Source organism: Rhinoderma darwinii, chromosome 4 (assembly GCF_050947455.1).
Source record: "Rhinoderma darwinii isolate aRhiDar2 chromosome 4, aRhiDar2.hap1, whole genome shotgun sequence".
In the NCBI taxonomy this organism is placed as follows: Eukaryota; Metazoa; Chordata; class Amphibia; order Anura; family Rhinodermatidae; genus Rhinoderma; species Rhinoderma darwinii.
In genome coordinates, this window is record NC_134690.1 from 73527225 (window position 1) to 73599313 (window position 72089).

At 44.1% G+C, this 72089-nt stretch overlaps 1 protein-coding gene across 1 annotated transcript; it reads right to left on the reverse strand.

The window, feature by feature from the left end:
- Positions 1–10110: 10110 nt before the first annotated feature.
- Positions 10111–55754, reverse strand: LOC142760420 (uncharacterized). The gene is made up of 13 exons (XM_075863607.1): positions 55637–55754; positions 46576–46629; positions 45424–45483; positions 44085–44159; positions 41827–42033; positions 39331–39393; positions 34847–34888; positions 32360–32442; positions 27127–27232; positions 21483–21600; positions 19752–19940; positions 14992–15182; positions 10111–12077 (listed from the first exon to the last, which is right to left on the reverse strand). Exons 1-13 carry the CDS (start codon positions 55731–55733, stop codon positions 10111–10113), a joined length of 3252 nt encoding a protein of 1083 aa, XP_075719722.1. The 5' UTR covers positions 55734–55754.
- Between the last annotated feature and the right edge of the window lie 16335 nt (positions 55755–72089).

The window sequence follows — 72089 nt, forward strand, 5'->3', positions numbered from 1 at the left end:
GGCGCTATCTACAAGAGAGGGCCTGTGTGTGGCACTATCTATAAGGTGGATGTGTGTGGCGCTATTTACAAGGTGGATGTGTGTGGCACTATGTACAAGGGGGGCTGTGTGTGGCACTATTTACAAGGGGGGATGTGTGTGGCGCTATCTACAAGGGGGGCTGTATGGCGCTATCTACAACAGGGAGGCTGTGTGGCGTTAACCCAGTTCTACCTCTCTGTGTTCCGTCTGATTTCCGACCATGAAGAAGAAAACAGCGTAGCTAACTGAGCTACGCTGTTTTTCCGTAAGTCCCATAGTAGTGAATGGCAGTCACAAAAGCAGCGGAGCATGCAAGTTTTGCTGTTTCCATTACTACTATTCAGTCCTAAGGGACTTACAGAAAAAGCATAGCTCTGCGAGCTACGCTGTTTTCTTATTCATGATCGGAAATCACAAGCTTCAGACACAACACAAAGAGGTAGAACGGGGTTTAGAGGTTCCTTTCTAGAGATATATCTTGGACCCAGAGGTGGGACACTCATCTATCGGACATTTATGACATATCCTGTGGATATATCATAAATGTCCTTGATTTTAAAGTCAACTGGACCTCACTTCGAGTAAGTAGGGTGGGCGGACTGAGCCAAGGAGGGAATGACACGTCGGCAGCGGCGGTCAGAGTGGGGTCGTGGCGTGCTGTGACAGGAGGGGACCAATCCAGGCACCTGACCTCACATCACTGACATGAGGTCAGGTGACTGGACTGTGCCGGCCCGGGATTTGACCAGTTCGGTCACCTGACCTCATGTCACTAACACAGGTCAGGTGACCGGACTGATCCACTCCTGGGCCGGCACCCACCGACCACACTCAGTCCGCCGCTGCCGCCACCATACTTGGCTCTGTCCTTTCTCCTGCTCCTAAATGTGAGTGAGTAGGGCGGACTCACGGCGGCCAGTGTGAGGTCGGGCCAGACCAAATGATCCCGCCTTATATGGCCCGCGGGCCGGTCGTTCCCCACCCCTGCCGTAGCGGGATGAAACACATCAGCTACTGATATCTGCATGGCTGGATCTGACGTCACCACGCCATGCACACCTAATTGCTTGGTTCTCAGCGTCTTGTATGCCACTTGTGCTACAATTTCCTGTTAAAACCTGGTTTCTTACCAGGACTGCTACCCTGGACTAAGTATGCTCTGCCTTTGCAAAATACCACTTCTGCTGATCACAGTAATGTATGACATCAGCAGCTACCAGGTCAGTGTGCTACGCATTCATCCAAACGAAGCATTGCTAATTGCTTTAACCTAAGGAGACTGCAAAGTGTGGTATCCCCACCTCTCCAACTCACTACCTGGAAAACAGATATGACATATGGCCAAATTCGTCCATTTTTTATATATACTATTGTCACGATGCGGGGTGTGGACCCACTTTGCCGTATTGTAGCGGGATGGCAGCTGGCCAAACAGGTATAATACAGAGTCTATAATCCAGAAAGGGTACCAGTGGCAACTCGGATAGTAGCAAGGCAGGCTCGGCTGGGACCAGGCAGCAGGTAGACGTCAGGCGTGGAGTAGCAGAACAGGCGTGGAATACAGCACAACACGACAACAGCTCAGCACGGCACTTGACAAGGATAGCAAGGGATACAGGATACAGGAACAGGGTACACTTGGAAACTGGAAGATACTAGTAGACTATTTGCAGGACAAACTGTAAAGGACCTGCCAGACACAGCTTCTGTGTCGACGCCCGTGGGTAATCAGTCTGCACCTGCTCCTATGTCTGTGAGACTGACTCCATTTTCCACCACTCAGGATGGCAGGCTTAGGAGTGGGAGAGCCTATCACAGCCTGGCCAGACGGAGCTGGCTCCCGCCCACTGTCTATTTATACCTGCCTTTCCTGTTCCTCCTTTGACTGTGATTCTGCTCTGCTTGTTTCCTGGCTCTGCTGCTGCTGCTTGAACTACTGATCCTCTGTTTGTTATTGACCTTGGCTTACTGACCACTCTCCTGCTCAGCGTTTTGTACCTCGTGCACTCCTGGTTTGACTCGGCTCGTTCACTACTCTCGTTGCTCACGGTGTCTCCGTGGGCAGCTGCCCCGTTTCCCTAGCTTCTGTGTACCCTTGTCTGTTTGTCTGTTGTGCACTTACTGAGCATAGGGACCGTCGCCCAGTTGTACCCCGTCGCCTAGGATGGGTCGTTGCAAGTAGGCAGGTACTGAGTGGCGGGTAAATTAGGGCTCACCTGTCTGTCTCCCTCCCCATCATTACACAAACTTTGGGTAACAAACAACGCTCAGGCAAAAGAACAAGAGGGCAGAGCCCTTCTTATAGTCCAGTAGCATTCTAGGCTTGATCGCAGACTCCCTGCAATTATGCGCGTACTGGCCCTTTAAGACCGTGCACGCGCAGGCGCGCGTGCCCTCAGGGAGACTGTCTCGATACCAGGAAGTAAGTGTCGGTGCCTCACAGGGGGACGACGCTGCAGGGAATTCACATGTCCATGGCCACGGCCGTCGAGGAGTAAGTCAGAACGACGGGCCGCAGCCATAGACGTTATAACCATGAAGGGAATTGCTGTCTTTTCAGATCACTGAGATCCTATACATCACGGACCAGTATTGATATTGGCATTTTTACTTGGTCATATTCCTTTAAAATAAGTGAAGAATTTATTTCCGAATGCATTGATACTCCATGAATGGAAATGGACGGATTGTTCTATTTTGGACATTGACTTCATTTTGTAGAGGTCTGTTACACATACTTTGGGAGAGATATATTGATACTTTCCGCTTTACATCCATGTATGTTATAATTTAGTTTACCTGGCCAGGTGGTGCGTCTTTTTAGTTATTTTCTGTACATTTTGTAGGTAGTTTCAATCCGGAAAACGATATAAGGCTGGGTTCACACTGAGTTTTTTTGCAGGTGTTTGGCATTTTGAGGCAGATTTAGCTCTGCCTAAACGCCAATATTCGTGGCATTTTTCGCCTGCAGCCATTGAGTACCGCGGGCAAAAAACGCCCTGAATTACGCTTTCTCTGCCTCCCATTGATGTCAATGGGAGGTCAGAGGCATAAACGTTCGAAGATAGGACATGTCCCTTCTTTTTCCCACGAGCCGTTTTTTCCGCTCACGGGAAAAAAAACGCCTCCACCTCCCATTGAAATCATGATTATCTTGATATGTCTCTTACTATAGACCACATATATATTCATTCCTTATATTGGAATATGTTTTAACAATTTACTAATAAAACACATATATATATTTTTTACCTCAAAGTGTGCTGAGTAAATCCTAGAATTTTTTCTTTTGTTTTCTTTTGCTTAGTTTTTTGCATATTTCTGGCCTTACAGGACGGCACTATGTAGCATTATTTATCTACGCTTTCATTGAGATTATTTATTGGATTAAATATTTTTTATCCTAACTAAATATGTACCTCCCATAGACTTCAATGGAGAGGGCTGCATGCAAGCTGAAGTGTATGGAGAATGCAGTTGCCGGGAATTGGTAAAAGGAGGTCAACTCAGTCCTGATATGTGAGGGTCCATAGGTAGGAACACCCTTTTAACCCCTTCGCGCACCACAACGTAATAGCCCGTCCTGGTGTGGGGAGTGATGTATGGAGCGGGTTCACGCGCCGAGCCTGCTCCATGCGCTACTGGGCTGCAGCTGTGTATTACAGCTGGCACCCAGGACTAACATGCGCTGTTCCTGGCCATTTAACTCCTTAAAAGCTCCGGTCAATCGATAAAAAAAAGCTTATCGAACCCCTCCCCCCGTGACGTGGTCGCGGGGTGCCGATGGTTGTCATGGCAATCCAGGGGCCTAATGAAGGCCCCAGAACTGCCTTTACTCTGCCTCTGTTAAGCTGTGCTTCTGGCAGGGCTGAACAGAAGCCTGTAAAAATGTCAATATACTGCAATAGTATTGTACCAGTCCCATATGGGGACTAATAAAATGTGTAAAAAAGGAAATTTTAGTAGTAAAAATATATATCTATATATTAAAAATTAAAAAAAAAAACTTTTCCCATTTTTCCTCTAAGCTAATGTAAAAAATTAAATAAATAAACAAAATTGGTATCACTGCATCTGTAAAAGTCAGAACTATTAAAATATAACATTATTTAACTCGCAGCGTGAACGCAGTAAAAAATTTTAAAAAAATGATACAACCAAAATCGCTGTTTTTGGTCTAAAAAAAACTATAAAAAGTGATCAAAAAGTCGCATGTATCAAAAAATGGTAGCAATAAAAACTACAGCTCCTCTTGCAAAAAAAATAAGCCATCACACAGCTCTATTGACGAAAAAACAAAAAAGTTACGGCTCTTAGAGTGTGGTGAAACAAAAATATTTATTTTTAACAAATAGTTTTTTCTTTGTAAAAGTAGTAAAATATGAAAAAGACCTATATAAATTTGTTATCAACATAATCGGATTCGGCCACAGAATAAAGTTAAGTTTTCATTTTTACTGCACGGTCAAAGCCGTAAAAATGAAAACCAACAAACCATGGAGGTTTTTTCCCGTTTTTTCCAATTTCAGCTAGCAAATAATTTTTTTTCAGTTTCCCAGTACATTATATGGTACTTTAAATAGTGCCAATAGAAACTACAACTCCTCCTGCAAAAAATACGCCCTCACACCACACCATTAATGGAAAAATAAAAACGATGTGGTTCTTGGAAGGCGGTCAGTGAAAAACGAAAATGAAAAAGCAAAAATGCCTAAGTCTGGAAAGGGTTAAGAAGCCACCCCCCGACCAATCCTCTCTGTCCATCTACCGCTCTATCTCACTACTCCCTTCCCTGAAAACCATATCCACCTTGAGTTGTCTTACTACCTCTCGTTGTACTCCTACAATCTGGTTTACAATCCCATTATTCCACTGAAACGGCCTTAACCAAAGTCACTAATGATCTGTTAACTGCCAAAGCCTGACAACAATACTCTGTGCTCCTCTTTCCAGACCTATCCACCGCCTTTTACAAAATCGAAAGGCTCCCTCCTATTACAAATACTTCTGCCCCTTGGATTCACAGACTGGGCCCCCTCCTGAATCTTCTTATACCTCACTAACCCTACATTTAGTGTCCCCCACTGGCACACGACCGGTTCTTCTCACCCTCTTTCTGTTGGCATCCCTCAAGGCTCTGTCCTGGACCCCTTTTCTTATTTATCTCTACTTTTGGCCTAGGACAGCTAATAAAATCCCAATGTTTTCAATGCCACTATTACGCGGATGACACTCAAATTTACCTCTGGTCCCAATGTTACCTCTCTATTCTAACCAGATTTCAATTCAGGATTCCCTTCCCCATGAACCGAAACCGAGAGCCTATCTAAAAGACATTTGGTTACTCTATGTTGTTTTTTTGTCATAACTTGCAACTTTGTCCAGATGATGGCAGCAAAATTCCATATCATTGTATAAGAAAGGCTGTAAAAGAGATGTGAGTTGTGTGCGCGATATAATTGTACAATATAAGGGCTACAACTTACATTGTTATATCTTTTCAGTATTGGCAGAGTCATAACAATAGGGGTTGCAAAGCGTGTAGTCACAAGAATTAAATACATCATGTGTTGTTCGCGACCACCAAACACAGCCGCATTGCCAAACTGCTCATAGGGGTCGGTCCGTGTTCTGTCTTCATCTACATTATATTTCACATACGTTGTTTATAGCACTTTTAATATTTTTGATGCTTGGGTATGTTTTTCATGGTTTGAACTATTATATAATTTATGTGTTGATTAGGATGCATAAATCCACTGTGATTAATAATGGCATATTTTGCACCAATGAAATTGCAGAGGGTAGTTGGCAAGAAATTTCTCTAATTTATTAAAATGTGCTTGCCTCTTGCGGCCCCATCCACACGGCTGTGCCCGTAAACACAAAGTATGGTAGTACCGTCCGTGAAAATCAAAAGAACGTTCATGTCCTATCTTTTGCGATACACTTCTACGGCCCGGACACCTTCCCGTGAATATACGGGAAGGTATCCGTGGTCAATAGAAGTGAATGGGTCCGTAAAGGCGGACCGCAATTACGGACAATTTTTACAGTCGTGTACATGCCTATTACATCTGGTGCACTTGGAAATATTTTACTGCTTGATTTTGTTTTCACACCTGCTATGAGCAGCCACACATTTGTGATTATTGATTTTTCTTATGGGTAAAAGAGGCATTGGATAACTTTATTTAAAAACTGTATATTTTTGTATTGGTTTATTTTTTGTTATTGCTGTAGAGTGCAACAAAAGTGCAATAATCCCTTTAAATAATATCCTCTCATCTAGCCATCCATCCATCCTAACAATAGGCCCTCAATGTTTTACTATCTATCTATCTCACATAAACAACACAAAAGCTTGAACAGTACATTCCAACAAAATGAAACAAAACGTGTATACAGGTGCAAGAACGCCTGTGACTGCAACTTAATACAGCACACAAAAAAATGGCGAGAGCACACTGCAAACACCAATGTCACCTATGCACGCTAATATATATATAAATATGCATTACTGCTAAATCTACTTACAATAGGGAGGTTCTTGGCGCACATTTTGATCAAATTGTGTGAGCCCATTTGCCACGACAAGGTGTCGTCCATAGGTGGGAACCTACTCTGTACATACACCCAGAACTGGGACTAAGCCTACATATATCTGGGGATGGTAGGAACCAGCATTAAACTACTGTAATTAAAATCACCCAGGGCAGAATGGGAAGAGAGCAAGATCAAAAAATGGAGGCAGTCACTAACCCCACATATATGAATCACACAAACAACACAAAGGTTTGAACAGCACATTCCAACAAAATGTGTATGCAGGTGCAAGAACGCCTGTGACCAGAGCTGGCCTTAGAATAGATGGCGCCCCGTGTGAAATTATCTTTCCACCACATCATAAAAAAATGCCCCATAAAAATGTATAACGCCCCCCACAGTATAATGCCCCTTTAGTGCCCCCCATACAGTATAATAATAATTAGTAATATAATATATTATAACCCCTTCAAGGACACAGTATTTTGTCCTCTAATTGTGCCCACACAGTATTATGATCCCTAAGTGCAACACAGTATATTGCCCCATTTAGTGCCCCTACACAGTGTATTATCAGCTTAGTGGCCTCCACACAGTATAATGCCCCACTCCCTGGCTGCCACAGACAGCCCCCCCTTGTAGATAGTGCCCACTGTAGATTGTGCCATACAGCCTCCCTGTAGACCGGGCAATAATCCCCCTCCTATTTCCTGTAGACAGTGCCATAATCCCCCACCTCCCCCATGTAGACAGTTCCATACAGCACCTCACCTCCTCCATGTAGACAGCACCATACAGCCCCCCACCTCACCATTGTAGACAGTGCCCCCCAAACCAAAAAAATTGTACTCACCTAGGCCCCGTTCCCACAACGAACTGAACTGCTCCACAACGCCAACAACGGGATCCTTGCAAAGGCCAGAGTGATCCTGTAGCCTAGTACAGAGTTTCCCAACCTTTTCAGACTCGAGGCACCCCATGAAAAAAAAAATCATCCCCCACTCACAGTAAAATGAACATCAGCCCGACACTCACAGTAAAATGACCATCAGCCTCTCACTCACAGTAAAATGCCCATCAGCCCGCCACTCACAGTAAAATGACCATCAGCCCACCACTCACAGTAAAATGACCATCAGCCCGTCAATCACAGAAAAATGACGATCAGCCCGCTACTCACAGTAAAATTACCATCAGCCCCTCCAATAAAGTGATGATCAGCCCCCCTGTAAAATGACCATCAGCCCGCCACTCACAATAAAATGACCATCAGCCCACCACTCACAGTGAAATGACCATCAGCCCCCCACTCACAGTAAAATGACCACCAGCCCGCCACTCACAGTAAAATGACCACCAGCCCGCCACTCTCACTCAAATGATCATCAGCCCACCACTCACAGATGACCCCTGTACCACACAGCCCTCTGTAGATAGTGCCACACAGCCCCTTTGGGTAGTGCCACACAGCCCCCTTGTAGGTAGTGCCACACAGCCCCTTTGTAGGTAGTGCCACACAGCCCCCTTGTAGGTAGTGCCACACAGCCCCCATGTAGGTAGTGCCACACAGCCCCCTTGCAGGCAGTGCCATAGAGCCCCCTGTAGGTAGTGCAAAACAGCCTCCTGTAGGTAGTGCCACACAGCACCCTGTAGGTAGTGCCACAGAGCCCCCTGTTGGTAGTGTCACAAAGCCCCCTGTACGTAGTGCCACAAAGCCCCCTGTAGGTAGCGCCACACAGCCCCCTGTAGGTAGTGCCACACAGCCCCCTGTAGGTAGTGCCACACAGCCCCCTTGTAGGTAGTACCACACAGTCCCCCTGTAGGTAGTGCCAGACACCCCCTTGTAGGTAGTTCCACACAGCCACCTTGTAGATAGCACCCCCATTCCTGTAGATAGCGTCACTGTAGCTCCCTGAAGGAGCGGAATCCCCCCGTGGCCAGGGATTCCGCTACTGGAAGGAGCGCTTGATGTCTCTGTCCATATATGGACGGCGACATCAGGGTCTACTCCTGAAGCGGAATCCCTGTCCACAGCATTGCCGATACTGTGACCATCGATTCCACTCCAGGAGAAGCCCCGGATATCTCTGTCCATTTATGGACAGTGACGTCAGGGGCTTCTCCTGGAGTGGAATCCACGGTTGCAGCGTTGGGGATTCCACTCCAGGAGAAGCTGCTGACGTCTCTGTCACACAAGGTTTCCGCCCGTTCAGGGAGCTACAGTGTCGCTAGTAGATAGCAGAGCAGGGAGCTACTTCTCTGCTCTGCTATAGTGTTCAATAGTATTTTCGTCCTAACAGCGCAGATACTATTGAATGTGATGTCGCGGGGATTCCACTCCAGGAGAAGCTCCTGACGTCTCTGTTACACGAGGATTCTGCCTCTTCAGGGAGCTACAGTGGCACTAGTAGATAGCAGAGCAGGGAGCTACCTCTCTGCTCTGCTATAGTGTTCAATAGTATTTTTGTGCTAACGGCGCAGATACTATTGAATGTGATGTCGCTACCACTGTAGCAGCCACAGTGGCTGCTAGCGGCACCGCTGGCCATGGGGGGCCGTCCTGACAAGCGGCACGAGCACCCTCATGCCCGATGTCGCTGCTAGCAGCCACTATGGCTGCTACAGAGGACGACACCACTAAGAGAAGAAGCGCCTGGGTGGAAAGGCAGCTTCTGAGTCGACGGGCCCGAGCACTTTTGAAACAAGCAGGGGACGGGAGCCAGCGCAGCGCCCCCTTCCACCTGCTGGAGTGATGCGCCCTGTACAATGGCACAGGTCGTACACCCCTAAGGCCGGCCCTGCCTGTGACTGCAAATTTATACTGCACACAAAAAAAATGGCGACCGCACACTGCAAACACCAATGTCACCTAAGCCGCTAAATATAAACAAATATGCATTACTGCTTTATCTACTTTATCTATCATCTCTATCTATCTATCTATCTATCTATCTATCATCCATCTATCTATCTATCTATCTATCTATCTATCTATCTATCTATCTATCTATCTATCTATCTATCTATCTATCTATCTATCTATCTATCTATCATCTATCTATCTACTGTATCTATAATACATAATACATAGATATATAATCTATCTATCTATCTATCTATCTATCTATCTATCTATCTATCTATCTATCTATCTATCTATCTATCTATCTATCTATCTATCTATCTATCTATCTATCTATCTATCTATCTATCTATCTATCTATCTAACAATCCTTCTATTATCTATCTATCTATCTATCTATCTATCTTATATAGCTACTGTATCTACCTAGGAGATGTATAAATAGACAAACATTTATGTGACTTGTATAAGATTTGGCATAATAAGTCATGAAAACTTACAATACCTTACTTATTGTATTTTGTGATCAGTGCAGTGTTTGCATGTTAACAATGTATTGTACACTTGGTTATTAGCACAAAATCATACATTACTCACATTAAATCAAAAAGATGTTTTATATAAAAATCTCAAGTAAAATAACACTATAGGATAAAATACAATAAATAGTGCAAACGGATTCATTTTAATGAAGCACTTTTGATCCAGCCTTTCTGATTCTTATCTCCCACATGGTATTGCAAGATAAACTTTCTCATTTTTGGTTCATCTTTAGATCCAACCGTGACATACATGTACTTGCAATTGTCTGTACTGCAAGAACCTTCCCAGTAACCATCCTTACCGAGGATCAAGGGATAGAAATCCTTTCCCTTTACACTTACTTCAGCAACATCAGGAATCTGAAGCTTAAAGGAAACTTTGTTGTTCTCGGGCAGAACACCTTCTAGTGGCTTAACAAGATCATATAGCTCAGACCAGTCTGTATATACTAATGGAAATGGTGGCCATTTCACAGTGGGATTTTTGCAAATAATGAGGTAGTTACACTGGTGTTTGTACATATTACTGTTTTTAGGTTTGACATTCACATGCAGCACATATGTTCCTGACCGTGGAAGGTGGACCTTTATTTGTACATTGCCTTCTCTTAGAGTCTGAAAGACATGTCTTTGGGTCATCTCTGGAGTCATTTGTACTTCATCAGAGTGTAAGGTAGAAAAAATACTTAGGTCCCACATCAATGCAAAATTGACAGTGAAACAACCATCTTCTGAATTAATTATAGGGTCAGGGTGTGAAGGCTGAATGAGGCCTGCCTTTTGTGTATCTGGATTTGGTCCAACAGGATTATGAAGGCTTGAAGGGAACGGTGGCCATTTTACCTTAGGATTTGAGCATGTCACTAGATAGTTGCAGATGTAGCCTACAGAGCCATCAAATATCTGGAGAACGTAAGAACCAAACCCTGGAAGGCGAACATTAAGCTCTAACTTTTGCTTCTGTATGCTCTGTATAACATGAGTAGCATTGGGCATGATCTGTACGTCTTCAGACTTCAGACTAACTGTGATGTTCAATATTTGGTTAGTCATAAAGCTGAGGGTGAAGCATCCGTCATCCGTGTGGACAATTGGGTCTGGATGTGAGGGCTGAAATAGTCCAGCCATTTCTGTGTCTGGACTGGGACCTACTGGATTATGAAGCATACTTGGAAAGGGTGGCCATGTGACTTTAGGATTTGAGCAATGCAAAAGGTAATTGCAGATATATCCATTTTTACTGTCAAAAATCTGGAAAACATAAGAACCAAAGTGGGGAATACGAATATTAAATTCAACTCTACGCTTCTCTGCCCTCTGTATTACATGGTGTAGTATAGTCTGTATTTTATCAGACTTCAAGCTGCTGCTAAGTTTCAGATTGCTGTTGAGTATGAAACTGATAGTACAACATCCATCTTCTGTATGAATAAGTGGCTCCAGATGTGAAGGTTGAAGAAGACCAGCCTTATCTGTGTCTGGGTTTGGGCCGACTGGGTTACGTAGTGAAGCAGGGAATGGTTGACATTTGACCTTGGGGTTTGAACATATTATGAGATAGTTGCAGATGTATCCCACAAGATCATCAAAAATTTGGAGAACATAATGTCCGGATTGTGGGAGATGAATACTAAACTTCACTTTGTGATCGCTTACTGTTTGTATGACATGATGAAAAATATTTTTTCCTTCATCAGATTTGAGACTGGCTGTAAGTTTGAGTTCCTTCTCCATAGTAAAACTAACAGTACAGCATCCGTCTTCTGTATAGATGACGGGATCTTCGTGTGAAGGGGTATGAAGGCCTGTTTGCTCTGACAACCAACTTGGACCAGCAGGGTTACTTAGACATTTAGGGATCTTCATCTTGTTGTGAACAGCTTTGCAATCTACTCTGTAATCCACGACCATCTGATAAGCCTCATTCTTATCTTGTTTTTTAGCATAAATTTGTAAAATCTGTTGTCCAGTCCTTGGGGGAAAAATATCAAATGTGGCTACTCGGTCCATGACTCTTAGCAGACCAGGATCTTCTGCTTCTTGTAGGCTAAAGAGGAAGGACAGGTTGTGCTGGCTCTCTATGGTGATGGACACTTTCCCTTTGTCTAAGAAAAAATATATGAATAGTTACAAAAATAGTAGTTGTCCACACATTGGAAACAATGGGCAAATAAAAAAAGTGCAGCGTAAAACAATCCCAATATATTCTTCTTAAAACATTGAATAAAAGTTCTCACTTACTGCTTATCCACTCTTTTTCATGCCTTACAGGAGGAAAGGGAAATGTTAACCTTTTAGGGTAGGAACACTCACAGCGTATTCTCGGCGGATACGCAGGGTCAAGCTGCGCGGCGTATATCCGCCCTGAACACCGAAGGGAATGCCTCTTGGAAAATCACACCACATTGTGGTGCGTTTTTCCGGTGGAATTTCCGCTGCGAAGCTGCGCTGGCAAAAACAAACAAAACGTTCATACTTACCCCCTCCCTCTTCTTGGCACGTAGGCCAGCCTCCTGGGATGACGTTTCAGGCCATGTGATGCTGCAGCCTGTGATTGGCTCCAGCGGTCGCATGGCCTGCAACATCATCCAGGGAGGCCGGACTGGAGAAGTAGCAGGGAACTCTGGGTAAGTATAACTTTATTTTATTTATTTCTTACTTGCGATTTTTGCTGCATAATCGCTGTGATTCCGTCGCAAGTATCGCAACACACACTGCTTTATGTGGGTATACACCCCATTGAATTCAATGGGAAAACCCGCAATGGAATAGCTGCAAATACGCAGCATTAATGGACCGCACCGCAAGCAATTTATGTGAGTTTTTTTCTGCTGCATTTTTCCGCAGTGTGGGGGCGAGATTTATTGAAATATCATCCACACTGCTGCTGCTGTAATACGCTGCAGATTTTCCACAATTAATCCGTTTACTCTGTGTCCGTACCGTTAGGATTGCTTTTTGTTACCCTGAGGCTTGGGACCAACCTACAGTAGCTGCTCATCATAGCAGCTTCAGGCTGAGTTCACACGGGGCGGATACACTGCGTAATAGCACACATCGTATCCGCCCTGTGCGCCGCAGGGAATTTCGGGCAAAAAAGCTCACCAAACTGTGGTGCAGTTTTACGACCAGAATGTCCACAGCGAAAAACTGCAGCGCTAAGCAGGCCGGCCTCCTGGGATGATGTCTCATCCCAGGAGACCGATGCAGCCTATGATTGGCTGCAGCAGCGGTCACATGGGATGAAGCATCATCCCAGGAGGATAAAACACAGACTCCTAGGTAAGTTTAATATTTTTTTTCTGAGTTCCGTTTTTTGCAAAGGGGTCGCTGCAAACTTGAAGCAAAAAATTAATCAACTGCTATTTCATGCGGGATTTACATCACCATTGAATTCAATGGGGAAATCCTGCAACATATAAGCAGCGTTTACATAAAGACAATTGACATGCTGCGGAATAAAATTCCGCACCGCACGTCAATTTCGGAGGGTTTTTTCGCAGCATGTGGATAAGATTTGTTTTACCTCATCCACTTTCCTGCTACTGTATTTGATGTGGATTTCGTTGCGTAAAATCCGCAGTATTTAGGCAATGTGTGAACTGACCCTCAAAGTAGCGGTTTTCCTTAATGCTATACGGTATATGCCTGTGAACAGATTACTTTCTTCAGAATCAAACTGTGTGGCTGTTATTAAAACAATGGACCAGTAGATAATGGATCGGAGATTAAACCATTTTCATATATCCCAGCAGGGTATTCTAAGTTTAAAAAAGAGGGGGGATCCCCTATTCAGGACCCTCATCTCTTAGGGACTGTTGACATCAGCGTTGAACTTCTGTTTGGATTTCCGTTCATCTGTTCTGTCAGAGGAATAGATGAACAGAAGGACAAATGGAAAGTATAGTTTCCGTTTGCAATACCATTGATTTCAATTATATTTCTTTTGGTTTTAGTCTGTTTCAGATTGCCTCGGTTCCGCTAGGTTTCCATTTTTTTCAATCAGACAAAAGCTAGTGTTTTCGTGAAAAACATGGAAACCTACCGGAACGGATGCGAACTGAAGCAAACTGAAACCCAAAAAATACCATTGAAATCAACGGTATTGCAAAAGGAAATGATACTTTTTGTTTGTTTTTCCGTTCATTTGTTTCTCTGATGGAATAGATGAGCAGAAAGCCAAACGGAAGGCCAACGCTGATGTAAACAGGCCCTTAGCCAAAATGTAGAGCGGGTACAAAGAGCATTTCTTGGTCTGGAGTGGTCCATACAATTGTTTATGTTATATCCATACATAACATAGACAGCCTATTGAATTAAAGGAGTACTCTGCAATACTTATTTTGACCTGTGGTAGTGCTGCAGGAAAATTGAACCCTTGTTGCCAGTTTCTGACACATATTATAGCTGACCATAGGGGCTCTCAGCAGCAGGACACACTGTGATGAGCTTATCATTGGGGAATCCTTTTAACAAAAAGCCTTAAGCGGACAACCCTTTTAATAACTAAATGTATATTTATTAGTGCTTGCATTAGCTTAAACAAATAGTAATTTATGTTAAAGACTGAAATTTATTCACCTCTCTTTCTGTGTTCTGTGTACTTATATAAGAAAAAATATCACTTGTCTGTCTCTTTTTTTGCCTCTATAACATTCATAGATACAATTTAAAATTTGTTTAGAAATACAATTAGAAAAAAATATTAAGACATTTTTAGACAACATTGTTATCTGCCTACAGCTCTTGGAAGATATTGATTCTCTATGCGGAGATCCAACTGGTCGGGAGTCTCAAGAACAATGCTCCCTGAAAAAGAACAAGTATGCAAAAGAGCTCTACTACAGAAGGAAGAAAACTCTCTCTCTAGTGCCACCTATAGAGACTATTTTGCATACTTTCTGCCTGCAGGAACATGAGCAAAGAATGTGAAGAACTTCTCTCCATTGTTGCATGGAGTGATACGCTCCCTTGTAGAAACAAGCTAAACACCATCAATAATATAATAAAAATGTTTACCTGTTTCAATAACAGCTGTTTCTGGCTGAGAGAAAATTAGTCCTAAGCTGTAGAAGTGACTTCTGCGGTGAACACTTTGCTCAAACTGCTTCTGGGACACTTTTGGCTCCAATAATTGAAAATCTGTTTCCTCAGGGTAGTGATCACCAATGAAGAGAACAGGATGAGTCAGGAAATAGAACTCATTGTACCTTGAAGAAAAAAGAAAAGAGATGTAAGGCAAAATGATGGAATAGTACCACTAATAAATCAAACATGTGGTTATTATCTGAGATAGACTCCCAAGTCCTTTGTGAGCAAGCTGTCGTACTACACATACTTTAAATAAATTATATACTAAGAACATATAAATTAATGTTATGATTTTAATTTAGATTATAATTTTTTAAATAAATATATTTAGTAAACTTCTAGGCACTGGAAGACCACAGAGATACTAAATCAATGAAGACCATGGACGTTTATTCATTCCAGAGTAGGATGAATATACTGTTTAGTATTAGCATTGTGGTTCCCCACACAATTTTTTTTCCATTTTGGGGCTCTCAGCAGACCTTATCTGTGATCATTTTCTTGCAGGGGAATTCACAATGTAAAGTTCAAGCCAAACAGTCCAAATCCATTAAACATAAATGTAAAATTTAGGGGTAGGCAATTCTTGGGCCTGCTACTATAAGATTACCTTTCTCACCATGAGGTGCAGTTTTCTCCACACTGGTCATCAACAGTAAGGGCTAATGCACACAAGTGTATTATGACCCCATACAACCTATGAGTTGTATGGATTCTTAACATGCAACCCAGAGACATCTATGGAGCCTTACTGTACTTTTCTATGCCTTCAATTTCATAGAGGCATACAAAGGATTTTCCTGCCATATTCCATATGAATCCGAAAGAAAAAACTCATGGCATCTATTTCCATATTTTTGAACTATTCTGCTCTAAAGGCACTGAATAATTCTGTAATATAGCGCCATACTGAGCAGCATAAAGTGGCACATGTAGTGCCTAGGGATCCATAGCATAGAGTTGTGGGGCTTTCAAGAGCCTTTGTGCACATGACTCTGTCGTGTATATAAGGTGTATAACTGAGAATGCCCTAAAAGCACATGCTTCTCTACTTTCTCCTTGTCAGCCTATCCCATATATAAGATGTATTTCTTTGGAAAATATAATAATAAAGCCTTTTCATTTGGAATATCTGAATAGAGAATAGAGAATCTGAAAAGAGAATCATGCACAACTGAATCATGCATAACTCCTAAGCAGCACGCCCGCTGTCTTGAGGTTATTTTTGACTCAGATCTTTCCTTTACTCCTCACATTAAATCACTTTTACGGTCCTGTCACTTTCATCTTAAAAACATCTCCAGAATCCGCCCTTTTCTTACTGTGGAAACAGCCAAAACTCTCATTGTTGCTCTGATTCACTCTTGTCTTGACTACTGTAACTCATTACTACTCGGTCTTCCATTCAGTAAACTCTCCCCTCTCCAATCGATCCTTAATTCAGCAGCCAGGCTCATCTTTCTGACAAAGCGCTACACCAACGCCTCTACCCTGTGCCAGTCACTGCACTGGTTACCCATACTCTTCAGAATTAAGTTCAAACTTATTACTCTCACCCAGTGGGGTAACTACCGCCGTAGCGGCTGCTACGGGGCCCGCAGCATGAGGGGGCCCGTGTCGCCCGCCAGCACGGGCCCCTACCATGGTCGGAGGCTCCGCTAGCAGCCGCTATGGCTGCTACAGCGCGACGCCACTTAACACTACGGCAGAGCAGGGAGGTATCTCCCCGCTCTGCCATTAAACAAAAGACATGTATCCTCTATCCACAGGATAGGGGATACATGTGTGATCGCTGCCACTGATAGGGAGAACGGGGGACTGAAAGTCCCCTGAAGTTCTCCATCACAAACCTTGGACTTCCGGGGTCTGTGTCGGCAGCTCCGTAGAAATGAATGGAGCGCCGGTCGCACTTGTGCGCATGCGTGACCAGCGCTCGTTCCATTTTTATTGAGCAGCGCAGACGCCGGAAGTCAGAGGTTAGTCATGGAGAACTTCGGGGGACTTTCGGTCCCCCGTTCTCCTTATCGCTGCCAGCGATCACACATGTATCCCCTATCCTGTGGATAGGGATACATGTCTTTTGCAGGAAACACACTGTAATCGCGTTTTTTTTGGGGGGTTGGGGGCGCTGTATGGCGTTCCCTACAGGGGGGGCTGTATGGCGTTCCCTACAGGGGGGCTGTATGGCGTTCCCTACAGGGGGGCTGTATGGCATTCCCTACAGGGGGGGTGATGTATGGCGTTCCCTGCAGGAAGGGGCTGTATGGCGTTCCCTACAGGGGGGGCTGTATGGCGTTCCCGACAGGGGGGGGCTGTATGGCGTTCCCTACAGGGGTGGCTGTATGGCGTTCCCTACAGGGGTGGCTGTATGGCGTTCCCTACAGGGGTGGCTGTATGGTGTTCTCTACAGTGGGGGCTGTATGGCGTTAGCGCCATACAGCCCCCTCTGTAGATAACGCCATACAGCCCCCCTGTAGATAACGCCATACAGCCCCCTCTGTAGATAACGCCGTACAGCCCCCTGTGTAGATATCTACAAAGGGGGCTGTATGGGGTTATCTACAGAGGGGGTTGTATGGCGCTATCTACAGAGGGGGCTGTATGGCGCTATCTACAGAGAGGGCTGTATGGCGCTATCTACAGAGGGGGCTGTATGGCGCTATCTACAGAGGGAGCTGTATGGCGCTATCTACAGAGGGGGCTGTATGGCGCTATCTACAGAGGGAGCTGTATGGCGCTATCTACAGGAGGGCTGTATGGCGCTATCTACAGGGAGGGGTTTATGGCGTTATCTACAGGGGGGCTGTATGGCGTTATCTACAGGGGGCTGTATGGCATTATCTACAGGGAGGGCTGTATGGTGTTATCTACAGGGGGCTGTATGGCGTTATCTACATGGGGGATGTATGGTGCTATCTACAGGGGGGGCTGTATGGCATTCTCTACAGGGGTGATGTATGGCGCTATCCACAGGGGGGCTGTATGGCGTTATATCTGCAGGGTGGGCTGTATGGTGTTATCTACAGGGGGGCTGTATGGTATTATCTACAGGGGGCTGTATGGCGTTATCTACAGGGGGGCTGTATGGCATTATCTACAGGGGGGCTGTAAAAAAGGCACTATCTACAAGGGGGGGTTGTGTGACACCCAGGGGAGGGGGGCCCCAGTCAAAAGTTTGCTATGGGGCCCAGTCTTTCCTAGTTACGCCCCTGCTCTCACCAACAAGGATTTCCACAGTGCTGCACCTCCTAACATCTCCTCCTTCATCTCTGTCTACCACCCTAACATTGTTCTACGTTCTGCCAACGACCTCAGATTAACATCCGCCATAATATGAACCTCCCACTCCCGTCTCTAGATTAATTCCCAACTTCCACAGCTTTAGACAGGCCTATAACATTCCCTAATCTAATTCCTTTCCCTGGCCCCCCTTTACATTAGTAATGAGGCCCCTTCATTCAGCAGTATCCCCCACACTACTTGCACCCTAATACACTTCATGTCTGTCATACACTGACATTGGCTGGTGACCGGCTCATGCAGTTTTATTTGTACTACCCCATCTGTATAAAAATGGCTGGACCATTGTACTTAAAGGGAATGTGTCGCTAGAAATTATTATTTTTTCTTTAGTTAAACAGTTAGTATATAAATGATTACACATTGTTCTAATTTTTTTAATTTTTTCACAAGTCAGGAAATATTATAAATTAGATTATAATTTATAACATTTCCATGTGCTGGTCACTAGAGGGAGCAATTCCCAAAATTGCAGCATTGGCATGTGGTAAAGCAACCTCATTGCTTTATGCTGCAAAATTGGAGAAGATACACTCGCTCTAGTGTGCTCAAACAATCCCCCCTCCTTTATCCTGGCTAGTGCCAGGAGAAAGGAGGGGGTTGAATGTTCAAACCTCCTACACTGTGTGCCGCCATTTTTTGAGCGAATGTACAGTGTAGGAGGATTAGATACAGTGGTAATCACACAGTATAACACAAACATACACACACATCACATACACAAACATAACTTACCTGCTCCTGCTGCTGCCACTGCCTCCGCTCCCTGTCCTTGCTTCTGAACATATGGACGGAAGCCACGACCAGAAGTAGTCATCTTACTGTCCGGCCGCGGCATCCGGTCCACATGAAAATGGCGCCGGATGTCGCTCTGCCGAAGACCTTCCTTTTGGACTGTGTGGGAGCGGCTCATGCGCCGTTCCCACACAGACGGCGTACACTATAGTGAATGGAACGGCTCCCGTTCGCATTCTCTATGGGGATGTATGTGCCGTATTCCATCTCTGTATGTGTCGTTAATCGACACATACAGAGATGAAAAAAAAAATGGCAGCCCCCATAGAGAAGTAAAAGAAAGAAAAAAGAAAAAAGTAAAACACAAATAAATAAAATGTATTTTAATAACATACTAAAAGCAATAACATATAAAAAAAAATTTGACGTGACACCTTCCCTAATAAACATTTTTTACACTTTGTGTCTTCCTTATTTCCTCATAGATTGTAAGCTCTTGCGAGCCGGGTCTTCATTCCTGTTGTTTGAATTGTAAATTAGTTTTGTCAATATATAATGTCTGATATTCTCTGCACAATGTACCCCCTGAACTGTAAAGTGCTGCAGAATATGTTGGTGCTATATAAATAAAAATTATTATTATTACTACTTACTGGAAAATGAACTTGCTTAGGTTCTCATCAACAAGGCCAGCTCCCCATGTGCTGTCCAACATATGCCACTGTCCTTCCAAATACACCATGTTCCATGTGTGGTCTGAGTCCCCAGATATTGTCTGTCCTGGCTTAAATGTTGCGCCCTTGCAGTATCCACTAACTGATCGGCATGGAACACCAGCAAGTCTATTGGACAGATAAGATCACTTTAATAATATTGTATGTAAAAAAAATAATCTGAGTATCTGAAAAGAAGTAATGCCTTATAGTAGCAACTGACCTTACAATAAATAAAGTAGTTGAAATGTATGATAAAGATTAATCACAGTCTTAAAGGGGTTTTCCGACAATTAACATGTATTACCTATCCATAGCATAGGTGATAAATGTATGATCGCTGGGTGCCCCACCACTGGCACCCCAACAGATTTCTAGAAGGGGGTCCTGAATCCGTTCTTCCTCACTGCACGTTTGCAGTTAGAAGCATTTTGAAGTGTGTGCATGGCATGTGCATGTGCGCTGACACTTCATTCAATGACTTTGGGGCCGATGGAAACAGCTGAGCATTTCACTTGGCTGTCTTCGTCGTTCCCATAGACATTGAGTGAAACTTCAACGCACATGAGCGACTGCCGCTCCATTCAAAACTGCAATCGAGCAATGAGGAGGAACGGGGGTCGGATGATCCAATACACCTAAAAAAATGAAGCAACGTTGTGAATTTACGTCATTAAAAATATGCTACCATTTTGTGTATACAGCGCTTATGCAGATCTATGTGTCTCAACAGTTACAGAATATAAATAAACCCTGTGTAGTCTAATCCTGCTGTCATACTAGCTACCATCTGTACATCTGGAAGGAGGTACGACTGCAAGATCAATCTACACAGGGTTTGTTTGTAGTCTTTAAACATAGAGACACATAGGTCTTCATAGAACCCTAAAGCACAGAACGATGTAGAGGATTTTAATCATTCTTATAAAATAAAATCCACTAGATGTAATAAATGTAACGGCCACGGTCGCGGACCGCCGCCTTCTCTCACCATCCGGCGGCCATGAACGCAGATCTCTGACCACATGCATTCATCTTCCTCCCCAGAGATGCCAGCACACACGGCTGTACTGCCCTGCAGCCTCTCCTAGAGTGCACGCTCTCTCGTCCCCGGCCTTAAAGGGCCAGCACCAGGTAAAAGTTCCCTAACCAATCCCAAGATCACCCTGGACTATAAAAAGGGCTCTGATCTTCCTAAGCTTGCCTGAGCGTTGTTGTTGTCTACCCATGTTCGTATTGCAAATGGTCCCTTAGTTGTATCCCAGTGTTTCCGTATCCTGCTTCCTGTATCCTGTTAATGTTTTGTTCCTAAGCCTTAGCCTATTGTTGGAATCGTGTGGGTGTCATCTGCCACGTCTGATATAATCTGCCACGTCTGGCGTCATCTGCCACGTCTGGAGCCATCTACCACGTCATGCATCTTCTGTGCTACGAACCATCTGTGTCAAAGCATCTGCTACCCCTCCTGTCTGCCTGGACTCTTACAGTTACTCTTGTGCTAAAGACTTTTTGCATAGACTGTTGTTTGGCCAGCTGCCACTCCGCTACAGCAGAGTGGCCTAGTGGGTCCACATACCCCAGGACCGTGACAATAAAAAGTGCATCAACATACACACTAGATTTCTTTGGTAAAACGAATATTGATGCATATATATTATGAATGAACATTACCTGCACATTTGCTCAAACAGGGAGCTGTAACCTGTACAAACTCCTTTCCTGCTCCGCAAGACATCTTCTGGGTCAGAGGATAACAGACCTTTATTCTTTAACCCTACTGTGTCGTACTCTGAGACAAGCAAAAAGACAGAAATAACTCTTACAATTATTTAGTATATAGACTTTTTCTATTGTGAATGCTCATTTCTGTTATACATGATGTTATGTTTATGAAAATAGCATTTGTGGGTTTAAAGGGTTTGACTGGCCCACCACAGGACTATAGGATTCCTAAGTTAGACTCAATTTCTGATGCAATAATGCCGCAAATCTACAACTGGACCACTGGCGTAGCTATAGGGGTCGCAGCGGTCGCAATTGCGACCGGGCCCCGAAGCCAGGGGGGCCCACGGCCCCCCGCACCACATCAATAGAAAGTTACTATAGTAACTCGGGCCGCGGGCCCCTGTTACTATAGTAACATACTTTACTTACCTTCCTGGTTCCGGATCGCAGCGGAGGTCCTGACGTTAAGCGCTGTGCGCAGCGCATGACGTCACAGCGCTATGCCGCCGCGCACAGCATCGAGACTACAGAACTCCCGCCGCGGCCGAAGAGGAAGGTAAGGTAAGCCCTGACTGGCGAGGTCTGACTCCCGGGACCCGCCAATCAGCTGTTTTGAAGGGGCCGCAGCACTCGTACGAGAGCTGCTCCCCTTCATTCCGGTCACACTGTGAATCGGTGTCGGCGATTCACAGTGTGGGCGAGTAGTGAAATGAAGGGGAAGCAGCTCTCGTACGAGTGCTGCGGCCCCCTTCAAAACAGCTGATTTGCGGGTCCCGGGCGACACATCAGCTATTGATGGCCTATCCTGTGGATGGGCCATCAATGTTTAGGGACTGCACAACCCCTAAGCCTACGATGTAGCAGGCTTAGGGGGCCCATGAGACAGGATCACAGATTGTGTGATCCTGTCTGCTGGGCCCTGTATCTAAGCCAATCACATGGTAGGCTTAGATACATGGCCCATGCGTGATCCTGTCTGCTGGGCCCTATATCTAAGCCTACCACACTGTAGGTTTAGATACAGGGCCCCAGCACACAGTAATCTTATACTGTATAAGATTACTGTCTGCTGGACCCTGTATCTAAGCCTACCTTGTGGTAGGCTTAGATACAGGGTCCCACAGACAGTATCACACATGGGCCCTGTATCTAAGCCTTAGGGTATGTGCACAGACACTAATTACGTCCGTAATTGACGGACGTATTTCGGCCGCAAGTACCGGACCGAACACAGTGCAGGGAGCCGGGCTCCTAGCATTATAGTTATGTACGATGCTAGGAGTCCCTGCCTCGCTGCAGGACAACTGTCCCGTACTGTAATCATGTTTTCAGTACGGGACAGTTGTCCGGCAGCGAGGCAGGGACTCCTAGCGTCGTACATAACTATGATGCTAGGAGCCCGGCTCCCTGCACTGTGTTCGGTCCGGGACTTGCGGCCGAAATACTTCCGTCAATTACGGACGTAATTAGTGTGTGTGCACATACCCTAACACATGTGTTACTAATCATTTTTTGTGTGTTTTCTTACAGGTTCGGTTGTTGGATTACGTCGGATTCCAGGACTACTTAGATGACAACTTTTTTTTTATTGTCAATAAAATGGTTAATGAGGGTTGTGTGGGTTTTTTCTTATTTCAATAAAATATTTTTTCTATGTCTTTGTGTTTTTTTTTTAAACTATATTACTACCGCCTTAGTAATGGCCGCCGGCTGATTGACAGCATCCATTGCTAAGGCGGGGCTTAGTGTTAGCGGATGCAGAGGCTAACACTAACCCCCTTTATTACCCCGGTACCCACCGCCACCAGGGGTGCTGGGAAGAGCCGGGTACGATCTAGTACCTGACCATCTGTAGTGATGGTCGGCCACTGGGGTGGCCGCAGGCTGGTATTATCAGGAGGGGAAAGGCCAAAAACAGTGGCCCTTCCCATCCTGGTAATGCTGCCTGCTGCTGCTTTATTGTATCTGGCTGGTTATGAAAATGGGGGGGACCCGACGTCATTTAAAAAAAGAAAAAATAATTGGAAAGAACGATGTCAGGTCCCCCCCAATTTTCATAACCAGACAGATACAACACAGCAGCAGCAGGCAGCATTACAAGGGTGGGAAGGGCCACTGTTTTTGGCCTTCCCCAGCCTAATACTACCAGCCTGCGGCCATCCCGGTGCCTGCCCGTCACTACAGATGGTCGGGTACTGGTTTGTACCCGGCTCTTCCCAGTACTCCTGGTGACGGTGGGTACCGGGGTAATAATGGGGGTTAGTGTAGCCTCTGCACCGGCTAACATTAAGCCCCGCCTTAGTAATGGAGGTTGTCAATCAGCCAGCGGCCATTACTAAGGCGGTGATAATAAAGTTTAAAAAGATACAAGGACATAGAAAAAATATTTTATTGAAATAAAAAAACAACCCTCATTAACCATTTTATTGAGAATAAAAAAAACGCCGTCATTGAAGTCCTCGAATCCGAAGTCCAACAACCGAACCTGTAAAAAAAACACACACACACAAAAATAATCAGTAACACATAAAGAAGCAAAATTATTATTCTTACCTATCCTGGGTCCAGCGCTGGAGACCCAATGTCAGCGAGCTGGGCCCTGTATCTAATCCAATCATGTGTGATACTGTCTGCTGAGCTGTGTATCTAATCCAATCATGTATGATACTGTCTGCTGGGCCCTATATCTAATCCGATCATGTGTGATACTGTCTGCTGAGCCACTGTATCTAATCCTATCATGTGTGATACTGTCTGCTGAGCCACTGTATCTAATCCTATCATGTGTGGTACTGTGCAGAGCCACTGTATCTAATCCTATCATGTGTGATACTGTCTGCTGAGCCACTGTATCTAATCCTATTATGTGTGGTACTGTCTGCTGAGCCACTGTATCTAATCCTATCATGTGTGGTACTGTCTGCTGAGCCACTGTATCTAATCCTATCATGTGTGATACTGTCTGCTGGGCCACTGTATCTAATCCTATCATGTGTGATACTGTCTGCTGAGCTGTGTATCTAATCCTATCATGTGTGATACTGCCTTCTGAGCCACTGTATCTAATCCTATCATGTCTGATACTGTCTGCTGAGCCACTGTATCTAATCCTATCCATAGTTTATAGGGTCGTAGTGCTATAGATATGCTATGCTGTCTCATATACACACTTTTTTTTGGGGCGGACACATATGTATTGGGGCTATTTCTCGGACATTTTAAGCCCTGAGGGTATGTTCACACGGCAGCGTCTGTTACGGCTGAGATTACGGAGCTGTTTTCAGGAGAAAACAGCACCGTAATTTCAGCCGTAATGGCATGTGCAGGAGTCTTTCGCTGCGTCCATTACGGAAGTAATTGAAGCTGGTTTTCCATGGAGTCCATGGAAAACGGCTCCATTTACGTCTGAAGACGTGACAGGCACTTTTTTACGTGCCGCCTTTTGACAGCGCCGCGTAAAAAAAAATGACCGTCGGCACAGAACATCGTAAGACCCATTCAAATGAATGGGCAGATGTTTGGCGACGCTTTTGAGCCGCATTTTCGGACGTAATTCAATGCTAAAACGCCCGAATTACGTCCGTAAATAGTGTGTGTGAACCCAGCCTTAGTGACACCCCGGCTGCTAGTGCTGCATTGTTGGGTCACTTAGGAGACCCAGCGATGCAGCTGAAAGCGGACCGTCGGCCATGAGAAGTTTGCAGGGGGGGGGGGGGGGCCCAGTAAGAATTTTTGCATCGGGGCCCATGAGCCTCTAGCTACGCCCCTGAACTGGACCATGAAGACAACTGAAGCTGACAGTCGTGCAGATCACTTATTGTTGGCGTGTAAGTTTTTGGGAGTTTTCTCCACAAATTACCTATTAGCCCTTTATTTATTTATGTACAACATAATAACAGTGTTTACTTTTCAAGTGGACATGAACTTGTTCTCTTAAACCAGATCGGCCTAAATCGGTTCTGTTTGTGCATCAGGAACGTTCTGTTCCAGTTTAGGAGTTAGGGACTCGCAAGTCTGGGGATCCTTGTCGTGGATTGCGAGCTTGCGTCCTTTTGGCCAAAATGATTACCAATACCCCAGGTATTTTTCATTATTATGTATATTCGCTTCTCTTGGACACAGCCGGGTCTTTGATGCTGGGAGAGCATGGTGTGTTGCTGTTTGGCATAGCAAGCAGGGTAGCCCGCTCTATGAATTATCAAGGCGTCACAAATAGGCTTCTACCTGGCTATACACGTTGTGCCTCATGACGTACACACTATCCCTCCATGTTTCACTCACTTGCACCCCATTATCCATTTATTTCTATTGAGGCACTTCATTTATTACTGCCCCCTATATTTCACTTATAGTATTACACTTGCACACACACTATTCATTTATTATTTCTTACTACACATCCCATGCACCACACACCACTCCCCTCAAGACTAGTGGGAGTGGCTATTATTATTTAAAGCACCTGCTCGCCCTTTCATCAGCATTTCTGGCCTGGCTGTGTCCATTTGCAAGTATGGCCTTTGTCGGTGTTTTTGTATATGTCCCTGTGTTTTTATCGGTTCAGATCGGCCTAAAGAAACATTTCCTCAGGCGACCCAGTCCAACAATGTCTGGAGAAGTAAGGATCCAGACACATACTGCTATTAACATAGCAAACACATAATATAATAACAGTGGTATATATTACTTATATATTACTTGTAGCAGCAACATATTTATTTGTAAATGTGGTTATTTGTAAACTCTGAATATAAATATATGCATGCCCAAATTACAATTTAGGAACTTTAAAAGGGGTTTCTCAACACGACCATTCCTTTTTTCAAAGTAAGCAGCCCCAGGGATCAACCGTTTCTAACTTTTGAAAACCCCTTCGTTCCACTGATATAGCTGGGGGATGTAGAAGTCACCTACACATTTAAATAATATATGGCCATGTCCACCAGAGATGTTGCGGAGGGTGATCAGAGAGACTTTGTCTTCATGCTGGAGCTACCTTGAAGTATTTCTTCTACCTTGAAGTATTTATGATAACATACAGGAGTTTTATCTTTTTCAGATCAGCATAAAAAAAACTAAGTGAACTGTCATTGGAAATAATTAACTTAAAAGAAGTATTGCAATCTTAAGCATTTATGGCATATCCATAGGTTATGCTTTTGATGTCTGATAGGTGGAAGTCCCACTTTTGCGACCTTCATCCATTGGGAGAGTAGGTGATCCGGTTCACAAATCTTGAGTACCGTAGTTTCGATAGTGTTCATAAATAGTTGGCAGAACTTGCATTCAGCCCTCTTAAGAAAAGAGCTATACTTGCTTTTCGTTGAACTCTATGGACACTGCAGCAACTGGGAAACAGAAAACTGGGGTCACTAGACGCCAATTTTCTCTATAGGTGAGAGTCCAAGAGGTGGGACTGGGTGAACGTCCTAGAGGTTGGACCAACACCTAATAGGCATATATGGCATATTCTGTGGATTTATCATAAGTGCATTAGATGGGAATACCCCTTTAGGACACCTTTCTATATTGAACTTATTACTTCTAATTCTTTAAGAACAATGTACCGACATTTAGACTGCACACATACCTATATGATGACATATCCACATCCAAATAACTCTTGTCTTCTCCAAGTCTGTGTTGGCGCCACATGTAAGTTCTTTAACTAACTGTTCTAATGTCACACCAGTCACCTATAAGAAGGCGGAGTGTTATCATCTAACTTATATAACAACTATAACTTATATAAGTTCACACATAGTTTTTTTTCCCTATGAAAAATCTGTTGACATATATGCTGAATGTACAGCTCCGACATATGCAATTTTATGCCATGCAGCTGCATACATGAACTATGGCTCCCATTCAGGTACTTTGCAGTTAAGCATTGCAATGTGATATATTAGATAAATGAGTTTACACTACTTTACTAGATTAGAACTTCAATTTTCAATGCAACGCAATCTGGATGCAGAATAACCAGCAGAGAAAGAATAAGCATTCTTAGGGGTCGTAAAACCCCTTTAATGTCCTTTTCCGCACCACATATATAACATCCTGTAGTAGTTCACAGCTATGTTTGTTTTTTATTACTGGGAGAATGTCGGGGGCCATGGGTAACACCTCTTCTGGAGACACATTGATATCTGATTCTTAGTATCCAATATAGTATAAAGCTGGTACATATTTATTTATGTTAGTAATTTTCTTATATTCTTAATAGTGGTGTCACAACACAGGAATATTTCACTTAGGGATGTCAAAGCATAGAAATAATGCAAAAAGTGATGCCACAAGCCAGGAATAATGCACACAATGATGTCACGGCATAGGAATAATATACACAGTGACTATACAGTATACACAGTGACTATACAGTACGGGCATAATGCACATGGCAGAGCTGTACAGTAGTTAGACTTTCCATCACCTGAAGTAAAGATTACGTTTGCTGCCCTAGATCTGTATCTTAATACTCTGGCCATGGCAGTCTTATAGGCAGCCCCCTGGCATTCAGCATGTGGGGCACATGCCCCATCATCTCTCCCTAGCTATGCCCCGACACACAGTGATCTCACAGTTTAGGAATAATCCACACAGCAAAGTTACAGCTCAGGAATCGTACAGTGATGTTACAGAACTGGGATAATGTACACCATAAGTTCACAATGCAAAGATAGTCCACAATTCAGGCTTGTGCTCAAAGTGATATCACAAAACAGCTTTTTTCAAGAAAAAAAAACTTCCCAAAACAGATGTTCTGAGTTCTGTTCTTCTGTTCGGCATAATGCATATGGATGAAACACAGACCCTATAAAAGAGGCATATAAAAGAGGCTATACATTGATACATATACATAAATATACACACAACGCAACTTTTGGAGATGAGAAAGATACCACAGTGCCCCCATAACTGAACAGCAAACAGAGGAGCTCCTCTGCACTTTAGGTTGGTGCATGAGCGCTCATGCCTAATTATCATGTGGTAGCTGCGCCATATTAAAAAAAAATTTTAGCTTATAAAAAACACAGAAAAGTACCTATATGTGTCTGAATGGTCACCAAATGATGCCATCATAGGTCAGAAGTATTTTTCATTTTTATTATGTTGCTCAGATTTGTGCAGCACTTTTGTATGCATTTTGTTAGGGCTTGCTGTTTACCATTTAAAGGACTACAGTTCCCATGATTCCTCTCCCCTCTCACAGACATTGCCTATATTTAAAGCTGCACATGCCCCTCTGTTACAACGGCCGCAGACAGCCACAGGCATTTTTGGCCCGTGTTCCCATACAAAGTAAAAGATAGGATATGTCCTATCTTTTGCGGTACACTTCTACGGCCCGGAGATCTTCCATAAATAAATGGGAAGGTGTCCGTGAACAATAGAAGTGAATGCATCCGTAACTGCGGACCGTAATTGCGGTCTGCAATTACGGACAATTTTTTTGGTCGTGTGGTGGAGCATAAGGCCTCATGCACACGACCGTAGCCGTGTGCACGGCCGTGATTTTCGGGTCGGCCGGCTGCGGACTGTCAGCGGACTGTCAGCCGCAGGCCGCCCGCACATGCACATGGCCGCGGCCATTGTTTTCAATGAGCCCGGACCGCAGAACCGGGCCGTAATAAGACATTCCCGTTCTTTCTGCGGTCCGGGCTCCCGGGCCGTGCACGGACCGCAAAAACTACGGTCGTGTGCACGGCCCCATAGAAAAGAATGGGGCCGCAATTCTCCCGTGGATTTTCGGGGGAATTGCGGCCGCAAAAACACGGTCGTGTGCATGAGGCCTAAGGTAGTGCTGTAATCAACATTGTATGCTACTGAAACACAGCTCTGCTGATATACTGCTAGACTCTGACCTATCTACTGTCCAGCATGTGAAACAACATCTCTCAAGAGACAAGGATGGAGGATAGAGAAGACGGGGTAGGATATGGTAGTGGGGCACCGGTTTGCACACAGACAGTACGGATAAGAAGAAAAGCCTGATTAATAGTGTCCTATGTCCTCAATAGCTAATCACTGCTGACATTGCCAGACAAACAGAGTGCCTTTTTGTTAGCAGCAATTAGATGTTTAATTTAACTGATAGAGCAACCGGCGGTGTCAGCAGGGATCAGCTGTTTTGGAGAGGCATTGAGGGCAGAGCCACATAAGCAATGTAAGCAGCAATGTGTCGGCTGATGTGATGACTAGGAAACCATGATGCTGCTGTCGTTTGGAAGACAAGTAGTCCCAGGACTAGGCTGGGGTCATCTGGCTGGGACGCTGCGCCGTGGACAGACTGGACTGCCAGGGCTGGTCCTGGTCACTGACGCTTCACTCACAAGTATGTGGTTGCCCAGAAACTCTGCCCTTTGTCAGTACAGGCTTTCCTCTTCAACTTGACATGGTGACGTGAGGTCTTCTGTGCTCTGCCTGCTTGGATCTGTGCAGCAGCTTCCTCCCCTCAAATTTCGAAATACATAGCCTGTTACAGGTGTTTCATCAACCATATTGTTGTGAGAAATAAACGGAATCCTTTGTAGAAATATGTTATAAAAATGATTGGAGTTTAAATTTCACCCTAATTTTTCCAAAACTGTTATCAAGTTTCTTGACCTGGAACTCTATAAAGATATAGTCGGCACTAGAACCCACTTCAAGGGTGTCAATATAGATAGTTATATTGAATAAAATAGTAGTCGCGTTCCAAATTGGTTAAATTTCCCTTATGGACAGTATAAAATAATTTATAAGAATTATACGAAGAACACAAATTATTTTAATAATCCCAATTGCTGAGGAAGTGGTTCCTGGATAAAGGCCTTGCCAAAATTTATCAGCAGCTTTTCATAAGACAAAAACAACTGACACAAAATGATTGCCCAGAAGGCAGGAGAAATAGATTTTTAAAAACTGAAACTAAAAATGCTCACCAGAAGATTTCACCATTCACATATATTTTTATAACCTCTTACAGCTGCGCGAAGAACATTTTGACTAAATGTTGTCTTATCATTATAAAAGATCCTCTACTTTAGGGGATTCTGCCTTATACACTAGGAATTACCTTTCATACAGCTAAAAGTTTTAGAAGCATGATCGCCTCTAGTCGTTTAAAATCAGAGGTCTAAAAAATCTAAACTTGGAGTTTTCTTCAATTTTTGCAAACTTGGTTGGCATGTAAACGGATGGCAACAAAATTTTTTTATGTTGCCCTATGGTACAACATGGCAAGAAGAACTTCCGTCCAATATTACTAATGAAATGTTAAACATAAAATGATTTCCTAACTGTTCCACTTCATTTGTAATTTGCTGGAGTATAGCTGTAACCCATAATATGTAGGTAGGACAGTGCAATCCACGCAAGCAAGGCTTAATAAACACTGTTAAGCTCTGTTCACACCTGCATTGGACGCTCCATTAGGGGCGTCCATCGTAGATCCAGCATAGAATACCGGAAACAATGGTGCAACATGCTGCGCTGTTGATTCTGGTCAAACCACGGACACCCCGATGAAAGCCGACGGAACCCATTAAAGACAATGGGCTCCATCGTCCGCCGGTGGTGTCGCTGGTGCAATGAAACTGTCGCTTCCAGTTTTCCAGTTTTCTGCTCCTCTAAAGGAAAGCAGTGACCAAGGTGTGAACCCAGCCGTATAATGTCAGAAATGCAGTGATGAACCATAGTTTATAAATAAAAAAATTCTCGCATACAATAAAGACTTTTCAGACATACGGCTGACTATTTTAAAAACACATTCTTGTACAAATTCTAAATTGCTATCAGCAATGAATTAACAGAGAGTCTTATTGGATTCTCAAATTATGCACGCTGTCTCCTGAGGGACTCAATCAAGTGATCAAGAACACTAGATAACATTATAAAATGATATATAGGTCAAGGCATTTTATAGTTAGGTCGTGTGCATATACTCCATGTATTTCTTATTGTTGTATATTCTATTTCATATATGATCAAGTTGTGTGTATAGAGAGATGGAACGATACGTCATATCATTTAGCTATTATGAAGTTCTTTTACTATATTTTTATTATGATTGTCATATAATTCTGTGCTCGAGGTATGATTGTTTTGGCGAGATCACGCTGTGCCTGGCCGCTGTCTCACGCTGATTGGTCAGCGTCACAGGCAGGGAAGGTACGACTGGAGAATGAGGGTAGTTCACGTCCCATTGGTTAACTAACGCAAATTAGCATATAGGGTGCCAACACAACAGGGGGCTTTATTTCTGGAATGGGGGTCCAGGAAAAAAACAAAAGTGGCGCTGTAATCAAGTAACCAACGCTATTTAGGTCAACTCATATGATCTAGTGACAGGTCCTGTTTAAGGCTAGATTCACACGTGGTGGTCAAAATGCGTTTTTTCCCCCGCAAAGTTCTGCAAAGAAAACGCATTTTGACCGCAATGTGAAAAAAACCCAGCATAATATCCCTGCAGTTTGGCTCATTAATACATGAACACCTAATTAGGCAATCATATGTAATCAGATTATTTGTATGCTCATGTGTCAATGAACATTGGGTATTTATGGGTTAATGAGTTGAGTATTCACACAAGATAGAAAATACAGCTATAATAAGAGCAATTAAAATGCAAACATAACAGGTAATAGAAAAGGATATGTATGTTACAATGATGCTATAGTCTACATTATACAGACTACTGTATATACCTACAGTATATGACTTATTGGAGCTCACCTTTACATAAATTTATATCATTACAAATTCACATAAACACAAATGACTAATTTTGCTCTATGTATACTAAGAAGATAATACTTTGCAAAAAAAAAAAGTGGTTCTACCTTTGTGGCATGGAGGTCCAATTTTTCAAATAAAGTTAGGTCTACCTCTAGGGACTTTATGTTTCTTTTGTCCCTAGGATAAGCTGTGTAAAATAAGGACAGTAAACAGTTAGTAGTCTCCTTTATCAACATTGGAATTGACATGAACAAAGGTGTAGCTATCGTGGGGTGCAGAGGTAGCAGTACAGTAGGCCTTGGTACAGGTTTTGGATTGGGGCCTTGGAGCTTCAAGTTGCGCCTCTAGCTGGGAATGTGTGTGGCACAAATAAAATAAGATAAACTGCAATGTTCGTGTACTAAGGGAAATATAGGCCACAGGGGAAAAAACCTCCATGATGCTAAGGCTATATGTGGGTCTTAACGGCTCATAAAAGTGGCTCAGCTACGTGGACCTTTATATTTTCCTTGTGGTGGAGAAGGAGTCATACTAATGTCTGCATTAGTATGAGCAGTTGGGGTCTACCAGTGATGGCTATTAACCTATGGGGTTGGACTAAGTGACTTATTGTTCTGTAGGAGCAGTGGCTTGTTTCCTATTGTTACTCTCCTCTTGGCAACCCATCTCTAAGGGCTTAATCAGACGAACGTGAAATACGTCTGTACAACGCGCGTGATTTTCACGCGCGTCGCGCGGACCTATGTTAGTCTATGTTCAGACAGTCCGTGAGTTTGACGGAGCGTGTGTCCACTGCGTAAAACTCACGACATGTCCTATATTTGTGCGTTGTTCGCGCATCATGCACCCATTGAAGTCAATGGGTGCATGAAAATCACACGCACCACACGGAAGCACTTTGCGTGATTCGCGCAACAGCAGTAAAAAGTATGAATGAAAACAGAAAAGCACCACGTGCTTTTCTGTTTACAAACATACAAACAGAGTGTCATAATGATGGCGGCTGCACGAAAATCATGCAGCCATGCATCATACGCTGCTGACACACGGAGCTGTTATGGACCTTTTGCGCGCGCAAATCCAGCCTAAGTGTGTTTTATATGATCTAGTGATTGGTACCACAGGGCCAGAGATGTAATAAGTGAAAAATATGTTCATGAGAGAAGTCTATGGGATCTGTTTTGGCATCTCTCCTACAAGTCTTTGAAAGATGGAAAATGCAATGTCACTTTCCATAGGCTCCCACAGAGATTCGGGCTTGAAACACTCCCACTATGGCCTTGCTTCAGGGCAGCAACAGGGGCACGATATTCTGTCCTCCCCGTCAGTGGTGGTCCCAGCATTGATCAGAAATGTACAGCCTAATTTCATGTTTTTATTGTTTCTTAAGGATACAATGTGCAACTATGAAATACTTTATATGCGTAAAATAATATGTCTGTGAAAAGCTGTGAAGGGAAAGAAGATACATTCACTACCAGGGGCGTAGCTAAAGGCTCATGGGCCCCGATGCAAAAGTTCTTATGGGCCCCCCCCCCGCAAACTTCTCATGCCCGACGGTCCGCAGCCTTCAGCTGCATCGCTGGGTCACCTAAGTGCAGCCAGGGGTGTCACTAAGGGCTTAAAATGTCAGGGGAAATAGCCCCAATACATATGTGTCCCCCCCCCCAAAAAAAAAATGTGTGTATAGGAGACAGCATAGCCTATCTATAGCGCTACGACCCGATAAACTATGGATAGGATTAGATACAGTGGCTGAGCAGACAGTATCAGATACACAGCTCAGCAGACAGTATCACACATGATAGGATTAGATACATTGGCTCAGCAGACAGTATCACACATGATAGGATTAGATACAGTAGCTCAGCAGACAGTATCACACATGATCGGATTAGAGTTATAGTTCCCAATGCAGGGGAAGGGCATAACAGACAGTAGTTTCTTTGCAAAGTACTGGGGACACACTTTTCTTATAAGCTGCTGCAGTGCTGCCTATGTCTCTGCTCAGCTCTGTGAGCCATGATGTAGCCGGCACTCTGTCCCCCGAGGATGAATGTTGGCGGGTGGCTGGACATACCTACTTATGCAGAGCAGGTACAAGATGTAATATGATGGGGCCGGGGGAGGGGGAGTGGAAGTGGAAAAGGTCAGTCGACGACTCATGAGGTACCTCCTGCTCCTAGGACCACGACAATTCCCCCCTATACAGTGCACAGTCTACATGCTGGCCGCTGTAGTACACAGCCTAGTGCAGCCCAGCCAATCAGTATGACCCACACTAATTGGCAGCAGGCTGCGTAGTATAGCGTCCAGCAAGTGGGCTGTGCGCTGCTCAGGGAGGGGAAATGTGTCAGACTACAGGGCAGGGCCCGCCGCTGGGGATAAAGAGGTGGCCGGGCAGCAGCAGCCCACTACATACACCGGCATCTGGAATTTGCCAGATAGGCTGCCCGGCCCTGCAGTCAGCGTTAGTGTGGCGAGGGGGGCCTACGGGCCCCCCTGGCTTACGGGCCCGGTCGCAACTGCGACCGCTGCGACCCCTATAGCTACGCCACTGTTCACTACATTTGGTGTAATAATGATCTTACTGTATGTTGACACTGCGTTGTTTTCACTCTGTTGTATGTGATCTGTACAAAATAAGACATAATTTTGTTAAATTTAATTCCTGCATCTCATACTTCTTAAAGATGACCTGTCATTTGCCCAAAAAAATGCAGTTGACATCTCAGTTAGATTGCAGGCACCTCACAGATTATGATACTTTTTATATTTTTCTTCTAGCCACCACCTTTTCTGAGATATTGGGGCCGTTAGTTCTGGTGCCCGATATGGAAATGAAACCTTTGACTAACAAGTGGGTGATTACCGCTTATGAAGTGACAGGTGTTACCCGCCCACTTGACAGTCAAAGGCCTTATTTGCATATCGGGCGCCAAAATTAACGGCACCGATATCTCAACAACTGTGGGGGCTAAAAGAAAAACATAAAAAGCGGCCGAATCTGTGAGGCACCTGCAATCTAACTGAGGTACAGTTTTTTGGGCAGGTGACAGGGTGTTGTCCAGTGAAGTAAAATGTACCCCTAGGATAAGCCATCAATATCTGATCGGTGGGAATCCAACTCTCGGCCCCTTCGCCGATCAGCTGTTTAGAGGGGCCACGCTTCCCCTGCATTTCTTACACAGCTCCATACTGCACAACGTCGAGACACTCGTAGTGGTGGTGTACAGTATTACAGCTTTCTTCCATTAACTTCAATGTGAAGAAGCTGTAATACTGTACATTGCCGCTAAGAGATTAACGGCATTGGGCAGTTCTGAGTTTGTATTTATGCAAGGAGCACCAGCGCCGTGGCCCCTTCAATCAGCTGATCAGTGAGGATGCCGAGACTTGGACCCCCACTGATTAGATATTGATGGCCTATCAATCTTAGTTCACCGGACGACCCCTTAGGGCAGATACAGACGAACGTTGCGTTTTTGCGCGCGCAAACCATGCTGCGTTTTGCGCGCGCAAAAACCATTTGACAGCTGCGTGTGTCATCCGGGATTTTCGCGCAGCCGCCATCATAGAGATGAGGCTAGTCGACGGCCGTCACTGTCCAAGGTGCTGAAAGAGCTAACTCTTTCAGCATCCTCGACAGTGAATGCCGAACACAATATCGCAAAACCTGTAGAAAAAAAAGAAAAAGTTCGTACTTACCGAGAAATTCCCGGTCGTTGCCTTGGTGACGCGTCCTTGGTGACGCGCCTCTCTTGACATCGGGCCCCACCTCCCTGGATGACGCGCCAGTCCATGTGACCGCTGCAGCCTGTGCTTGGCCTGTGATTGGTTGGAGCTGTCACTTGGACTTAATTGTCATCCCGGGAGGTCAGACTGGAGGAAGAAGCCGGGAGTTAGCGGTAAGTCAGAACTTCGTTTTTTTTTTCTACAGGTTCATGTATATTGGGATCGGAAGTCACGGTCCATGGTGCTGAAACAGTTTAACTCTTTCAGCACCATGGACAGTGACTATCTCCTGACGTCGCGTACCGATAATTTTTTTGCCGGGTTCAGCCAAAACGAGTTCGGCCGAACCCGGTGAAGTTCGGTTCGCTTGTCCGGCTTCGCTCATCGCAAAAACACTCCGTTTGGATGTTCGGAAACAGAAAAGCTGTTTTCATTCATCCTTTTCACTGCTGTTGCGCGAATCACGCTCGTCCCACGGAAGTGCTTCCGTGTGGTGCGCGTGATTTTCACGCACCCATTGACTTCAATGGGTGCGTGATGCGCGAAATACGCAGAGTTATTGAACCTGTCGCGCTTTTTGCGCAGCAGACAAACGCTGCGCAAAAAGCACGGACTGTCTGTACTGCCCCATAGACTTGTATTGGTCCATGCGTGCCGCGTGAAAACCACGCGGCCCGCACGGACCGAATACACGCTCATGTGAATCCCCCCTTAAACTAATTATTTTACTGCAGATGAAGAGAAGATACTAACTGTAAGGGTATGTTCACACGGCCTATTTTCAGACGTAATTCGGGCATTCTATGCCTCGAATTACGCCTGAAAAGACGGCTCCAATACGTCTGCAAACATCTGCCCATTGCTTGCAATGGGTCTTACGATGTTCTGTTCAGACGAGGTGTCGTTTTACGCGTCGATGTCAAAAGATGGCATTTAAAAAGACACCCGCGTCAAAAAAGTGCATTGTCATTGACTCCATTGAAAAACAGCTCCAATTACGTCCGTAATGGACGCCGCGAAAAACGCGTGCACTTGCAAAAACGTCTGAAATTCAGGAGCTGTTTTCGCCTGAAAAAAGCTCCGTAATTTCAGACATATTTTGGTAAGACATGTAAACATACCCTAAGGGCTGATTCAGACCTGTGTGGCGTTTTTGCGCACGCAAAACACGCAGCGTTTTGCCTGCACAAAAGTCACTTACCTGCTCCGTGAGGCAGCATCATATGATGCGCGGCTGCGTGGTTTTTGCGCAGCCACCATCATTATGACACGCCATTCGGATGTTTGTAAACAGAAAAGCACGTGGTGCTTTTCTGTTTTCATTCATCCTTTTGACAGCTGGTGCGCGAAACAGGCAGTTCGCACGGAAGTACTTCCGTGTGACCTGCGTGGTTTTCACGCATCCATTGACTTCAATGGGTGCGTGATGCGCAAAATACGCAGAGATATTGACCATGTCACGCTTTTTGCGCAGCGGACAAATGCTGCGCAAAAAGCACGGACTGTCTGTACTGGCCCATAGACTTGTATTGGTCTGTGCGTGGCGCGTGAAAACCACGCGGTCTGCACGAACGCAATACACGTTCGTGTGAATCCAGCATAATACTGATATGAAGCAATTTACTTACTGGTAACTGTTCTGTGCAAATAGGTAAGGACCAGCTGTACTAGATAGTAAATTAATTGTTCTGCTCTAAGGCTGTGTTCACTCATTGCAGCCAATTCATAGTGCAAAATGGCACGGATTTGTCACAATTTAGCAAAACCCATGGGAAAAAACGCAATTTGACCACGACATGTGAATACAGCCTGAGGACGGCTTATGGACATAAATTTTCTTTTGTACATATAGCTAGTGCACGTATGAGACTATATGGACATGTGTACAGATGTAGCAGGCTGAACCCTCTAAGCGGAAATAGAAACTAACTTGCAGCTATCCAAGTCATTTTTGTAGTATTGACTCCAACAGTAATAATATTATCATTCAAACTCTAGGGAACTGACGGAAACCGCAGACATGCTCATGAGGCAGTTCCCTAATGTATTAGTGGGTATGAATTCAAATTGTAGCTTTAGGGCCTGTTCACATCACCGTTGCCCTTCCGTTGAAGGGTTCCGTCGGAGGTTTCCGTCGGGTTAACCCCTCAATGGAAAGGCAAACAAAAACCCAAGCTTCCGTTTCCCTAACCATTGATATCAATGGTGACGGAAACGTTGCTAACAGTGTTCGTTTGTCACCGTTGTGACAGGGTTCCGATGTTTTGACGGAATCAATAGCGCAGTCGACTGCGCTATTGATTCCGTCAAAAACTACGGTACCCTGTCACAACGGTGACAAACGGAAACCTTTAGCAATGTTTCCGTCACCATTGATATCAATGGTGATGCAAATGGAAGCTTGGGTTTCCGTTTGCCTTTCCGTTGAGGGGTTAACCCGACGTAAACCTCCGACGGAACCCTTCAACGGAAAGGAACGCTGATGTGAACACAGCCTTAAATGTACGTTAGGCAAAAAAGTTATCTGGAAAATTCCTTTGTTTCAGCTGGAATAAACAAGATGGAAACTTTAATATGTATAATGTGCATGAGATGTGAATTGCTTGTATTTTATGTCTGTGTGATATTAAACGCTATGTAAACCTTTTAAAGTCATTTTTTTAAACTAAAAAGGTCAGTCAGTGTGATTGGTGCAACTTTATAAATAGTTTTTATTAAAAATTATTTTTACTTTTTGAGATACAGCTGCTCTGTATACTCTATACAGAGCAGCTGTATCGTTCACTAAGACCTGAATCCGTCATTCCCGCGGACCTGACAGGTTCAGTGTCAGCGGATCCTGCATGTCTCTGACACACAGGATCCACCTGCAATATATCACAATTAAGTTATGAAATTAGATGTGATAGATTACAGGTGGATCCTGCGTGTCAGAGACTGAAACTGTCGGTGTGCGGACCTGACGGGAACAGGATTTAGTGCTAAATACAGCTGCTCTGTATACAGAATACAGAACAGCTGTATCTCAAAAAAGTAAAAATAATTTTTAATAAAAACTATTTAGAAAGTTGCACTAATCACACTGACTCACATTTTTATTTAAAAAAATTGCCTTTCAACAGTTTACATAGCATTTAAAGGAACTATAGCATGCATGAATGTGTGTGGACGGTACGCAAAGTCTAGTTTGTGTAAACACATGTGTGCGCCTATTTAGCTGTGTGCATTTTCTACAAGATATAATCAATAAGTATGGAGAAGGAAGAGTTTTAATATCGTATTACAGCGTCTGTGGGTGTGTCGACAATAACAACGGGCTGTTTACTTTCATATTACTCACCAGAACTGTGATTCCTTTTTTTTCGCTTGATTTCTTCCTTGTCCTTGTGAAAGCTTTTCCTTCCTTATAAAAAAAAAAAAAGTGAAAACAGTGATACAAAGTAGACAATAAGGGTATGTTCACAGTAGACAGATTTGTTGCAGAAATTGCGAATGAAAAACCATTCCATACAACTGAATGAATTGTTTTTGCAGCATTTGCATGAATTTCTTTTGAGAGCCCATTTGTGGAAGAGTCGCAGAAATCTCACAACAAATCTGCGACATGTGGACAAACCCTGAAGGAGTAGATAATTGAAAACAAGAATGAATAAGGCCATGTTCAGACGTGGCAAAATTTTTCCACTGAAAATGTTCGTTGCGAATTTGCAGAAACATTTTCATATTTGACAGGTAATTCAGACGTTGCAGATATCACAGTGGACTTGCTGCAGATTTCAGCCTTTGCAATGCAAAGGCTGAAATCCACAGTCAAATTCAGCTGCTTCTCCGCAACATAATGAGCATGCTGCGGAGGGAAAATTCTGCACCGCAGCTTAAATTCCGCAGAGTTATTTTCTGCAACGTCTGAACTAAGTTTTCTAAGAATGTATAGAAACAAATGTAAAAACGGCTGCTGCAAAATTCCACTGCGGACTGTCCGCTGCGGAATTCAACAGCAATTCCACCACGTCTGAATGTGCCCTAAATGTTGTCACATTAAGAATTCGAACAACATTCATATGTACTCAAAGGGGTTGTCCCAAGATTAAATGTTATCCCCTAACCACAGGATAGGTGACAATATGCTGATCGGTGGGGGTCTGACCGCTGGGACCCCCACCGATCATGAGAATGGGGGTCCCATTCCTCCGAAAGAATGAAGCGCCAGGTCATGCATGTGCCCTGCTGCTCCATTCATTCTCTATGGCACTGCCGGGGATAGCCGAGAACTGTACTCTGCTATCTCCGGCAGTCCCATAGACAGTGAATGGAGCGGAAGTGTGTATGCGCGACCTGCCACAACATTCATTTGGAGGAACGGGTCCTCTATTCTCATGATCGAAGGGGATCCCAGCGGTCGGACCCCCACTGATCAGCATGTTAACACCTATTCTGTGGTTAGGGGATAACATTTAATCTTGGGACAACCTTCAAGCCTGATGACACAAAAAAAAAACTGAATTCTAAGATAAAAAATCATATGCCACACATTTTCTGGTGCATTGTGAAAATGGCATCCAGCATTTTACACTTGAGTGCGCCTTCATGCAATTTTGCGTCAAAGCATAACATTTTGTTAAAAAAAATGAGAAAAATCATATTTGTGGCTAAAACTCTGACCTGAAGTAAAGCCTGAGACACATAACATATCCTAAATATAAATAGTTCAAGATGTGCAGGGTTCACACATGCCACTTGTGGTTATGTCTACATGCATATATCTTCACATAATCACTAGAAGTGAAGAAACAAAAACACTCCGAGTCACAAAGTTGACAGATTTCTTGATCAATAAGTATGGAGAAGGAGGAGTTTTAATATCGTATTACAGCGTCTGTGGGTGTGTCGACAATAACAACGGGCTGTTTACTTTCTTATCACTCACCAGAAGGGGAGATTCACACGAACGTTGCGTTTTTGCGCGCGCAAACAACGCAGCGTTTTGCGAGCGCAAAAACCATTTGACAGCTGCGTGTGTCATGCGTGTCTGATGCGCGGCTGCGTGATTTTCGCGCAGCCGGCATCATAGAGATGAGGCTTGTCAACGCCCGTCACTGTCCAAGGTGCTGAAAGAGCTAAATCTTTCAGCACCCTCGACAGTGAATGCCGAACACAACAGCGAAAAACCTGTAAAAAAAAAAGATAAAGTTCCTACTTACCGAGAACTTCCCGGCCGTTGCCTTGGTGACGCGTCCTTGGTGACGCGTCCTTGGTGACGCGCCTCTCTTGACATCGGGCCCCACCTCCCTGGATGACGCAGCAGTCCAAGTGACCGCTGCAGCCTGTGATTGGCTGCAGCCTGTGCTTGGCCTGTGATTGGCTGGAGCTGTCACTTGAACTGAAGTGTCATCCCGGGAGGTCGGACTGCAGGAAGGAGACAGGAGTAATCGGTAAGTTAGAACTTCGTTTTTTTTTTACAGGTTAATGTATTTTGGGATCGCAAGTCACTGTCCATGGTGCTGAAACAGTTTAACTCTTTCAGCACCATGGACAGTGACTATCTCCTGACGTCGCGTACCGATAATTTTTTTGCCGGGATCGGCCAAAACGAGTTTGGCCGAACCCGGTGAAGTTCGGTACGCTTGTCCGGCTTCGCTCATCGCAAAGACACTCCGTTTGGATGTTCGGAAACAGAAAAGCACGTGGTGCTTTTCGGTTTTCATTCATCCTTTTCACTGCTGTTGCGCGAATCACGCTCGTCCCACGGAAGTGCTTCCGTGTGGTGCGCGTGATTTTCACGCACCCATTGACTTCAATGGGTGCGTGATGCGCGAAATACGCAGAGTTATTGAACCTGTCGCGCTTTTTGCGCAGCAGACAAACGCTGCGCAAAAAGCACGGACTGTCTGTACTGCCCCATAGACTTGTATTGGTCCATGCGTGCCGCGTGAAAACCACGCGGCCCGCACGGACCGAATACACGCTCGTGTGAATCCCCCCGAACTGTGATTACTTTTTTTTCGCTTGATTTCTTCCTTGTCCTTGTGAAAGCTTTTCCTTCCTTATTAAAAAAAAAAGTGAAAACAGTGATACAAAGTAGACAATAAGGGTATGTTCACAGTAGACAGATTTGTTGCAGAAATCGCGAATGAAAAAAACATTCCATACAACTGAATGAATTGTTTTTGCAGCATTTGCATGAATTTCTTTTGAGAGCCCATTTGTGGAAGAGTCGCAGAAATCTCACAACAAATCTGCGACATGTAGACAAAGGCTGAAGGAGTAGATACTTGAAAACAAGAATGAATAAATGTTGTCACATTAAGGGTATGTTCACACGGCCTATTTACGGACGTAATTCGGGCGTTTTTGCCCCGAATTATGGCCGAAAATAGCGCCGAAAATAGCGTTGACAAACATCTGCCCATTGAAAGCAATGGACAGACGTTTGTCTGTTCACACGAGGCGTATATTTACGCACCGCTGTCTAATGAAGGCGCGTAAATAGACGCCCGCGTCAAAGAAGTGACCTGTCACTTCTTTGGCCGTAATTGGAGCCGTTATTCCTTGACTCCAATGAATAGCAGCGCCAATTACGTCCGTAATGGATGCGGCGTTCAAGCGCCTGCACATGCCGTTACGGCTGAAATTACGGTCATGTTTTCTGGCGGAAACATCCCCGTAATTTCAGCCGTTACGGACGCTGTCGTGTGAACATACCCTAAGAATTCTAACAACATTCATATGTATTTAAAGGGGTTGTCCCAAGATTAAATGTTATTCCCTAACCACAGGATAGGTGATAATATGCTGATCGGTGGGGGTCTGACTGCCAGGACCCCCACCAATCACGAGAACAGAGGTCCCATTCCTCCAAATTAATGAAGCGCCAGGTCATGCATGCGCCCTGCTGCTCCATTCATTCTCTATGGCACTGCCGGGGATAGCCGAGCACTGTACTCTGCTATCTCCGGCAGTCCCATAGACAGTGAATGGAGTGGAAGTGCGTATGCCCGACCTGCCGCACCATTCATTTGAAGGAACAGGACCTCTGTTCTCGTGATTGAAGGGGGTCCCAACGGTTGATGACACAAAAAAAAAACTGAATTCTAAGATAAAAAAAATCACATGCCACACATTTTCTGGTGCATTGGTATCCAGCACTTTACACTTGAGTGCACCTTCATGCAATTTTGCGACAAAGCATAACATTTTGTTAAAAATAAATAAATGGAGAAATCATGTTTGTGGCTAAAACTCTGACCTGAAGTAAAGCCTGAGACACATATCATATCCTAAAAATAAATTGTTCAAGATGTGCAGGGTTCACACATGCCACTTGTGGTTATGTCTACATGCATATATCTTCACATAATCACTAGAAGTGAAGAAACAAAAACTCTCCGAGTCACAAAGTTGACAGATCTCCTGATTAGGCGCAGGGGTGATTAGATGAGAAACTGCTCATCTTCTCGCCCCTGTAGTAGAACCCCCCCCCCCCCCAAATGTGGCAATCAGAGAGCACATATGCTCTACAGTACACGTGGCGATATTATGAAGAAAAGTTCCTGTATCTCCCCTCTTGGGTCTCTGGAGGCTGAAGAGGGGAAAAATGTCCCTGAGGCCCAGATTACACACAGTTTAGATGCCGTTTTTGTGCCACCTTTTGATCATTTTGTTTAGCCAAACGCAGAAGTGGACACAAAAGAAAGAAGATGCATTAGTCTTTTCTTTATACCTCTACTCCCTTTTAGATCCGCGTCTGACTTTGGCTCAATAAATTGTTACAAAAACTGCCACAAAAACTGCATCAAAACAGTGTGTGTGATCCTGGCCTTACAGAGACACAGAACCAGTTCTAGATGCCCAGGTCATCAGCACCAGTGACGTCACCTTCAGCAATAACAAGAGATGAGCCGTTGAGGCGGCCCTGGGTATGAGCCCCTAGATCTGCCTTGTGGTTTGGAGTGTAATGTAACATTCAAACACATTTTCTGTGGTCTATTTTCACAGCGGAGAATGAACTAATTTTTCACTTTGTGTTACCCAAGAAATGGGTTTATTCTGTGACCCTCCTATTATAATGTGTATTATGTGCATTCGTCTTCTTACTTAATTCCTTGGCTGGTTTAACTCCTTGTTCTCCATTCTCTGGTCTGGACGAGCTTGTTTCAACCTCCACGTTGACTAGAGAATAAATAAGAGCAGACGTCACACGGGATAAGAAATACCAACAACCTGTTTAACTACATTCAATAATAAATTGCTGTTGAGTTTTAATCTGAACATGTAGAGTGTTTCTTTAATGAATGCTGTGTACACGTCTGCCTCTCCTTAACCTTTGAAATCGTATGCAGAGGAATGATTGGAATGTTTTGTAAATGAAAGAAGGATAAGTTGACTTTTCATTGCAGTAATCATTAACCCATGCCTCGCCTGAATATCACAGAAAAAGTTTCCATGTCCTGTATAGTTGTGTTCCTAATAATACTGGATTGGGATAAATTGGGATAGCTTTCCAGCTTCACACAAAGTGAGACAAAAAATGTATTATGTTTTTTTTGCTACTATTATGACTACAGCAGTTTCTAAAAGAAGATAGAGGTATGGATAAAGACATCTCCATGAAGTCAATAATAAAAAAAAAAATTGTGACTCGGGTTATAAGCCAAACCACAGCCACCTATTTGTAGTTTAAATAGTTTCGTAATGGCTGATACTTGTCCGTAGAAGGTTGGATTCTGGTTGGTGGTGTGAGATGACTTTTAAATAGGTTCTTGAAAGGTTCTGATTCTCCTCGAGGAAATCTAGCAAAAGGTAGGGAGACTTAAAGGGGTAGTCTCATCTTAGGACGTAATGGCAAATTACTATGATCTGCCATCACCATATGATCGGTGGCAGTGAGTTTTCTTTAATCTGTAGGTGAGCACTTTAGAAAAATTTCACCAGGGAGTATCGATGTAAATTCCCCCTATCGTTTGCAGGATTGCTGCAAGTAGAATAAAGCCTAGCAATGACTGCATCATGGACAGTTTGCACATTGATAAATAGATGTATAACACCCTTCTTGCCCTTACTGCCTGTTATTCCATCCTTCCCATCTAACATCACTGTTTTGATAATTTTATTGTCTGATTATCAATTAAACTTATTTTCATACAAAATACTAGAATTGTCCATTTGCTGGTCGAAGCTTCAGAATATTTATCTCTGTGCATTCAGTGTAATCTCGTGAACAGGGTAATCCTTGCCTATTTATTTCTCTGCATTAGCCACATTTTCTATTTTAAATAAAATGTAAGATTGTTTATCCACAGTAACGTCATACCTTTAAATACATATCAGAATAAACTTATTTTATTTATTCATTTCTTAGATAATTGTATCTGTAAATGTCATGGAGCCATCTTTTCACATGTATATATATTATAGAACATTGTGTCCTCCATACCATTATTATTATTGTATGACAGCCTTGTTCTTACATCCTTGGTGGTAATATTTGAATCTTCTGTATGAAAGAGATGTTACATTATGAACAGACAATATTAATACACATTGCAATTCCTGTGTACTTACAACGGAGAGGATTATTCTGCCACTCGACCCAATATTTATGAGACAGCGAGTTATGAATATGAGAAGAATGTAATGCATTCATGTTTAACAATTCAAAATATAGATAGATGATAGATAGATAGATAGATAGATAGATAGATAGATAGATAGATAGATAGATAGATAGATAGATAGATAGATAGATAGATAGATAGATAGATAGATAGATAGATAGATAGATAGATAGATAGATAGATAGATAGATGATAGAATGTCAGCCGCACAGCCTTGTGAATCATGGATGGGTGCCGACCTGCCCAGGTCAGGGCTTACACACCTGCTGTAGTAGAATCCAAATATCAGGCAGCACTCCAAGGTATAAGCAAAGTAGAAAAAGGTGCTTTATTGGTCCATATACACACACAACGTTTCAGCTCAACACAGGAGCCTTTCTCAAGTGGGAAAGGCTCCTGTGTTGAGCTGAAACGTTGTGTGTGTGTATATGGACCAATAAAGCACCTTTTTCTACTTTGTTTATACCTTGGAGTGCTGCCTGATTTTTGGATTCTAGATAGATAGATAGATAGATAGATAGATAGATAGATAGATAGATAGATAGATAGATAGATAGATAGATAGATAGATAGATAGATAGATAGATAGATAGATAGATAGATAGATAGATAGATAGATAGAGAGATAGAGAGATAGAGAGATAGAGAGATAGATAGATAGATAGATAGATAGATAGATAGATAGATAGATAGATGATAGATAGATATGAGATAGATAGATGATAGATAGATAGATAGATAGATAGATAGATAGATAGATAGATAGATAGATAGATAGATAGATAGATAGATAGATAGATAGATAGATAGATAGATAGATAGATAGATAGATGGATAGATAGATAGATAGATCAATTGAACCTACAAAAATCAAGATTATATGTGCTTCTGGTCCCTCATTGGTTCAACTGCCTCCTACTAGTACATGTAATTAATAAATATATTCTAATGATATAAGAAATACCACTTACCTAAATCTTCTTGTTTTCCCTTTAACTCCGTTTCCTTTTCACTTTTCTTGAGACCTGGATATAAATAACATATAAATATATAGAGAGAGAGAGTTACAGGATATCTAGAGAAGATACCATACATCATCATTGCTGCTGAAAGTAAGATAACATTTTTGTTGAGATCTACAGACAATCTAATGTCTATGCACGTTGGTCAGAAACTTGCGCTATATAATTGTATTAAAAAAATGGATGGTAGTCTCAGTCGTGTTCACAATCAAAAGCTGTTCGTTCACAACAGATAATTGTTGGCCACTGATTTTAGAAGGATTTGCCAACAATCTCATAATGAGGGCAGCGGGCATATAGGATTTTAACATGCCCCATCCCTTGTTACCCTTGGAGATAATCCCCTGCTGGAGGTGTTTGGTGGCAGTTTATCTCCTCTCCCCAATTAAATAAATATATTCACTTGACTGAGCCAAGCATGCAAATTTATGGGGGAGTTGAAAGAGATAGCTATTGGTTTCTTGTTCGGTCAACAGCTACCTATGGCCATTGATCTGTCCTAACCAGATATAGTCCAATTGTCCATGAATTCCTGGAGAGTCTGTAAAAATAGTAGAACTTTCTCCAGTGTCTACATAATACCAAGAATATACCTGATTTTATTGATAGCAAAGTCTCAGTAGAAAATCAGAGCTGTATTTTTTAATGGCACCATTTTGGGTTATATATAATGTATTGAATAATTTGAATAATTTCGGAGAGAAAAAAAAATAGCAATTCCGTCATAGTTTTTGGGATTTGTTTTTACTCTGCTTACCATGCGGTATAAATGACATGTTAATTTTATTCTATGGGTCATTATAATTACGGTGATACCAAATATGAATATTTCTTTTTTTTATTTTTAACACTTTTTATTGAAAATTATACGTTTTTATGTTGCCTTGTAGTTTTATAAAGGCCTGTTTCTGCCGTTTTCATTGCCACCATTTTGGGGGATGAACAATTTTTCTTTTAGGGATTTCTTTACATTGATAACGACTGGACCCCAGAACCTGGATACAATCAAACTCTGGATTACTACATAGAATGCTTCAGAAAAATTGTGAAATCTGAGATCTTAGACCAACAGCACAAAATAACACACAATCTCAGTATGGAGGAAAGGAACGCCACAAAATCACTAAAATCCAACAAAGACATCATCATCAAACCCGCTGATAAAGGAGGGGCTGTAGTAATTTTGAATACGTCTGACTACATCCAGGAGGCACACAGACAACTCTCAGACAGAAAATACTACACCCTGCTTAATAAAGACCCCACCAAACAATACACAGTAGAACTTGTCCGTATCATCAATAGTTTCAACGCTGTGTCAGACAGTTTAATGGACCTTATACCAGACAATCCCAGAATAGGTACATTCTACATGTTACCTAAAATACATAAAGAAGGCAATCCAGGGAGATCAATCATTTCAGGACTCTAACTGGGAATATTTCTGGCTGGGTGGAAAATCGTCTAAAGCCCTTGGTGAGGTGCACACCCAGTTATGTCCAGGACACCACGGACGTCCTCTGCAACTCTCAGCCCTGGGTCTACTACCAGAGGGAACAATATTGGCAACTATGTATGTGGAGTCTCTGTATTCTAACATTCCCCATGAGGATGGCAGAGCCGAATGCTAACACTTTCTTCAAAAGAACAATCTAGCAACAGAGCCAGCCCCACTACTCATCAATAGAGCCAGCCCTACAACTCATCAGGTTCATACTCCATCACAATTATTTCTCATTTGACAAAGACATACAGTGGAGGAAATAAGTATTTGATCCCTTGCTGATTTTGTAAGTTTGCCCACTATCAAAGTCATGAACAGTCTAGAATTTTTAGGCTAGGTTAATTTTACCAGTGAGAGATAAATTATATAAAAAATAAATAAATAAATCACATTGTCAAAATTATATATATTTATTTGAATTGTGCACAGAGAAATAAGTATTTGATCCCCTACCAACCATTAAGAGTTCAGCCTCCTCCAGACCAGTTACACGCTCCAAATCAACTTGGTGCCTGCATTAAAGACAGCTGTCTTACATGGTCACCTGTATAAAAGACTCCTGTCCACAGACTCAATTAATCAGTCTGACTCTAACCTCTACAACATGGGCAAGACCAAAGAGCTTTCTAAGGATGTCAGGGACAAGATCATAGACCTGCACAAGGCTGGAATGGGCTACAAAACCATAAGTAAGACGCTGGGTGAGAAGGAGACAACTGTTGGTGCAATAGTAAGAAAATGGAAGACATACAAAATGACTGTCAATCGACATCGATCTGGGGCTCCATGCAAAATCTCACCTCGTGGGGTATCCTTGATCCTGAGGAAGGTGAGAGCTCAGCCGAAAACTACACGGGGGGAAATTGTTAATGATCTCAATGCAGCTGGGACCACAGTCTCCAAGAAAACCATTGGTAACACATTACGCCGTAATGGATTAAAATCCTGCAGTGCCCGCAAGGTCCCCCTGCTCAAGAAGGCACATGTACAGGCCCGTCTGAAGTTTGCAAATGAACATCTGGATGATTCTGAGAGTGATTGGGAGAAGGTGCTGTGGTCAGATGAGACTAAAATTGAGCTCTTTGGCATTAACTCAACTCGCCGTTTTTGGAGGAAGAGAAATTCTGCCTATGACCCAAAGAACACCATCCCCACTGTCAAGCATGGAGGTGGAAACATTATGTTTTGGGGGTGTTTCTCTGCTAAGGGCACAGGACTACTTCACCGCATCAATGGGAGAATGGATGGAGCCATGTACTGTCAAATCCTGAGTGACAACCTCCTTCCCTCCACCAGGACATTAAAAATGGCTCGTGGCTGGGTCTTCCAGCACGACAATTACCCGAAACATACAGCCAAGGTAACAAAGTAGTGGCTCAAAAAGAAGCACATTAAGGTCATGAAGTGGCCTAGCCAGTCTCCAGATCTTAATCCCATCGAAAACTTATGGAGGGAGCTGAAGATCCGAGTTGCCAAGCGACAGCCTTGAAATCTTAATGATTTACAGATGATCTGCAAAGAGGAGTGGGCCAAAATTCCATCTAACATGTGTGCAAACCTCATCATCAACTACTAAAAATGTCTGACCGCTGTGCTTGCCAACAAGGGTTTTGCCACCAAGTATTAAGTCTTGTTTGCCAAAGGGATCAAATACTTATTTCTCTGTGCACAATGCAAATAAATATATATCATTTTGACAATGTTATTTTTTTATTTTTTTATTATATAATCTATCTCTCACTGGTAAAATTAACCTAGCCTAAAAATTCTAGACTGTTCATGTCTTTGACAGTGGGCAAACTTACAAAATCAGCAAGGGATCAAATACTTATTTCCTTCACTGTATATCTGCAATGTATGGGAAGCGCTATGGGTAGCAAAATGTCACCACAATATGCTAACCTGTTCATGTCCAAACTAGAGGAAGAGTTTTTATCAACCTGTGCAACTAAACCTCTAGCATATTTCCGGTACATTGATGACCTGCTGATAATCTGGACAGGCTCTGAACATGAACTTCTTTCTTTCCATAAAAACTTCAACAAGTTCCATCCTACCATCAAACTCACTCTCAACTACTCTACATCTCAAATACATTTCCTGGACATGACCATATACATGAGAGACAGCACCATACAAACCACAATCTACCATAAACCTACAGGCCATCCAGCACATTTGAGATGTAACAGCTTCCATCCGAGATACATAAAGAAATCCATATCATCTACAGCCAGGCTCTACTGTACATACGGATCTGTTCAGACAGTGAAGACCGAGAACAACACCTGTTATCACTGAGGAATACTTTCTTACAACAGGGATACCATCCACAGATTATAGATGATCAGATCTACAGAGCAACAAGAACTCCAAGGAGCAATCTTCTGGAGTACGAAAAGAAGGAAGACAACAGAAGGGTGCCCCTAGTGGTCATATACATTCCACAAATTAGCGTCTTGAGAAAAATTGCTGCTGATCTCCAACCTATATTTAACAAACACAATAAACTGAAGGAAATATTCCCGGATTTACCTCTCCTTGCATACAAACAGCCACCAAACCTAAGCAATCTCCTGGTCAGAAGTGCCCTCTCATCTCCATCAGAGACTGGCACTTTTCCTTGCAACAGTAGAAAATGCAAGACCTGTACCAACATCTTATCATCAAACACCATCCACATCCCAAACACGCAGCAGGACTATAAAATCACTGGCACGTTCTCCTGAACATCCTCCAATGTAGTGTACATGATACTGTGTACAAGGTGCTTCAGTAAAGGAATCTACATTGGAGAAACAAAAATAAATTACAAACCAGGATGAATCTTCACAGACATACAATAAAAAAAGCAGCTAGATACACCCATGGGAAAACACTTCTCTGGACCAGATCACAGTTTGGCAAATTTAAAGGTCCTAATACTGAAGGGGCATTTTAAGAACAACAAAGAAAGAAAAATTTGGCGTTATCTACAGGGGAGGGCTGTATGGCGTTTTCTACAGGGGGAGGGCTGTATGGCGTTATCTACAGGGGAGGGCTGTATGACGTTATCTACAGGGGAGGGCTGTATGACGTTATCTACATGGGGAGGGCTGTATGACGTTATCTACAGGGGAGGACTGTATGACGTTATCTACAGGGGAGGGCTGTATGACGTTATCTACATGGGGAGGGCTGTATGGAGTTATCTACATGGGGAGGTCTGTATGGCGTTATCTACGGGGGAGGGCTTTATGGCGTTATCTACAGGGGGGCTGTAAGGCGTTATCTACAGGGGCTGTGTATGGCGCTATCTACAGGGGGCTGTATGGTGCTATCTATAGGGGCGCTGTGTGGCAGAATCTATAGGGAGGCACTATCTACAAGGGGGGGTTGTGTGATACCCAGCGGAAGGGGGGGCCCAGTCAAAAGTTTGCTATGGGGCCCAGTTTTTGCTAGTTACGCCCCTGCTTATATATATAATTTTTATGGCAACCAATAAAGGTATCATACCTACTATCTTTTGTATTTTTTGACACAAAAGTATTTAACATTGCAAACAGTAAGGCTGGGTTCACACGACCTATTTTCAGACGTAAACGAGGCGTATTACGTCTGAAAATACGGCTACAATACGTCGGCAAACATCTGCCCATTCATTTGAATGGGTTTGCCGACGTACTGTGCAGACAACCTGTCATTTACGCGTCGTCGTTTGACAGCTGTCAAACGACGACGCGTAAAAATACAGCCTCGTCAAAAGAAGTGCAGGACACTTCTTTCAGACGTAATTTGAGCCGTACTTCATTGAACTCAACGAAGAGCAGCTCAAAATTTAAGGCTGTCAGAGAAGCCTCGCAAAATGCGAGGAGGAGCAATTACGGCTGAAACGAGGCATCTGTTTTCTCCTGAAAACAGTCTGTCTTTTCAGACGTAAATGCCTGCTATCGTGTGCACATACCCTAAAAGCAAAATCATTGTTATCTCCGATCCCGGCCGCAAGGTGGCAGTTTTTTTTTTTTTAAATGCCACAGCCTGAAAACCTAGCCTAAATTGGAATACAAACTCTATCCATATGTTTTTCGATTGGATTCAAACCTAGGATCCCTGCAAAATACACAATTCTCTAGAGTTTAACTGCTTTTTTATTTTTGAGTGTACTATGTCTCGGTGGAGGTCTATCATCTAGAGCTTCGTAGAACTGCCTCAACCAGAAACCTGTGAGCTTTGACTGTAGTTGTAAATAACTTAAACACTCCTGAGTTATATATAACTACCTTTAAGAGTAGAATAACAAGCTGTTGGCATGACTACAGTCATAAAACACAAAGAGATTGACAGAGACATAGATATAATGAAAAAACTAGAGCACATCCTTTTCTATCTCAGGGTTCCAATGACCAGACTGAACTATCAGATCTTCCAGCTTCTGGGGACAATCACATACTGTAGGAAGTCGAGTGGATCACTTGCTCTGTTTTTAACTTTTTGTTGTTATTTTACATAAATACTATTGGTTCATATAATTGATGTGGTCTCAGTGTGCAGAAAAGAACATACTTGGGGCCACAGATCTCAAGAATGTTTTGACCACAACCCATGGAACCACCCATGATAAGACGGTCCCATCATGCCCAGATTAGGTCACCGCTACTCGTGGGGTATCACAGGGGTCAGTATTGGACCCTATTCTATTTAATATATTAATTAATAACCTTGAAGAGGGATTTCACAGTAAAATATCAATTGTCTCAGATGACACTAAACTGAAAATAATTACTAAAACTAAAATAATTAAAATAAAATAGGAAAGTATTACGTTACAAATGGATCTGGATAAGTTGGAGGCTTAGGCAAAGTAAGGAGCTTTTACACTGATAAAAGTAAGTTTATGTTCTTAGAAAGGGAAAATACATGTCAGTATTACAGACTAAATAGGAAGACACTGGGTAACACTGACATGGAAAAGGAGTAAGAGATATTAGTCGACAGCAACTAGTGTCAGGTAGCTGCCGCCAATGCAAATAAGATCATGTAATGATTCAAAAGAGTTATAGATGTACATGACGAGAACATATTGTGTACAGTTTTGGGCATCAGTGCACAAGAAAGACATAGTAGAGCTTTATGGGGTTCAATGGAAAGCAACTTAAGTATTATTGTGAATGGGTAGACTACAGTATCTAGAAAAATTATTACAATTGGGGTTATTTCGTTTTAAAAAAAGACGGCTGAAGGATGACATAATAACTATGTATAAATATATCAAAGGTCAATACAGAGATCTGTCTAATTATCTATTTATATACCCAGAGTCATAGCTATAAAGCCATGTTAGCACGATCAGGATTTTTCAGGATTTAGGCGCTTATTCCGAAATCTCGACAGAAACCGCTACCATTCCACCAGCAATACATATAAAATATCTCATTTACACAATCAGAAAAATATCTGTGTGAAATAATTTTAAAATCTGTAGTATGTTCATTATTGCTGCGGATTCAGTGTTGAAAAGCGGCAGGCTAGCTCCATTGTATTACAATGTTACAAATCCGCATGTGTAAGGGTTATGATATTACAAGATATGGGTACGAGATTATTGTAGATGGGTTGTTGATCCAGAAATGTATTCTAATTGCCATATTGGACTCGGGAAGGGACAAGAATAATAAATGTGAACTCCCTTTCTGGATTTATGGGGGTCCCAGTGGTCAGGCCTCCCATGATCACATTACTGATTGGCATGTCATTTAAGATAATTGCTGGAACTCCCCTATAAATAGCAATTCAGTAACATATCGTGAGGATTGGAACTATTCCCTGAATAATAAATTGATGGCATGGCTACAATCACAAAATATGCAGAGATTTATAGAGACATAGATATAATGGCTGAATACTTGAGTGTATTGCATTTCAAGCTCATCTACTTCAGAGTTCAAATGACCGGACTGACCTTCAGCTTCTGAGGACTATCACATAGGAAGTAGAGTGGATCGCTTACTGCTCTGCTTTATCTACTTTTTTGCATTATTTATTTAAACAGAATTACTATTAGGCCCTTTTACACCGGTCGACACTCGGCCGATGCAGCGAACACCGATCAACGAGACATCGTTGATCAGCGCTCGTTTGCTCCTGTCACACGGAGCTATGGATGGGGACGAGCGATCGTTACTCCAATCGCTCGTCCCCATATATTATCATCATGTCGGCAGCGTGTCTGTTTACACAGGGAGATGTGCTGCCGACAACTGCCGTTCCTCTGTTTACACAGGGCAATTATTGGCAACGAGCATTATATTAACGCTTGTCTGCCCGACAATCACCCTGTGTAAAACCCCTTAAGTTCTTATTATTAATGTGGTCTGAGTGTATAGAAAAGAACATTCTTGGGACCACCACTGATCTCAACAATCTGTTTGCCACAGCAACCCATGGAAAGAAATTTATACCTATGAAACCACCTATGGAAACAAGGTCCCGTCACTTGTCAATAAAATGAATTTAAGTAAAGGTGTTGTCCATTTTCAGCAAATTAATGTATAAAAATAATAATTTTTTGTATAATTAAAAGTTACACAATTCTCTAATATACTTTCCTATACAGTATATTATTCCTCACGGATGTCAAGATCTCTGCTTGTTGTTATTCTGTGGGAACATTCATTGTTTACTTCCAGTGGATAAAATTCTGTCCATGGTCATATGATGGATACACAGGTGCTGGGATCATAATAAGACACAGCTCTGATACACATGCTGTAACTGCAACGAGCCGTGAACCTGTGTGTCCATAACGTGACCAAGGACAGAATTTTATCCACTGGAAGTAAGCAATGAATGTTCCTACTGAATAACAACAAGCAGAGATCTTGAAAACCACAATGAATTATTGCAGACAGTATATTGGAAAATTGTATAACTTTTAATTATAAAAAAATAACAATCATTTCCTGAAACCGGAATACATTTAACTTTATTTGAAAGAAGAAGGTTCACACGTGTGGCTTCTTTCCCATAGATGGATAAGACCGGTCAGGGGATCAGTGCTGGTCCCAGCTGCTGGACCTCACATATCAGTGTTTGATGACATCTCTTATTGATATGCTACAAAACTCTAATTCACGAAAGTCCCTTTCCTCAACCATAATATTAAAAGTGATTTCCTTTTCAGGATCTATGTGGGTCCCAGTGGCCACACCTCTCATGATCACATTACGGACTGGCATGTAAATCCAGTTAATTGTTGGACAACCCTTTAAATAGCAGTAACATAGTGTTAAGATGATGTGATGCAGATGAATTCAGAGTCCTTACCATTTCCCAGCAAACATGTCAGCAGACTGCAAGCTGCCTATAGACTGCTTAAGGGCTAGCAGGGAGGCTATGGGAAATTAAAATTGACTTGATCACCCTGATGATCAGTCAGAATGCTAAGACTATAAAACACAATATGACTTCATGTGCTGCAATATTGAACGTATTCAGCTATAGTGTATAACAAGAAGAAGTAGTACTTACACAGGTAGTACACACACAAGTAGATGGGGAGTAGAGGAAAGCAGAGGATCCCCAGCAATATCCTCTGCCACTGACTGAGTCGGTGGTGCAGTGCCATGATGCATTTCAGCCAGTGTGATATTAGTGTATGTTCCTTGTCCTTGTTGTTTTCAGTGTTACTGACTGCATGAACTTTAAACTGTAAATGTGTGTAAAACCTCACAGATACGAGCTCTATATGACGCACTGTCAACACTATCCCTTTTTTGAACGTGAGTTTGGGTGTGCTTACATGACCTTTGGATAAACACCTTATTTCCTCTACTACACCGCCTTACACAGTAGTGACTGATCATGCATACAATAGCTTTAGCTAAAAAAAATATCCTCTCCTTCCAGAAAGATGTACAAATACATTTCTATTCTAAGAAAACACCTTAATAACTGTCACGTAGGGTTCGTGGACCCACTGGGCTGTACCGCCTTGGCGGTATGGCAGCTGGCCAACAGGGCGCACGTCAGAGTGTATAGTTTATATAGAGTACCTGTGGCAGCTCGGACAGTAGCAAGGCAGGCTAGGCAGGAACTAGGCAGCAGGCAGACGTCAGGCGTGGAGAAGCAGGACAGGCGTGGTATACAGCACAGCACGGCTACAGCTAAGCACAGCACTAGATCAGGATTCAGGATACAGGTTACAGGAACAGGAAACACTGGGAGCAGGAAACACTAGGGGACCATTTGCAAGACAGACTAGGAATACAACAACAAAGCTCAGGTGTGGGAGGATGGGGCTGGGACCTTCTTATAGCCCAGAGTGCTCTGGACCAATTAGCTCAATCACGAACATGCTTGCGCTCTGGCCCTGGTGGTCACTGTGGAGCAGGACGGCCGTATGTGCAGCCATCTCTTGAGAGAAGGGCGTCGATTAGATGGAAGGAGTTTGTGGTCAGCGACCACGGACATTACAATAACTTTGTGGGCAGAATTGTACTAATAACCTTAGAAATGACATAAATTATGGACCAGCCAGTAGTAAATAGTAAAAACATTGCTAGGAGTATAAATAAGTGCCTCGATATACTAACATAAGGATATTTTCCATTGAGGACGGCCATTATATTTTTATGGGCCCCTAAGGTTTAACTAAAAACTTCTCGGTCCCCATGAAAAATCAGTAACCTACTATGTGGCATTTGTAACACTGGTGTCTACTTACAGTTAGGTTCAGAATTATTTGGACAGTGACACAATCTTCATGATTTGCGATCTGCTGCCACCACATTGGATTTGAAATTAAATAACTGAGATGTAATTGAAATGCAGACTTTCAAGTTTAATTCAAGGGGTTGAACAAAAATATCCTGTGAAACGTTTAGGAATTGCAACCATTTTTCTACACAGCCTCCTCATTTCAGGGGCTCGAAATTAATTGGACAAATTAACATTACCATAAATAAAATGTTTTTTTTTTTAATACTTTGTAGAGAATTCTTTGCAGGCAATGACTGCCTGAAGTCTGGAACCCATGGATATCATCAAACGCTGGGTTTCCTCCTTTGTGATGCTTTTCCAGGCATTTTGTCTTAAGCAAGTGAAATGCAGCTCGATAGAGTTGAGATCTGGTAATTGACTTGGCCGTTGCAGAATATTCCACTTTCTTGCCTTAAAAAAACTCCTGTGTTGCTTTCGCAGTATGTTTTGGGTAATTGTCGATCTGTACTGTGAAGCGACGTCTAATCAACCTTGCTGCATTTGGTTAAATCTGAGCAGAAAATATATCCCTGAACACTTCAGAATTCATCCGGCTGCTTCTGTCTTTAGTTACATCATCAATAAACACTAGTGACCCAGTGCCTTTGGCAGCCATGCATGCACATGCCATCACCCTGCCTCCACCATGTTTTACAGAGGATATGGTGTGCTTTGGATCATGAGCCATTCCAAAGCCTTCTCCATACTTTCTTCCTCCCATCATTCTGGTACAGGTTGACCTTAGTTTCATGCTGTTCCAGAACTGGTCTGGCTTCTTTACATGTTGTTTGGCAAAGTCTAATCCGGAATTTCTATTTTTGAGGCTGATTAATGGTTTGCACCTTGGGGTGAACCCTCCGTATTTGCTCTCATGAAGTCTTCTCTTTATGGTAGACTTAGATACTGATACACCTACTTCTAGGAGAGTGTTCTTCACTTGGGTAGATGTTGTGAAGGGGTTTTTCTTCACCAAGGAAAGGATTCTGTGAACATCCACCACTGTTGTCTTCCGTGGATGTCCAGACCTTTTTGGAGTTCACAAGTTCACCAGTGCTGTCTTTTTTTTTTTTCAAGAATGTGCCAAACTGTTGATTTGGCCACTTCTAACATTTGTGCTATCTCACTGAGGGATTTCTTCATATTTTTTTTTTCAGCCTAACGATGGTCTGTTTCCCTTGCATTGAGAGCTCCTTTGACCTCATGTTCTGGGTTCACAGCAACAGATACCGAATGCAAATGCCACACCTGGAATCAACTCCAGACCTTTTACCTGCTTAAATGATGATGGATTAACGAGGGAATAGCCCATGCAGCCCATTAAATAGCTTTTTGAGATAATTGTCCAATTTCTTTTGGTCCCTTGAAAAAGAGGCAGCTACATATTAAAGAACTGTAATTCCTAAACCCTTCTTCAAATTAGGATGTGAATACCATCAAATTAAAGCTCAGATGAGAGTCTGCACTTTAAGACCATATTGATTATATAACTGTATATTCAATATGTTTTAGTAAACAGCTAAAATGCCAAAACTTGTGTCACTATCCAAATAATTCTGGACCTAACTGTATGTGGAACAAGGTCCTTTGGACCCCCTCAGCCACTAGAGCCCAGGTGTGACCGCTTCCTCTTCACCCCTATAGCTTTGCCCCCCATGGGCTCTGTGAAGGATAGGGTGGACCCAGAACCAGCACTACTCTTTTTTTAGTTACCACTCCAATAAATAATAGCAGAAAGAGCTAAACCATACAGCATTACTAAAGATGCCCACGTAGGGGCTTACAGGTAGAAATCCAATAATTTAGAACGACTCAGAACTCACTCTTTCTCCTGTTAAAGTCAAAGGTTTTGATCCACTTTCAAGTAATATTTCACCACAAAAATGAGCCAGTATGCACACATTGTTTGCTGAAATTTGCTTGAAAATTTATTTATAACAAAAAAAATAGGTGCCAACTCCTTCCCATCTACCACTCAAATGAAGATTTGTATAGACTGTGACTAGGCCAGCTGCCTCTCCGCTACGGCGGAGCGGCCTAGTGGGTCCACATACCCTGTAATCGTGACAGTACATTCAGGCCATCGAACCCGCTGGCCAGCCCAAGACCGCAGTCCAGAAGATACAGACGGAGATGCAAGACCTAAGCACATGTCAGGATCAACTCCTTGAGGCGGTAAATACCATCATGGTCCATCTGGATCAACTCACTGTTCCTCCCCCGGTTCCTCCTCCATTGGCTGTTGCTGTGCTACTGCTCGTTGCTCCCCCTATTTGTTCCGGATCCACAGTTCCTCTGCCTCTTCCTCCTCGCTATGATGGTGATCCCAGAGCCGGTAGAGGATTTATTAACCAATGCACGGTTCATTTTAGGCTACGGGCTCATCTCTTCCCCTCTGATGAGGCCAAAGTATTGTTTACTATCTCCCTCCTCGCTGGCAAGGTCCTCGCATGGGGAACCCAATCTTGGAACAACAAGGACCTGTATCCTCGGACCTAACCTTGTTCCTGCAGTCCTTTCTTGCCGTGTTCGAGGAGCCGGGCCGAACATCCTCTGCCACAGCCACTCTGTTGACCCTCAAGCAAGAAGGTTTCACAGTTGGGGAGAATGCTATTTCCTTCCATACCCTGGCAGCAGAGCTGGCATGGAACAATGAGGCACTGGTGGCGACCTTCTGGCAGGGACTGTCCTCTCACATTAAGGACGAACTGGCGGCTCGCGACCTTCCTGCTACCTTGGATGCCCTCATCCTGTTAGCCACTCGGGTTGACATGAGAATCCGGGAGCACACTCAAGAGGTTCGACAGGAGAAACGGGGTCACAGACCAGCACCCTCGGTCCAGAGACCACCTTTGCCTTCCCCTAGTCCGCTACCTGAAGAACTCATGCAGGTAGACAGAGTCCGGTTGTCCGAACAAGAGAAGCAGCGCAGATGCTCCTCTGGACTATGTATGTATTGTGGCCTTAAGGGTAATTTTCTGCGCCAATGCCCACAGAAACCGGGAAACTCCAGCACCTAGGGTTGGTTTGAGAGGCAACACTAGGTGGGACGTCTCCAAATGTTAAAACCTCTTCCAAATTATCGATTCCTGTGGCAATAGTCTCCAGAGAAATGTCACAACCCTCCTCTGCCTATCTTGACTCCGGAGCAGCTGCTAATTTCATGAAGCAGGATCTAGTGGATCGTTTACATCTACCCACAGTTCTTCTGGAGAGACCCCTGGCTGTTGCCTTTTTTGAATGGTCTACCATTGCCCGATCCGATTGTGTTAATCACGGAGCCATTGACGCTATGGGTCAGAGCTCTTCACTCGGAGCAGATCGCCTTCCTTGTACTACCCAAGGCTATCAATCCTATTCTGCTGGGTCTGCCATGGCTTCGCTTACACTCCCCGGTTCTTGACTGGAGTTCCAGAGAAATTCTTCAATGGGGTCCCAGATGCCATAGCCATTGCCTGTCACAGGTTCGTCCTGTTGTGCCCCCTCTGTCTCAGTCACTCTCCGATTTACCGTCTCAGTATGCCAGTTTTACAGATGTCTTCAGCAAGCAAGAGACGTTGCCTCCACATGAGAATTATGACTGCCCTATTGAACTGGTTCCAAATGCTTCTCTTCCCCGTGGACGGGTATATCCTCTCTCCTTGTCAGAGACTTTATCCATGTCAGCCTATTTCAAGGAGAATTTGGAGAGGGTTTTTATATGAAAATCTTCCTCCCCGGCCGGGGCCGGGTTCTTCTTCATTAAGAAGAGAGACGGATCTCTTCGACCCTGCATCAACCAGATCACGGTCAAGAACAAATACTCGTTGCCACTTATATCCAAGCTGTTTGACCGTATACGAGGAGCCAGAATTTTTTCAAAATTAGACTTGCATGCGGCTTATAATTTGATTCGAATCCGTCAAAGGGACAAGTGGAAGATGGCGTTCAATACCCGAGACGGGCACTGCGAATACCTGGTGATGCCCTTTGGCCTATGTAACGCTCCCGCAGTCTTTCAGGAATTCGTCAATGATATTTTCAGAGATCTCCTCTATATCTTTGTTGTAGTCTATCTCGATGATATTTTGATTTTCTCCCCAGATCTGACGACCCATCGGAGGCATGTCTGTCAGGTTCTACTGCGACTAAGGAAGAATAGCTAATATGCTAAGTTGGAGAAGTGCATCTTTCAAAAGAAGTCTTTGCCCTTCCTGGGCTACATCATCTCGGATCAAGGTCTCAAGATGGATCCTGAATACTAAAATCTGTCCTGGAATGGCCACGCCCTCAAGCCCTGAGGGCCATACAGCGTTTCCTGTGATTCGCCAATTTCTACCGGCAGTTTATTCCAAACTTCTCCTCTCTGACGGCTCCCATCAGTATCCTTACCAAGAAGGGTGTGAACGCCAAGGTGTGGACTACAGAGGCAGAGTCCTCATTTATTAGCCTCAAGAAAGCCTTCACTTCAGCCTCGATCATCCATCATCCAGACGTATCTCGGCAGTTTTCATTGGAGGTGGACGTTTCTTCTGTTGGTGCAGGTGCACTTCTGTTCCAGAGGAGCTCCAAAGGAAGGGCAGTAGTATGTGGCTATTACTCGAGACTTTTTTCTCCTGCAGAGCACAATTACTATATTGGGGATTGGGAATTACTGGCCATCAAATTGGCTCTGGAAGAGTGGAGACATCTACTAGAGGACGCAGCTCAACCGATCCTAATTTTTACAGACCACAAGAATCTGACCTACCTCCAGACGGCCCAACGGCTGAACACTCGTCAGGCCAGGTGGTCACTGTTCTATACCAGGTTCCAGTTTGAGCTCCATTATCGCCCGGCCGACAAGAATGTGAGGGCCAATGCCTTGTCCAGGTCTTTCGAGACGGAAGACACCATGGAGATTCCCCAGAGCATTATTGATCCGTCTTGCATTGTCTCTGTCAATCCCCTGCAAGTTGGGGACATTCCTCCAAGGAGGACTTTTGTGCACCTGGCAGATTGTGGAAGAATCCTCCACTGGGGACACTTCTCTAGACTGGCAGGTGACGCGGAGATCCGTAAGACCCGGGATCTGATTGCTCATCATTTCTGGTGGCCCACGCTGCCCAAGGACATTATGGACTTTGTTTCTTCCTGTTCTGAATTTGTAAAACAAACAAGGTCGCTCACTGCAGACCTGCTGGTGTGCTCCAGCCATTGCCTGTGCCCAATGCTCCCTGGCAGCATATAGCTATGGACTTTATTACGGACCTGCCTCTCTCTGCCGGATGCAGTACTGTCTGGGTGGTGGTGGATCGCTTTTCGAAGATGGCCCACTTCGTTCCTCTGACCGGTCTTCCTTCTGCTCCTCAACTGGCCAAACTATTCATCCAACACATCTTCCGCCTGTACGGCTTGCCGCAGCATATTGTGTCTAATCGGGGGGTTCAGTTTACCACAAAGTTCTGGAGAGCCTGCGGACTCCTCTGTGTGAAGTTGGACTTTTCCTCAGCCTACCATCCTCAGTCCAATGGGCAGGTTGAGAGGATCAATCAGATCTTGGAGAACTACCTACGCCACTTCATCTCCAAGCAGCATGATGACTGGGTGCAGCTGCTTCCGTGGGCTGAGTTCTCATATAATAATCACACCAGCGAGTCCACAAGGAATACACTGTTCTTCATTGTCTACGGCCAACACCCACGAATTCCCCTCCCAGTCCCCGATACTTCTGAGGTACCAGCGGCTGACTCTGCTTATAGAGACTTCCTGCAGATCTGGCAGCAGACTCGATCCTTCATCCTAATGGCAGTCGACCGCATGAAGCGGAAGGCTGACACAAGGAGAAGAGAACCTCCTCAATTTCTCCATGGCATGAAGGTCTGGCTGTCTTCTAGGAATATCCGACTAAGGGTGCCGTCATGCAAATTTGCTCCCAGGTTCATCGGACCCTTCGAGATCCTACAGCAGATCAACCCTATCGCCTACAAGCTTCGGCTGCCTCCTACCCTCAAGATCCCCAACTTCTTCCATGTCTCCCTCCTGAAGCTGGTGGTTCTGAACCGCTATACCACAACTCCTAGCCCTGCGGTTGCCTCCAGCGGCCCTTCAGACACCTTTGAGGTTAAGGAGATCTTGGACACCAAAAAAGTGAGAGGAAAGATTTTTTATTTGGTGGATTGGAGGGGTTTGGTCCTAAAGAGAGGTCCTGGGAGCCAGAGTAGAAACTCAATGCTCCTACTCTTCTGAAAAAGTTTCTCTCTCGCTCTGGTCCCAAGAAGAGGGGGCGTAAGAGGGGGGGATACTGTCATGTCCGTGGTTGCGGGCTCTCAGCTCCAATCTCCCCCTGACAGCCGCAGCCACGAGTCAGCAAGTGCTGGCCCCAGCCTCCTCCTCAGGAGACGCCAGCGCTTGCTTCCACTCACCTCAGCCGGATCCCATAGGGTGCGCGAGCACGCTCGTGCCCGCTCTTAAAGGGGCAGCGCGCGCACGGGCCTTTGATGTGCATCAGGCCATGAATTCCCTGGACTATAAGAGGGGTCCAGCCCCCTGCTTTGATGCCTGAGACTTGTTGTTGTTTCCTAAGTTTGTCTATCTGATGGCCACCTAGTGTGTTCCTGTTCCGTGCATTCCGTACTATCCTGGTTGAGTACTGTGCTGAGCCAAAGTCGTGCCATACTGTATACTACGCCTGTCCTGCTTCCCCACGCCTGACGTCTGCCTACTGTCTAGTTCCAGCCGAGCCAGCCTTGCTACTGTCCAAGCTGCCAGAGGTACCTATACGAACTATAGACATTGACCTGCGCCCTGTTGGCCAGCTGCCATACCGTCAAGGTGGTACGGCCCAGTGGGTCCACATACCCTTTGTGACAGGATGATACTCAGGCTGCATTCTCTGTAATAACCTATATATCTACTTAACCTGTATATAATTTTTTGATAGCATTCCTGTGTCCAATCCATCATTTCGTATGAGATTATATGAGTATATGTGGGATGATTGGTTTCGGCACATGTATGAAGGATACCGGCATGTGTGATCTCTACTGTGTTGTTGTTTTTTGTAGGATATAATTCAGATAGCAGCTTATGTCCCGATGCATTCACTTGTGTGCACGTGCATGGGCTGTGTGGGTGTCCCCTGCACGGCTCATGTGCCTGCGCGCAAGACACGCCTGCCTGGATTGTTAGGCCTTGTACATCTATAGCTGCCTGGCAGCAGTCCTATATGTTGTGCATATTGACTGCTTGGCAATTGACTCACTTAATATGTATTGTAATTTGATGCAATCATCTATGTACACGTGCATGAGCCTTGTGATTGTTTTCTGCATGGCTCATGTGCCTATGTACACACACGCGCACGTGGGTTGCGGGGTCACATATATTTATGGCTGTCCAGCAGCAACCCTACTTAGACTATATTTAGTAATTGCCTAGCAATCTATTTATCTACAACTGTTACCATTCCTTTGATGTTCTATTGGCCCGTTTGGAGTGAGGGAGAGCTCCCTACTCCAAGGCCAGTGGTGTCTGCACCTGTCTTCGAACATGCATGGACGCCATGTACGTGCACCATGGTATGGGGCTGGTAGCGTCTGCGCCTGTGCGAAAGAGTCCTCGCGCATGCGCGAATGCCATCCACACACGCCGGAGAATGGCAAGCTGGAATGTGGTTATTGGAATGTAAGTTTTGGCTGTAGTTATAGGATTTATCACACATGTAAACAAACTATATAATGAGACTTTGGAAATGTATTCCATTGCATTGACCCCTGAGGAAGCTGAAAATACGCGTTGGGTACCAGATTGATGCTTCTGACACAGGGATGAATTTATCTTTATCCATACAGTATTCCATCTTCTGATATGATCCTTCTGTATCTGATGTTACATTAAAGGGGTTGTCCAGGTTGGGTTTTTTTTTTTTATACTGATGACCTTTTCACAGGATAGGCCTTCAGTATATGATCGATGGGGTCCAACACCAGGACCCCACATTAATCAGCTGTTTCAGCTGCCTCCGGGCGCCGGAAGCTATGCAAGGTCTGTGCCGGAAGCAGAAGGCACCGACTACTGTATAGCAACTGTGCTGGGTTACTGCAGCTCTGCTCCTATTTACTTGATTAGGAGCAGAGCTGTATTACTGCAGCATGGCCATTATACAGTGGCTCCCTAGGCGAGGGTATTCCTCCTACTCCTGGTCCCGCCCCTGGTCAAGTGCTTTTTGGTTCAAGTGGCATAATCTTACTAAGACTGAATATGAGAATAAGCAATTTTGTTATTAAACATAATATATAGTAAGTGACATTATGAAGTGTTAGCATGAAACTACATCCATGTTAAAGGGAATTGATGATTGTGAGATTTGCAAATCTACAGAACAAAACATTTATCATGTGGAACAATAAATATAAAAAATGTCAGGATAAAGTGATCTGTTGTCATGTGCACCAACAACATGCTATAAGGAAACTCCTACCTCTATTAACAAAAAGAATAGTATAACATATAAAAGAAGAATGCAATGCAAACATAAAAATAAAGAAACACAAAAACCAATGGAACATTAACTCCTTGAGGATCGGGCCAAGTGTTTTAATTTTTTCTCGCTGCATTCCGGCAGTCATAAAATTGTTATCTTTTGTTTGAGGCTTTGTTTTTTGTGTAATGGGTTGTACTTTAAGTAGGATTAGTAGTATTAAAAAAATGTTTTTACCACATACACTGATCATCATAATTAATGCTAAAAAGTTTATGGTACAGGATGTTTACGGTTCTGATGAGACCAAATATGTGTATATTATTTAATGTGTGTTTTTATTTAGATTCTTTACATCATTTTTTTTAATTCATTTTACTTTTTTAATCCCATACTTAGGCCAGACAATCAGAAGATGTGCCAAATTTATCACAGTGGTGGCACTACATGCTAGACGTGCTAGAAACTTTTCTCCTTCTTAAACCACCTTTGGCTTAGTTTAAGTTTGGCAAAATTTTGGCGCACGTGGGCAGATTTAAGACATGCACCTTTTTGTTTTGCCACTCTACCTTTTCTAAACGCTTTTGAAAAGTGTCTAGCAATACAGAAACATTTGTTCTTGTTTGCTTTATAAATTGGTCGAAAACTTGATGCGACATTATGTGCCAGAAATGCACCAAATTTTGTTGCATTTTACAAGGCGCAATCACATAAGTAAATCTTTCCAAAGTCTTTCCTGACAATGTCTGAGGCCTCCAGATGAATTTAAGCAGCAACTATTACCAGTCTAGTAGTACAACCCCACTAGATAACACTGTATTTAACCCAATTTCTCCCCAACTTGCTGGAGGAATTGTGGGGAGATTGGATCCCTAATTTCCATTTTAGGGATTAATATAACCCCTCTCAATAGCAAACAAGTCATATAATATCTATCATGACAAAGTGTTCATGATTAATAGCAACAGAAATAGCGCTTCTTTAAATTAACCTCCACTTGTTCCCTTCTAAATTTTGAAAGTTAATTGTAGAGCTCATGCACTCGGCCGAGACGTGCATGGAGTCTATAAAGAAGTTTACAGTGGCCATACTGCTCCAGAGCCGGAGTTAGGGGGGAGCAACTTGGGCAATTTTCACACTTCCACAGGGGCCCACCTTCATACTATAGGACTCACTTCTATCCGCATCCTTAGGACGCAGACACAATTGACAGCTCTGGGGAGGCAGGAGAACCATTGCTTCCCTCTCCCCGTCATTCGGCGCTTTTCTTGTGATGCAGGCGCCACGATGACATGATGGCGCCGCCTGTGTCATTCGGCTAGAGCATGCCTGGTCAGAAGAGTCCTGCATCTCTGGAGGAGTGGATAGCGTGGGACAAGGACAGGTGAGTGTGGCACTATCTACAGGAGCATTATCTGCATAGACACTGTGTCATTATCTACAGGCGTCACTGTGGCACTATCTACATGGGCAGTATATGGCATCATCTAATTGGGCACTGTGGCAATATCTACATGGGCAGTATGTGGAAGGTTCTACAGGAGGCATTTTGAATATGGAATTCAGTTTCGGGCTCCACATGTAAAAAGGATATATTAGAACCGGAGAGGGTTCAAAGGTGGGCAATTAGATTATTAATGGTATTGGAGGTGTCCCTTACGATGAAAGGCTACAGAAATTGGTCTTGTTCAGCTTGGAACAAAGACGCCATAGACGTGATCTTATTAAAAAGTATTAGTATTGTAAAGGATCTGCCAGGCACTGCTTCGGGGTTAATTCCCAGAATTAATCAGTCAACACCTGAGTGTACATCCCTGAGACAGACACCAGCTTCCTCCACTCAGGCTGGCAGGCTTAGGAGTGGGAGAGCCTATCGCAACCTGGCCAGACTCAGCTAGCTCCCGCCCTCGGTCTATTTAAGCCTGCTCTTCCTGTCCATCTGTGCTTGTGAATTCTTGCCTTAAGGTGCCAGTTTAGGTTGGGTCTGTCGAATGCCCTGAAAGACCTGCTAGTTAGTTATCCCTCTTCTGACTCCTTAGACCAGGTTATGGCTTTAGTGGTACGACTTGACCGACGTCTCAGGGAACGACAACGTGAACGTTTATGTGTTTTTTCCTCCGACTCCCCCATGATGCCTCCCGAAGTCCCGTTGCTTCGTTTCTCCCCTAAAGACTCAGAAATACCTATGCAACTCGGGGCCTCCGTGTCCCCTCAACAACGTAGAGAATTCCGCAGGAAGAATGGTCTCTGCTTCTACTGTGGGGATGTCAAGCATCAAGTAAACAACTGTCCCAAGCGTAAGAATGCTGTCAGAGAGCTCCCGCGTCTAAGTGATCATCGGGGAGGTCACTTGGGCGCACAGGTATTTCCCGTGAATATGAAACATACTAAGATATTGCTTCCCTTTCAGGTCTCTTTTGGTGGTAGGTCTGCTACCGGCAGTGCCTTCGTGGATTCAGGGTCCTCTACTAATATCATGTCTGTGGAATTTGCTATGTCTCTCGCTATGCCTCTGATTGATTTGCCTAAACCTGTTCCGGTAGTGGGTATCGACTCCACTCCTCTTGCTAATGGTTATTTTACACAGCATACCCCTGTTTTTGAACTCCTTGTTGGCTCCATGCATTTGGAGCAATGCTCTGTACTATTGATGCAGGGATTATCGTACGATTTGGTTCTAGGTCTTCCCTGGTTGCAGTTGCATAATCCTACGTTTGACTGGAATACTGGGGAGCTAACCAAATGGGGTAATGAATGTTGTACGTCATGTTTTTCTGTTAATTCTATTTCTCCCCCTAAGGAGGTGAATACGCTACCCGAGTTTGTTCAGGACTTCGCTGATGTTTTCTCTAAAGAGGCCTCCGAAGTGTTACCGCCTCATAGAGAATACGATTGCGCTATCGAATTGGTACCAGGAGCTAAGCTTCCTAAGGGTAGGATATTTAACCTTTCTTGTCCCGAACGTGAAGCCATGAGGGAGTATATCCAGGAATCCCTGGCCAAGGGTTACATTCGTCCCTCTTCTTCTCCGGTAGGTGCTGGCTTCTTCTTCGTAGGGAAGAAGGATGGTGGTCTTAGGCCATGCATTGACTACCGTGGCCTGAATAAGGTCACGGTAAGGAACCAGTATCCCCTTCCTTTGATTCCTGATCTCTTTAATCAGGTTCAGGGGGCCCAATGGTTCTCTAAATTGGATTTACGGGGGGCGTATAACCTTATTCGTATCAAAGAGGGGGATGAGTGGAAGACTGCGTTTAACACGCCCGAAGGCCATTTCGAATACCTCGTCATGCCCTTTGGGTTGTGCAATGCCCCTGCGGTCTTCCAGAACTTCATAAATGAGATTTTGAGAAATTACCTGGGGATATTTCTTGTAGTGTACCTTGATGACATATTGGTGTTTTCCAGGGACTGGTCCTCCCACATAGAGCATGTCAGGAAAGTGCTCCAGGTCCTTCGAGAAAACAAACTGTTTGCCAAAATCGAAAAATGTGTATTTGGGGTACAGGAGATACCATTTTTAGGTCAAATCCTCACTCCTCATGAATTCCGCATGGACCCTGCCAAGGTTCAGGCTGTGGCTGAATGGGTCCAACCTGCCTCCCTGAAAGCGCTACAGTGTTTTTTGGGGTTCGCTAACTATTACAGGAGATTTATTGCTAACTTCTCGGTCGTCGCTAAGCCTCTTACGGACCTCACTCGCAAGGGTGCTGATGTCCTCCATTGGCCCCCTGAGGCCGTCCAGGCTTTTGAGACCCTCAAGAAGTGCTTTATCTCGGCCCCCGTGCTGGTTCAGCCCAACCAAAGGGAGCCATTTATTGTGGAGGTTGACGCGTCCGAGGTGGGAGTGGGGGCCGTCTTGTCCCAGGGTACCAGCTCCCTCACCCATCTCCGCCCCTGTGCTTACTTTTCTAGGAAGTTTTCGCCCACGGAGTGTAACTATGATATTGGCAACCGCGAACTTTTAGCCATTAAATGGGCATTTGAAGAGTGGCGCCACTTCCTGGAGGGGGCTAGGCACCAGGTAACGGTCCTTACCGACCACAAGAATCTGGTTTTCCTAGAATCTGCCCGGAGGCTAAACCCGAGACAAGCTCGATGGGCGTTGTTTTTTACCAGATTCAATTTTTTGGTTACCTATAGGGCCGGGTCTAAAAATATTAAGGCGGATGCACTGTCGCGTAGCTTCATGGCCAGCCCTCCTTCGGAGGAAGATCCTGTTTGTATTTTGCCTCCAGGTATAGTCATTTCCTCTATCGAGTCCGATTTAGTCTCTGAAATTGCTGCTGATCAAGGTTCAGCTCCTGGGAACCTTCCTGAGAACAAGCTGTTTGTTCCCCTGCAATTCCGGCTAAGGGTACTTAGGGAAAATCACGACTCCGCACTATCTGGCCATCCAGGCATCCTGGGTACCCAACACCTCATTACCAGAAATTATTGGTGGCCTGGTTTGCCTAAAGACGTTAAGGCCTACGTCGCCGCCTGTGAGGTTTGTGCCAGGTCCAAGACTCCCAGGTCCCGACCAGCGGGCTTACTGCGTTCGTTGCCCATTCCCCAGAGACCTTGGACACATATCTCCATGGATTTTATCACCGATTTGCCTCCATCCCAAGGCAAGTCGGTGGTGTGGGTGGTGGTAGACCGCTTCAGTAAAATGTGCCACTTTGTGCCCCTCAAGAAACTACCCAACGCCAAGACGTTGGCTACCTTGTTTATCAAACACATCCTGCGTCTCCATGGGGTCCCCGTCAATATTGTTTCTGACAGGGGGGTACAATTTGTTTCATTGTTTTGGAGAGCCTTCTGTAATAAGTTGGGGATTGATCTGTCCTTCTCCTCTGCTTTCCATCCTGAAACCAATGGCCAAACGGAGAGGACTAATCAGTCTCTAGAACAATACTTAAGATGTTTTGTCTCTGACTGTCAATTTGATTGGGTTTCTTTCATTCCCCTCGCCGAATTTTCCCTTAATAACCGGGTCAGTAACTCGTCAGGGGTCTCTCCCTTTTTCTGTAATTTTGGGTTTAATCCACGGTTCTCCTCCGTTTCACCTGGTTGTTCCAACAATCCCGAGGTGGAGGTCGTTCATCGGGATCTGTGCACAGTCTGGGCCCAGGTTCAGAAGAACCTAGAGGCGTCCCAGAGCATACAGAAGGCTCAGGCCGATAGAAGACGTTCTGCTAACCCCCTGTTTGTGGTCGGGGATCTGGTGTGGTTGTCATCCAGGAACTTGCGTCTCAAGGTTCCGTCCAAAAAGTTTGCTCCCCGGTTTATTGGGCCGTATAAGGTCATTGAGGTCCTCAGTCCTGTCTCTTTCCGGCTGGAGTTACCCCCGTCTTTTCGTATACACAACGTGTTTCATGCCTCCCTCCTGAAACGCTGCTCCCCGTCCTTGGCCCCCTCGAGGAAACCTCCTGTTCCCGTCCTCACCCCTGAGGGGGTGGAATTTGAGGTGGCCAGGATCGTGGACAGCAAGATGGTCCAAGGCTCCCTCCAGTACCTGGTCCATTGGAGAGGATACGGGCCCGAGGAGAGGACTTGGGTACCCGCCCGGGATGTTCATGCTGGGGTATTGGTCAGGAGGTTCCACCTGCGTTTCCCCAGTAAGCCAGGTCCACTTAGAAAGGGTCCGGTGGCCCCTCATAAAAGGGGGGGTACTGTAAAGGATCTGCCAGGCACTGCTTCGGGGTTAATTCCCAGAATTAATCAGTCAACACCTGAGTGTACATCCCTGAGACAGACACCAGCTTCCTCCACTCAGGCTGGCAGGCTTAGGAGTGGGAGAGCCTATCGCAACCTGGCCAGACTCAGCTAGCTCCCGCCCTCGGTCTATTTAAGCCTGCTCTTCCTGTCCATCTGTGCTTGTGAATTCTTTCCTTGAGGTTTCCTGGCCCGGCTACAGCTCCTGCTACTTTTTGATCCTGCTCCATACAGACCCCGGCTTACCGACTACTCTTCTGCTTTTCGCTTTGTACCTCGCACTCTCCTGGCTTGACTCGGCTCGTTCACTACTCTGTTGCTCACGGTGTTTCCGCGAGCAACTGCCCATTTCCCTTGCTTGTATTCCCTTGTTTGTTTGTCGTGTTTGTCATGCACTTACTGAGCGCAGGGACCGCCGCCCAGTTGTACCCCGTCGCCTAGGGCGGGTCGTTGCAAGTAGGCAGGGACAGAGTGGCGGGTAGATTAGGGCTCACTTGTCCGTTTCCCTACCCCCCCCACCATTACAAGTATATGTGTGGTTAATACAAAGAACTAGCAGATAATTTGTTCTTTCCAAGGACTCTAAAAAGGGCCAGGGGACATTCATTGTGTGTGGAATAAAGACGTTTCAGACATCAATATAGGAAAGGGTTCTTTACAGTAAGGCCCCATGCACACAAACGTGCTTTTGCGGCCGCAATTCCCCCGAAAGTCCACGGGAGAATTGCGGCCCCATTCATTTCTATGGGCCCATGCACACGACTGTTGTTTCCACGATCCGTGCATGGCCCAGGAGCATGGGCCGCAGAAAGAACGGACATGTCTTATTACGGCCGTGTTCTGCCGTCCAGCCTAATAGAAAACGATGGACCGCCCGCGATGTGTACGGCCCGCGATTTGCGGGCGATTTGCGGGCAGCTCGCAGGTGACACTCCGCGGCCAGCCGACCCGAAAATCACGGCTGTGCACATGGCTAGGGTCGTGTGCATGAGGCCTTAGAGTAGTTAAACTTTTATGCCCTACACCAAGAGGTAGTAATGGCAGATACTATGTCAGCATTTAAAAAAAGGCTAGATGATTATTTAC

What these genes read in the sequence shown, in the direction of transcription:
- LOC142760420 (XM_075863607.1), bottom strand. Translation starts at nt 55,733, where the DNA reads ATGGCACTGCACCACCGACTCAGTCAGTGGCAGAGGATATTGCTGGGG. An exon ending in TAAACCAGCCAAGGAATTAA is followed by an intron (nt 42,034 to 44,084) that starts GTAAGAAGACGA and finishes TTTTTTAATAAG; the next exon opens with GAAGGAAAAGCTTTCACAAG. An exon ending in CTAAGCAAGTTCATTTTCCA is followed by an intron (nt 15,183 to 19,751) that starts GTAAGTAGTAAT and finishes TTTTTCTTCAAG; the next exon opens with GTACAATGAGTTCTATTTCC.